General features: G+C 44.3%; 1 long non-coding RNA gene and 1 other non-coding gene across 2 annotated transcripts; both read left to right on the plus strand.

The window, feature by feature from the left end:
* The first annotated feature begins 8,767 nt into the window (after positions 1-8,767).
* On the plus strand, positions 8,768-46,963 carry LOC135318697 (uncharacterized). The gene is made up of 5 exons (XR_010376974.1): positions 8,768-9,185; positions 11,234-11,427; positions 44,354-44,518; positions 45,743-46,020; positions 46,662-46,963. It is a non-coding gene; the product is annotated as an uncharacterized LOC135318697 (long non-coding RNA).
* A 10,484-nt stretch (positions 46,964-57,447) lies between these two features.
* Positions 57,448-57,553, plus strand: LOC116149043 (U6 spliceosomal RNA). The gene has a single exon (XR_004132679.1). It is a non-coding gene; the product is annotated as a U6 spliceosomal RNA (small nuclear RNA).
* Positions 57,554-72,089: the final 14,536 nt, after the last annotated feature.

Below are 72,089 nucleotides of genomic sequence, written 5' to 3' on the forward strand. Positions count from 1 at the left end.
CCATTTGGGGGCAGAAAGGGGTAAAATAATGGAGCAAAATAAATAAGTAAAATATATAGCACGCTAGAGAGTGATACATTCTATGGAGAAAAATAAATCTGAGTAAGAAGAGGTGCTGGGATTTTAAATTGAAGGCCCAGGGAGGGCATCATTGAGAAGGTAACATTTGAGCGAAGATTCCAAAGGGACGAGGGGCTGAGCTCTGTGGCTATGCAGGGAACAGCATTCCAAACAGAGGGAATTGCAGTGCAAAGGCTCTCCTTCAGGAACTGCCTGGCACGTCTGGAGACCAGCAGGGAGGCCAGGGTCGCGGCAGTGGAGGAAGCAAAGGGCAGGTGGTAGGTACCGTTAGTGATGGAAGGCCACCCTGTCCTGTAGGGTCTTTCCAGCCAGAGTAAGGTTGGCTGGTTTGTTTTTAACTATATAAGCTATAAAAAAAAATCCAGGCTGCCTGTCGTGCCATTATGGGGCGGGTCAGGCTCGTTCACGCTGTGTTGGGCATCTCTGCGAACTGACAGACGAAGTGGTGCTGCTTCCTGGAGACGTCTGGTCCTCTGAGGAAGCAGGGCTGACTTGGGCAGTCCACTGCATGGCTGAAATTTCAGGAGTCAAGAGGTGGATGGGTTTTACCCAACTTGGCAACCAGTGTACAAATCCATTTTTTAAAAATAATGCTTTAGAGCCGTGTTTCCCAAACTCGACTGTGCACGTCCTCTACCTTGATGGCGTCACCATACTGATTCTGATCCAGTGCCTCTGAGGGGGTGCCTGTGAGCCCGCATTTCCCCCAGGCTCCCATTTGGGGTCCGGGCGCTGCTCTGTCTGGGGTCCGTGCCTGGAGGAGCACGGCTTTAGGAGCTGGCGGAAGACTTCCTCTGTGTCAACTCGTTTTAATTTGGTTCTTCGTCAGATCCCTGAATTAACTGCTTCCGACATTATCCTCTTCATTTACAAATGAAGAGATCGAAGCTTGGAGTGGGTGAGATGACCTGGCAGAGGTCACCTGGCCAAATGACAGAGCTGGGACTTGAAATTAGTTCCTTGGCTTCTAGGCAACAGCTACCTTGATGGCTTTTAAGCTCTGAAACATAAAAGCAGGCTAATGAATGTTTTTGGCTGGTGCTTGCACGCGCGTGCACACACACACAGCCACATACACACATGCACACACACACACATGCACACACGGCTGGAGGAGGGCGGGGGAGAGAGCGTGATGGAGCCTCACTGAAGCTGCAGCTGCCCAGAGGCCCGCCTTGGCAGCCGTCTCTGGAAATGATCCAGTCATCACGCCATGCCCGGGAAATGTCTTCCCGTGCCTCTCCCCCGCCCAGTGCCAGCCCCACCTCTGGTGGAAACATTCTCCTCGCATGTCCTTTGCACATGAGCTAAACTGCATGTACGTCTGAGGTAATCTGGTCCCACTCTCTTGCCTAAGTCAGAAAGTTACTTACTGTTAAGCTGGAAAACACTGCTCTTCCCGCCCAAGGAGAGCCCTGTTCTCGGAGATGAAGCATGTCCCTTCCTACTGAGCCCCAGCTTTCTGGGACAAGCAGAGCTCTTTGAAGCGTTTCCAACCAAATCCTTGGAGAGGCAAACATATTTTTCAGCTGCAGGATTCCAGGTTAAAGAAGTGTGTCCCCCACTTGTTTACAAAGCAGCAGAGCAGCTGTTCGAAGGCCTCCACCTCCCTGGAGAGACAGGCGTTTGGAAGATGCACTGAGCCCCACCAGACAGTCTGCTCGGGGGTTCCCCTCTCCCCCGTCCTGAGCCCTCACCGCCGTCAGCCTCCAGCAGCCCCAGCAGCTCAGCGCCTGGTTCTCAGATTCCATTTTGTTGTGCTCTTTTCATTAACATTAAAAAAAAAATCACGCTGCCTCTTAAATTGATCTGCAGGTGATGATTAAAGAAAGACTCGTACCCGTGGCCTCTCTTGCTGCCTGTGAGAAACAGGGCTCCGGAGTCACAGGCATGAGTTTCTTGGGTGCTGAGGGGACAAGGGCTCTACCCCGTCCCTCTGTCTGTGTGCCCCAGACTCAGCTCCTGTCCTGTTCTCTGTCAGGTCCTCTGGGACACACCACTGCACGGGGACTGCTGGCTGTCCTAATTCCTAGGACACAAGGAGTTTTTACTTATTGGACGTTTATCGCATCCTGCCTTGGATGGGTATCATAATACAATGTGTCTAATAAGAGTTAGCCCGCATAGTGTAACTCCAGTTCGTCCCACGCTGCGCTGAGCACTTTCTATGGATTGTTCCATTTATCCTCCAAATGAACCTCATGAGGTTGGTATCACCTTCCCCATTTTAAGATGACAAGAAAAGGCGTAGGGAAATTAGGGTTCGAGTTTGCCCAAGGTCATCCAGCCCAGAAGTCAGAGTCCGAACTCGAACCAGGTGTGTTTGGACACTGGTCATCTTTTACATACGTAAAGATAATGCCTCTTCTATTATGTTGTAAACTCTCTCTCATGAATCGCCGGCTTTAATAAACATCCTTGTGTTTCAGCAAAAACAACTTCACCTTAATATGAATACCTAGCAGTACTGCTGTTGCTCGCAGTTGCAGACCTCCAGAGGGTTTGGTAGCTGTAGTGGGTGTGTGGTGCGTGTGTGTGTTTGCTTGTCTTTGGAGGAACCCCCCCCCCGATTTCCATTCTCAGTCCATGTGACTGGGGTGAGTGTGAACTTCTCCTTGCCCCCTTACCCCAAACCTGGCTCTCAGCCCTTGCTTATAAAACCAAGCTTTAGTGGCTCATGATCTGTTCTGACTTAATCCCATCACGTGTGACCACTGTACGCAGCTGAAATAACTTGAGAGGGACAAGCACGTGGAAGTTTTGATTCACTTTAATTTTTTAATTTTCGAGATGTTTATTGAGTCATGGGCCCCATTAAGTGTCATTAACAACAGTGTGATTTACATGTATTATCTTCTGTCCTCACCCCATTCCTTTGAGGTACATATTATATTTGTTGCCATTTGACGGAGGATAATCAGGATCCAAGAGTTAAAATGACATGCCCAAGAGGGGGCTGCAAGGAAATGACAGAGTTGATTTGCATGTGGGGAGTATTTGGCCCCAGAGCCCATTCTAGAAGCCACAATACCTACGGCATTATCACACTTTCAACTCTTTCTAGTCACCGCGATGTTTTGTCCATAGGTGAGATCACAGTAAATACTGGCCAATTACAAGCCTGAGGCTCTATGGCAGAGTGGGGTGGGGGGTGGGAGAGTTGAGCTTTAATTCAAATTAAAACAGAACCGACACAGTCCTGTTGTGAGCTGCTGCTTCTCTGTACCGCCGACATTCAGGTGAACTGGGTTGGAATCACCTGCTCGGCCTCCTGGTTAATACCTCTTCTGACCTCGAGCTTTATTCTCCTCCCTCTGGACAGGTCCTATTTCTGAGCCGACTTGATGCAAAATTTACCCCCTGCAGGTTTCCACAAGGCGTCCAACCTCACGATACCATGTTTTTCTATTACTTTTCCTGAAGGTTTGGAAGTCACATTGCGCAGTTACAATATTTTGCTAGTGTCCCGCTGTCAGCTGGCTCTCAGACTCACTTTCCTCTTCGACTGCTCCTTGGCCCCAGACGCCCAGAATCACACACACACACTTCGCAAATCTTCCAAAAATCCATGCTTGAGCTCCCACCGGGGTAACCTCTGCTTGCAGCCTCCCCACGAAGCTGTGTCCATTCCCTCTCTCTATGTTTCTTTCTTTGGAAAGCTGGTGAATAACATCCTTTATAGTTCTGCACTGACAATTCTATGTACATTTTCATTTGATCCTTACAATTACCCTATGAATTAGAGGTCTTGTCTTCCTTGTATGATGGAAAAACAGAGTCAGAAAAGCTGTGATGTGTCTAAGTCTGGTTGTCACCCGGGGAGCTATGTCTAGACCCTTGGCCTCTACCTGGATTCTGATGCTTTTCCCATTGCATCCTGCCTCCCTAGTCTGATGGAGGCGTGCAGCAGAGAGCAGGAAGGGGTTCTTCCTTAGCCAGGCAGCGCCGTCAGTGTTTCTCGGTGGACTGCTACTGACACTTTGGGGTGGGCAGATTTGCTGCAGGGAACTGTCCTGGGCTGTGCAGGGCCCCGCCTGGGAAAGGGTGGTAGTGTCCTCCAGTCATCGTGATAACAACGAAATGTCCCCGTACACGTTGAAGGATCATCTTTTGGGGAGAAGTGGTCCCTCCACCCTGGAGAAAAGCAGATTATCCCTGCAGATCAATGGAGAGATAAATCCTCTTTTACAGACTAATCAATTAATTATATGCCCAGTATGAATACAGCAGCCCCTACTAATGTTAAAATGAAGTCATGGAACAAAGTGGTCAGAGAAGCTCAGAAGACAGTAGGAAAACAAAACAGCAGGAAAACGTAGGTCCTGTGGAAGGTCCAGACTTCAAGGGCATTGTCAACCCTGGAATTAGGCTGTGGGAGGGATCCAGGACAAGATCAGCAGTGCCTGGAAAACAGCAGGAAGGGAGGAGCCAGCACGTGGTGGTGAAGTCAGTGTGCAAGCGGAAGGGGGTCTGGATCTAGTCTTTGCTGGGTTGCAAGTAACTGTGTAGATCAATCTCAGGCACTAACTAGCCTCCTGGCCTGCAGAGGAAGAGAGCTGGATGGAGGGTGGCTTCGAGTTCTCTTGGCCCTGTGTCCCACACTGGGGACCTCGGGGAGGGCAGAAATGCTGGCCATTTTGTTAACTGAGAGCCCTTAATGCTTTGGTGATTGTGCACAGCTTATCCTGCTAATGATTTCCATGCTTCTTGGCTGCTTCTGCCCGGATCATCCTTATCCCGAAGGAGGAAGGAGAGGCCCAGCCCGTGAGCTGATTCTGCCCAGAAACTGTAACCCTCGAGCCCAGCTCAGGGCTTGCGCTGCCCTGTGCCTCCCTGCTGGCGAGCCACGAGCTCTGGGTGGGGAGACACGCGATCTGAGATGTCAGCAGAGTCAGATGTGCCCAGCGGAGCAGTCTGGCTAACTCACAACAGATTCTCAGCCCTCTTGGCTGTTCTCCAGAAAGCATGTCTGGTAGGATTTCTGCAACAGATCCGATAGTTGCTGACTTGGAGAACTTGTAAGCTGTTTGTGGATTCACGGTGGATGCCCGAATTCCAGACACAAATTCCCATTGACAGTAAGAGACCAGAAATACACAGAAAATGCATTGAAAGCTTATTTGTGAAGCGTGTATGTGTTAGAGAGAGAGAGAGAGGAGAGAGTGCGTGATATGAAAACAATTTGGGTTGGTAGAGGCTGGATATCTCTAAATGGAACATTTTGCATAGATGGCTGTGTTGGGAGGGAGGTTAGGCTGGGGTGATGAGTTCTACTGCCTTTCCTAACACGGAACTTAACTTCCCCTCACAAGACACTCTACCAAAACATAACATGCTCTGCTAAAAGGCCAGTGAGTGGCTTTTGACAACTGAGAGAATCAGGACAGGAGAGCTGATGAAACGTACCAGAACTGAACGTCGGGTAAACTTTTGGGGGAGATTAGATTATTTTCTAACAACTTTCCCTTTCTGAAGCACCGATGACTTCCTGTGTTTTTTAATTTATTCAGTAAGTGTTTCTCAGATCCTGACTCTATTCCGGGTCCCAGGCACACACTACTGGCATGTGTATGACTTCGTGCGTGTGTGTCTGGTACAGACGGCCACACGAGTGTTAAGTTAAAAGAGGCAAATCAGGGGGTTTGAAGCACAATTTGATACTTGGTCTTCTTTTTCTTTTTTCTTTTTTAAAGAGCAGGATCTGAGACCACTTCCTATGTTAGCAGGAGCTGGCACGGTTTCCTTCCCGTGAAAGGGGAGATTTTTCAAAATAGTTGTTACCAATGATTCTTTATTTACCCCTCAGCTGGGGAATCCCCCACCTCACGTAAGAGGAGCGCCAGGGTTTCAGGTGTTTGCGAGGATCGGGGGGACTTCACTTCCTCCAGGTCCAGGGCCGGATTTCAGTCTGGGTGTGGAAGGAACGGTGCGGGGCCCAGGCCTGGACTGAGGAGACTGATCTGTAAGGAAAAAGGAAAAAGACAAGGTGCTCGGGGAGCAGGAGCAATGCAGCGTCTCCTGGGACAACTTCCAAATTGTCTGCATGTTCCCAGGGACACCCAGACCTTCGGATCCCTGATTCCAGGGCATAGACAGTGTGGAGATGGCCCTGGGAGGGCCCACGGTCGGCCTTGGTTTCCATCAGCCGTGGTTGGTGCAGTCATGTCCCCATCACATGGGGCTGTGCACTGCCCTCTGGCTTCTCCGCTTCAACCCCAGAGTTCTCCCACCCTGGCCAGCCTTCCAGGCTTCATCACGCTCCAGCTTTGTGGCTTGGTCCTTCCCCTGGTCCCCTCTGCTTAAGGCTGACCTTACCCCTGAGCGTTAGCCCCATCTTGTCCTGGTTTCTCACCACCTGCCCTGCATCAGTACAGTGTCTAGATCTGTGTTGTCCACTGGTGCTGCCTGGGACCTCAAAGCGTGGCTTCCAGCAAGTGGCCCCTCATTCTGCTGCCTGCTTTCACGTGAACTCTGTCAGTGGTTTGTGCTGCCTCATGCTTGGCCTTGCCTGTGACCTCACACCTGTGGACTCCACACCCACATCTGCCCCACATACCCAGTAGTCTTTGCCTCCCCCCCAGATCCTTCTGATTGGACCTCCCTCTGCTGTAGCAGCCCCCAGTCATTCGCCCTCGGACTAGTGAGAGCTTTTAATTTCCATACACACTTGGCCCAGGGGGTTCTTCTGGGGGCCTGTTACGGGTTGGATTGTGTGTCCCCACAGATTTATATGTTTAAATCCTCATCCCTGGTGCCTTAGAATGTGACAATATTTGGAGATAAGGTCTTTGGAGAGATTAAGTTAGAATGAGGTCACCAGGGTGGGCTTTAATCCAGAAAGACTGGTGTCCTTCACAAAAGAGGAAACTGGAGATAGACTCACATCCAGGGGGAGCACCATGTGCACGTGGAGATGGTCACCTGCAGGCCGAGGAGAGAGGCCAGGAACAGATCCTTCCCTCACTGCCCTCCGCAGGACCACGCCCTGACGCCCCGATTGCGGCCCTCTAGCCTCCAGAACTATGACAATAAGTTCCTGCTGCTAAAGCCCCCAGTTGGCTGTTCTTTGTGATGGCAGCCCCAGCAAGCTAGGAGAGGCCCTTCCGACACAGCTTCTCAGCCCCATTTCTTGGCTCCTCCTGAGCGTTCAAAGGTTCCAAGTCTGCGCGGTGACAGTCATCCTCTTGACTCCCGAGAGCGTGTTGCCATCTGCACAGGAAGTGAACTTCCAAGCATGCAACTTGCTGAAAAGTGTCTGGCCTGAGCCCCGGGGGTCTCTTGGCTTCCTTGAGACTCAGGTTTCTGAAGGGTCTCTCACACGGATGTCTGTCCTCATCTCTGGCTGTGTCTAGCCTGGTCTGGCCTTGGAGTACCCAGCGTTCAGTCAGTGACTTCAGACCATCGTTTCCTCCCGTCCCTGGCTTCCTCCTGAATGGATGGAGTGAAAGCAAGTCGGCCCTCAGATACGCTCCAGGGAGGACAGTGGCCAGTGTCCGACTCGGCTGCTTCATCACAGAGGGTGACAGTGGGGCCGCTCATGCCACCAGGGCCACAAATCAAATGTAGCTGATTCCTTACAGTCAGATACAATATTGTTTCCTCTGCCCTCCCCACAAGCAAGTGGTCAGAGCCATAATTACTCCTGATGGCAGGTGGCAGGTCTACATCACATCTTGACATTAGCTTTTAGCTATTTTTTTTTTTTTTTGTATAGCTGCCAGTGTGCTCCGTCAAATACCTGTCTGTCATCACAATCAGACAGGTCTTAATGTCTCTGCATTACGGAGGAGGACCTCGGCTCCCTTCCAGCCCGTTTATTATGGTCCCAGTGTAGCGTTTTATCACACATTCCTCACACATAGCCTCCTCTCCACCACCACGGAAATCTTCCAAGTTGGCAGCTTTAGTGTCTACTGCCATTAATCTTCACTAGGCTGGGATCATGGGGCAAAGGATGATTTATTGCAATTACCTGTTACAGTGCAGAGCTCAGGTGAGCTGGGCTCACATGCATTTACTGGGCTGCCTTCCATTCTCCCACAGCCAAGGAGTAAAACGCGCCTGCTTTGTTTCCATGTGAATCTTCTTGCACTGAGCTCATCAAGTGTTAGTTAATTAACAGAGAAGTAAGGAGAAAATAGATTTCGATAGGAGTAGGGTTATGTATAGACATGGCTGTTCAAAGCCAGCACTGACACTGACATTTGACAGTCCATTTAATTTCTTTGTTGTTTCTGCATTTGAAGAAACATCCAAAGGAAATTCGAATTTGCACTTACCTGCCGCTTTCTGCACCATCTGTTCCAGGTGATTAAAACCAATCTGCATATAGTGTGTTTCATTTCCAATTTCTCGCTCCCTGGGATGGCAGGGGGCAGTGCATGAAGTGGGGATAATGTGTGCTTGGGCTCCGCCGGTGAGGGAGCAGCAGGGCAGGGGGTGGAATGCAGGGGAGAAGAAAGTTCCGTGAAAAGCTCTTAGCAGCAGAAACAAATGTGTTTCTAAAAGTAGCCCACTGTTTCCCCATTACCAGCTCTGATGACAACTCCTTGTCTGCTCTAAGTGAAGAAGCCCCAATGCTCTCATGTCCCTGGCCTGATGAGAAAGGGACAATTTTCAGGATAGATTAAGAAGCTTTTGTTTTTTCCTATTGTATCTGGAATCTGATTCATTCACAAGTTAGATGTGATCTGTAGGAGTACTATTTGGTGGTCCATATGATGGGCAATAAATCATTTGTTTCCTACTGGAGGGGGATTTGAACTAACTGATCCCCCTGCCTCTCTCCCTCCTCCTGCCCTCCCCTCCCTCTCTCTCTGATGAAGCCAGCTGCCATGTTGTGGGCTGCCCTATGGAGAGACCCACGTGGCAAGGAACTGAGGGTGGCCTCTGGCCGGCAGCCGGGGAAGAGCTGAGGCCCTCGTACCAAACTCTGTGGGAAACTGAATCTTGCCAACCATGTGAACTTGGAGGCAGATCCGTCTCCTCTTGAACCTTGAGATGCCTGTAGCCCAGCTGGCACCTTGATCAAAGCATGTGAAAGGCCCTGAGCTAGAAGATCCAGCAAAGCCTTCCATAGAGTCCCCACTTGGGGAAACCATGAGGTAATGTGTTGCTTTAAGCCATTATACTTGGGGGCATTTTGTTACACAGCCATAGATAACGAATACAACATGGACAACTTAACCACACAGGAATATTTCTCTAATACTCTTCACTATAGAGAGGGATTTAGGAAAAGCTACATTTGCCTTGGAGTCCTGTAGGTAGAATAAAGTGAGACCCATAAAGTAATGATAAAAGTATTTAACAAATCTGATTGGCACCGACACCAGGCAACCAGAAAGCAGCCTTGCCACTGAGCAGTGTGCTGGTGGCATTCCGTGGTGCCAGGGCCATGGTGCCCTCAAGCTGCTGACTTGTTCCAGGTGGTTCCAGGAGAAAGGGATGGGGACTTACAGGTCCTTGTGGGGCTCAGAGAAGGCGTGAATTACCCACTGATTGAGTGTGTCCGTATTTTACCCGTCAGCATGCCTACATTAGTGCCTCCCTCCTGGACACCAGCCCTGGGCTGGTTCAGGGAAGCTCGTTTCAGGGAGTGTCGCCTGAATCAGAAGGCACAGACCCTAGGGTGGAAGCCGGGAGGTGGGCACCCCCTTTGCTCTTCCCTCTGACTTAGCGAGGAGACTCTTCTGGCTCCAGGACTCCAAAAGACCACAGTCAGCTGGCTTTTCCACTTTGCTTCTTGGTAAGCAGTCTGCTGGAAACCCAAGGTTTCAGAGAACATACCCTCCCGCAGCTGGAAGCCCAGGTTTTGCTCCGACATCCTTCCTCCCATTTTTATGCATTAGTGAACGTAATTCCTTAGCGTGCAGGGGCCTGGGCAAGGCAGGCCTTTTAAACATTCAGCTGCATGCTTGAACTGGGGAAATCACAGCTGCTCCTCGCTTTTGATAATGCCAGGGAAACTGGTAAATAAATAAATAACCAGGGCCCAGGGTTCATTTACTAAATACCCCAATATGTGCAAGCAAGCCACGTCAGGCACATCAAAGGAAAATAAAAGCATAATTTAGTAATAACACGGTCTCCTGCAGCCTCCTGCTTAACGCGAGTGTTAAGTTAAAAGAGGCAAATCAGGGGGTTTGGAGCACAATTTGATACTTGGTCTTCTTTTTCTTTTTTCTTTTTTAAAGAGCAGGATCTGAGACCACTTCCTATGTTAGCAGGAGCTGGCACGGTTTCCTTCCCGTGAAAGGGGAGATTTTTCAAAATAGTTGTTACCAATGATTCTTTATTTACCCCTCAGCTGGGGAATCCCCCACCTCACGTAAGAGGAGCGCCAGGGTTTCAGGTGTTTGCGAGGATCGGGGGGACTTCACTTCCTCCAGGTCCAGGGCCGGATTTCAGTCTGGGTGTGGAAGGAACGGTGCGGGGCCCAGGCCTGGACTGAGGAGACTGATCTGTAAGGAAAAAGGAAAAAGACAAGGTGCTCGGGGAGCAGGAGCAATGCAGCGTCTCCTGGGACAACTTCCAAATTGTCTGCATGTTCCCAGGGACACCCAGACCTTCGGATCCCTGATTCTAGGGCATAGACAGTGTGGAGATGGCCCTGGGAGGGCCCACGGTCGGCCTTGGTTTCCATCAGCCGTGGTTGGTGCAGTCATGTCCCCATCACATGGGGCTGTGCACTGCCCTCCGGCTTCTCCGCTTCAACCCCAGAGTTCTCCCACCCTGGCCAGCCTTCCAGGCTTCATCACGCTCCAGCTTTGTGGCTTGGTCCTTCCCCTGGTCCCCTCTGCTTAAGGCTGACCTCACCCCTGAGCGTTGGCCCCATCTTGTCCTGGTTCCTCACGACCTGCCCTGCATCTGGGCACCGAGTCTCTTCACTTCCAGCATCCTGCATGGTTTGGTGTTTAAAACCACTCTTTCTGCAGCTGCTCCAAGCGAAGTGACACTTTCTGTCCATCAAGTCCTACATTCGATGCACCCACCGAATACATGGGCGCTGGAGTCCAGCTGCCTGGGGTCAAAGGCTGACCTCCCTAGGTATTAGCCGGTATGACCTCAGGAAGGTCCCCTGACTTTGCTAAGCTGTGGCTTCCCACGGTTAAAATGGAAATTTCTGCAAACCTCGCCTTTTTTCTTTCAGATGAGAATCAGTAATCCCTAACTCGTAAGGCTGTTGTGACAATGACATAAGACGTGTAAAATGTTACACTTGCTGACTGGCCACACGGGGAGCCCTCGATAACTGACCTGTACACACGTGACTGAATTCTCCTCTACTGTCACTGGTGTTTCTTTGAATATTGGATTATCTTATCCTCTTAACTGCTCTCCTAGGTAAGTACCATTATTATCTCCTTTGCCCAAGAAGTGCCACATAACTTGCCCAAGCTCCTACATCGATCGAGAGAAGTTTGTCTGTTATAGGCCAGAATTCCGGACCAGCTTCCACATTCCCTTAAAATGTTGAAGGATTTACTCTCCTTGTTATTCTTCATTTTGGCCGAGAGCTGATGAAGTGTTCACGCTTCGAATGGTTTTTACCCACACAAAGGGATAAAGTGAGAGAGCTGGGGATTCAGCACAGGTGTCGTTAGGCAGATCATCTGCTGTGGATGGCGACTCTCCCGAATGTCAACAGAGCAAGTTCCTACGTGGAGTGGATGCTGGTAGCAAACTGGAAAGCAAGCCACGCCTTGGGAAGATCAAGCGCTGTGGCTGATGGAAGGGAGCGAGAGCGCGATTAATTCAGCACACGGATAGACAGTAATTTACACTTCGGTTTACTTCGTACCCGTATTGGTTCAGGGGGAAATTTGAGCACTTTAACCAGTTGGAGAAATCATGCCACGAAGACGACCTTTTCAGGGACTGGAAGCCGCACCCTCCCGCGCTCTCCTTCCCATCCGCACGCCAGGCGATGCTGCCCTTTCCCACCTCAGGGAAGCCCCGCTAAGTTTCCTGTCCTCTGCCGGCCTTCTTGGTAACTTGCTTAGAAATGCCAGATGTTTGACCAGATCTCAGCCGCCTTCTGCCTGACACCCTCCCTTTTAGAGCAGGAGGTGAAACCCAGCACAGAACTTGAGTGCTTAGGGCCAGCTGACAATGACTGAGGCGCCAGGCTGGGGTGGGGGAGCCAGTTCTCTGACCTGCCCGGAGACCCCCCTCCTTTCCTCTGCAGCACTTTAACCCTCTCTTCCCCGTTACTTCCAGGGTTGAGAAAACCCCTGCAGCCTGGTGGGATGGGGAAGCTGGAGGGAGGGGTGGTCTGAGGACCCCCTCGTGCCCCTGTGCGACTCTTGGATTATTTATGTGTTGTGGTTAGGCTTGAGGCCACAGGGTGGGCCATCCTCCCCTCTCACCCCCTTTTTCCTCCATAGCCTTTCCGAACAAACGGGTCAACATTCAGAGTTAACAAAAGGCTGCTGCCAGAGCAGAAGTTCCCCGGCAGTGTTGTCATGTGCGGGAAGTGCAAACCAGAAGCATATAGGTATTAGTCTGATTTTGTTTGGTTTGGAGAGAGTTTTAAAAATAATTTGAACTTCATTGCTGATATTTACAAATCAAGACATTTCACATGAAAATCTAGATTTTTGCTTTTGCTTGGAAAATAGGAAATTTTGGTGACAGCAGATCTGCATTTCCATTAGTTGGGGCTGAGTGACCGCCAGCTCTGTAGACAGAGGCTGGACTCCCCAGTTCCGTCCACTCCTGGGCAGGACACTTCGTATTGTCTCTTGGGTCTCAGAATTAGTATATTTGCCACTCATCTTGACACTCATTTCTTGTCTTCCTTACATTCTACTTTTTTTTCTTATTGTATGTTATTTTATATTGTTCCTGTACTTGGCCCATTTACATGACTGCGGATTGTTAATTTCTTTTTTTTTTTTAACTTTTTTTAATTGAAGTCTATTCAGTTTATAATGTGTTAATTTCTGGTGTACAGCATAATGTTTCAGTCATACATACATATATATATTCGTTTTCATATTCTTTTTCATTATAGGTTACTACAAGATATTGAATATAGTTCCTTGTTCTATACAGAAGAAACTTTTTGTACATAGTTGTTAATGTTTGCAACAGATTGTTAATTTCTGATCTCTGCTTTAGATAAATCCCAAATACATATCATTCGGAAGTGCAGAGCTGGCGTAGCCAACCGGGCAGAGGATCAGTTCTAACAGGACGTTACTTACTTAGCCAGTGACTCTAAATGCCATTTGGGTCAAGACCCAGTTCAGCTCTCTCTCCCTGAAGACCTAAAAGTGTTCTTTTAATTTGGGGCTTTACAAGGATGACTGTATATGAGCAGAGAATATGAAACACAGTCCATCGAGCACCTGAGCATTTACCTGTCTGCAACACCTCCTGGTGCTTTGTGCCTGGCGTTGCACTAAGCACATGACATCCATCCTCTCGTTAATTCTTCATACTAGCCCTGTGATGATATTGTGATAACTAATGATATTAATAAAAGGACGCAACATTAGCCGATATTTTATAAATGAGGAAACTGAGGAACGGGTAACGTTAGCGGTTGCCCATGTCGGCAGCTGCCAAGTAGCAGAACCAGGGATTCCAAGCCAGCAGCCGGGCTCAAGAACCCGCTTTTGTACTCACCTCCCTCCCTGCCACCGCCTTCCTGTCTGCCGGGGAGAAGTCAACAGCAGCTCCGAGGCCCTGCAGGCAGTCTCCTCGGGTGTGGAGTTTGTGAAGAGTGAAATGAGTATCAAATGAGTGCCTGTTAGAGGATCCTGAGTTAAAATGAAAAATTACAGCACACAGCCTCCCCGGGCAAATCAGATTACGCACGAGCCCTGCGGACTCTGGGCTGGCTGAGCTTCCAGCTGCTTTCCAAGTACTATGGACAGTCGGACCCTGGGGAAGTCTGAAGGGGTAGGTGCAGGGTACGTGCGGGACTCTGATGCCATATTACCTGGCGCTGTTGGTGTTTTGTGGGGTGACAGGGGGCCCACCTCCGCCGTGAGGAATGCATGTAATCCTGGTGCTGGCAGCCGCCCTGGCACCAAGGATTACAGACCAGTCGTGCGGCAGTGGAGGGCGCGCTGTCCCTCCTTGCACGATGCGCTCTGTGCCTTCGTGCTCCTCATGCTAACAAACATCTTGTTAGACAGAAACTTAACCACCGTCGCCCTGTGTCCCACTGTGAGTGTGGAAAGCCTCAAACTCTGTGTTGCTGGGCCAGGAGCTAGTGTGTTATTGTGATTAAAAAAACCATCTCGGGGCTTGAATGGACCTGCCTTTGAATCTCAGCTTTGTTGTTTAATAGCTGTGCAGTTTGGGGCTTGTTAATTAACCTGAGTGTCAGTTTCACTCTTCATAAAATAAGGACTAATGTAAGTACCTACTCTGTAGTAGTATTTGGATGATAATTGAATAAGATGGCTCAAAAAAAATCGCTCAATATAATGTCTGGGTGTATAGTAAATACTTTATTGATGGTAATTTTATTTTAAATATTAGGAGCAGATGGAAAACATTTGTGGATCTCTTTAACTTAGCCCCATCAGTGGAGCTGTTAAACCACATTTCTTTGATTCCAAGTCACCCTTGATTGTAACATCATCAAATTCATAACTTTGGGGGAGGAGAAGAGACACTAACACACTGAACCACTTGTAAAGCACATCTTGGTGTCAGGTGTGAAGCTATGAAAAAAATTTCTATCTTAGAGTGGGATTTATTAAGTCTGAGATGTACCTGATCAAAAGGAGTTTATTTTTCTTCCAGAGTAATATCTGAAGGACTGCGGCCTTCATCCTCGTCGCTTCTCTCACAAAGTGTTTGACGTGCCCTTGTCTGTTCTGTTTCCCACACTGGTGCTGCAGCAGAAAGAACTCGAGCTCCTCCTGCTTATGGACACTGCCTTTTGATGAGCCTTAGGTTTTCCATCCATAAAATGGGATACCACCCACCCCATAGGCTTGTCGTGAGAATGGACTGAGACAACATAGACAAGTCACCCAGCCTAGTTCCTTACCCAGAAAAGGAGCCCATATATTCTCGTGTGCCCCGTCTCTCTTTGACACGGCCGACTGTGTGCGACATGGACTAGCAGTAAGTGACCTGTGTATGGAGGAGGTGGCATGGGATGACAGGGAACATTTCTGAATTAAAAAAAAAAAAACACCTTAGATCACTGAGAATTCTCGGCCTGTGTATTTAGCCTGCACTCAAACACCAACGTGTTAAGCTGACTGCAAAACCCTTGAATTAATTTTGCTGCCTGCTGGGAGGTAGCCTAGAGAATGTATTTCTATCTGGGATCCACAGAAGAGGGAATCTTCTGAGGAACAGGCGAGCATTTAGAGGCTCTGAGAGACCGAAGTGAGTGTGGGAAGGGGCACTTCTGCTCTTCGCAAAGAGCTGGACTTTTCATTCATTTGTTCAACTGATATTTTTTCTTTTTTCTTTTCTTTTCTTTTTAATTTTTAAAATCTTTTTGAGATCACTATGATTATTTTTTTAATTTTGTTTATTTAAAAATACTTTATTTTAATATTTGAAAATAAGTATTATTTAAAAAATAAAATAATATTAAAAAATTGTTGGGGGAGGTAATTAGGTTTGTTTGTTTGTTTGTTTATTTATTAATGGAGATACTGGGGATTGAACGCAGGACCTTGTGTGTACTAGGCGCACATTCTACCACTGAGCTATACCCTCCTCCCCACCCCCAAATGTTATTTTTAAAGTGCCACCTTTGCACAGGGCACTGTGCTCTGTTGGGGATACATTGATGGATAACAGAGCACGTGGCCCTTGCCCTGTGGAGCTTAGGGCCTTAAGGGGGAGACAGGCAATGAACAGGAAGGCAGATCAACATGGAATTATAAATCGGGCTAGTGCCACGAAGGAAAAGAGCAGAGAATAATAGGAGAACGAGGGGTGATCGGGGAAAGCCTCTTGGTGGGGCTGACAGCTACGCTGGAAAAGATGCAACGCAAGGCACAGAGAAGAGTGTTCCAGGCTGAGGGAACAGCATATGAGGAGCCTCTGAGATGAGAAAGCGCTTGGCGTGCTCTAGACCTGAAGAAAGGCCATTGGGTAGGAACACAGCGACCAAAGGGAACTCTGTTCTCAACGACTGATCTGCTTATTGCTTCAGTAATGTGTTGAGTTGAATTTAAAAGGATAATTATAAACTGAACAAAATACTCGATCTTCCAGGGAGGACCTGCAGGAAGCGGGATGTGAAAGGGGGCCGCGAGGGGGACTGGCCGTCTTTCCCTTCTCACGGCGCAGCTGTCAGTTACCCGGCCTACGAGTGTCACCTGTGCGGGGACTCAGGCACGCTCTGCCCTCCAGGAGCGGGGGTCCAGAGAGTGAAGCAAACACCCCCGGGAGTTCTGCTTCTCCGCCTGGTCCTTACCTCATCCCAGCCGCTTAGCATCATCCAGAAGCAGCGGGTTCAGAGCTCTGTGGAGAATACGTTTTTCTCCCACTAGCAGGGTATCTGAAAATAGTTTCTTTTCCTTTTCCTCCTGGGGCAGTGCATTTCTTAGTGGGTGCTGTTTTCTGAATGTCTGTGTCCTTCCGAATTCATCTGTGAAATCTTAACGCCTCAGGAGTAGGTGTTAGGAGGTGGGGCTTTTGGGAGCTGCTTAGGTCCTGGGCATGGAGCCCTCATGAACGGGATTAGAGCCATTATAAAAGGCCCGGGAGAGTTTGCCCCTTCCACCATGTGAGGACGCCGGGAGGAAGTGCCAGCTCTGAGCCGGGAAGAGAGCCCTCACCACGATGCCGCCGGGTTGGCACGTTGACTTTGGAATTCTCAGCCCCCAGCACTAGGAGAAATACAATTCTGTAGTTTTTAAGCTACTCATTCTGCGTACATCAGCCCAAACAGACTAATACAAAAGTATTGAATGAAAAAGACTTCTATTAAAAAATAAGTTTAGGAAGTCTTGGAGCATGGATGATAAACAATGTTAAAAATTACTTTATTTCAAGACTTCCCAGAGCTTTTCATAATCTTGGATTTCCCCAAATATGGTAATGAGTGTTTATATTTCTGTTGGGGTAAATATCAAGTAAGAGGGAAAGTCTGAGAAAATGATGTTTAATATTTCTTTTGAATAACAAATTGAGAAAAGACCCAATTTATCCTAATATATGCCAGGATCAAGATCAATAGCATTAGAAAACCAGGAATGCAAGCAGATAGATGCAACAATATAAGAAATGCACGGAATGGAATTTAAGCTGGGATATTAAAGACAACAGTATTTGTAGAAGTTCTGAATGAATTCTCTTTAGAAATACACTACATGAGCCCTAATCAGCAAGATACGTCCCAGTGCGTGTGTGGAAGGCAAGGGACCTTGCAACACACTGGAGGCATGGATGCATTTGTGAGAAGGGGTCATCTGGGGGAGAATCTAGAACTAAATGCCCTCCGTGAAAATAGTCTGAACTGGACAGTAAGGGAGATGGAATTATTAAGAGAGAGGGTGGAGCTGAGCCTAGCCATATGGTCAGTGCCACAGCCAGGCAAGCCTGTCAGGGGCAGGCACGCTCAGAATGCAGGCGACAGGGCATTGTCCTGAGAGAACCACACGCACTCCGCCACGAGGAAATGAGGACAGAGGGCTGTGGGCAAGAATCTTGCTCAGTGACTGACACTTGAGCTGATCGGAGCCAACACTGGATGTTGCATCATGTCTACACAGAGTTGATTAGGATGGATGGGAGCCTTCTAATGCCCCAAAAACATTCAATCCAGGGCAAACCCTGCTTATCCAAAGTGCCATGTACAAGATTGGCTTCTGCTTTGCAGTGCATGTGACTAAATTTGCTCAACTGATCAGAGGCACAGGACTAGGCCTACCAAGGAAGTCCTCCTCCCCTAGCCGCCCGGCACCCCAGAGGTCCCCCAACAGCTGCCATTTCGCCATTAAAAATATATGTGGGTTGTATTCAAAATTCAGGCTTTCTGGATTAGATGTAAAACAGTGTTAACTTTAGCTACGTGACTTTGCGTCTACAGACCCGCTGCCTTGGTGCTGTGCATGCATTAGAATTTGCTAACAGTGTTGGTGAAAACATACTGTTGGCCACGCGATTCCCATTGCATCAGCAGGGGTTGAACGTGGGGTGGCTATGAGACATTCGGTCGTTGACTATCCATTCAAGGTTTGCTTTGCCCCCTACTCCCCACCCCCTCACCCATTGTGCTAGACATGCCCTTTCACGACAAGTCACCAGCCCCCAAGCATCTCAAGCCAACCTGATGGACTTAGCCTCGTTGCTGAATTAGCCCCTCTCACTCACACACACTCACACGCAATCACATACATACATTATAGTCTTTTAGTGTTCTGCTGGAAAGATTGCTTGAAATATTTGCACAAAAGAATTATTATCATAGTTATGGTTATATTAGAATATACACAGATGACCTTAATGTCATGTCAAAATGTGTATCCCCAGGAAAACTCTTGTTTCAAGTCCTCATTGCAAAACTGATGTTGTGAAACAAAGTATTTCATGGCACACTAATGGCTTCATTTACTCACAACGTCTTACAAACAGTTGCTAAAATCAAATCATCCTTTCATTAGTGACAGTGGTTTAAAATATCTTACCTAAATGCATTTCATTTATATTAGAATATGTGATGTCTGGTGTAGTCTCCTAGAGTCTTGAATTGTTGTCTTTCAAACAAAGGTAGCAATGACAATTCTTTTTGCAATAAAATCTAGCTCTTCTCCTTGAACTTAGAATTTTGACGTCTGTGGTCTTCAGGGGTGGGGCATGTATTATATTCCAGTTTTCTCCTGTGATGCCTGAGATGTCTTCCCAGAAGGAGATCCAAGGATCTGGTATAAAGCAAAGTACTCCAAGGGCCATGCCAAGGTTAGAAACTCTCTGGTTTTAGTATGTAATTTGGACGATAAATCGTGTGCTGCGGTTTGGATTGGGCTCCAGTGCTGTCTCGAATGGTGAAAACGTCTCTCCTCTGTCTTGCTTGTCTATACATTTTCCTCCTGGCCAAGAAAATTTCCCCCACTTTTTTTTTCTAAAGTCCTTCTGGATCTTTGTTGCTTTGGTTTTAGCAGCCTTTACCAAACTTGCCTAACAACATTAACGCTCCTGTTCACATCTATAGCTGTGTCTGAGTGAAAATATGAAAAGCCTGGCAGCACTAAGCAGGTCCCAGCAAGTGTATCGCTTAATCAGTACGTAGCCACAGGTTAAGAGCCTGGGATTCCCATTTGAGCCTATATGTTTCCCTGACGCTATAAGGAAAAGAAAAACCCACAACTTATTCTGAGACTGGGACCTGATCCACCTGCCACTGAACCCAGTACTTTGCCTGCATTACGTAGGCTGACGGGCTAGACTCCAGTTACGCCGCGGGTAGACTTGTTGAGAAGATGCTCCAGGAGTGTTTAGAAAAGCACATCTCCTTTCTAAGTTAGGAAAGCTGTGCTTCTCTCGTGCTGCAGGTCTAAGGTAGATGTCTAAGACTCTGGGTCCCCAGGGCCTCATGGAGCGTCGTCTTTCTCTGGCTCTTCAATGTGGCTTCATGAAAGTGCCTGTTAGGAACAGTAACAAGGATTAAGGGTGAGGTTTTCCATTTATTTTATTCCCTACCTGAAATCTAGATGTTTATTGCTGTTTTACTTTGAATTACTCAATTCAGCTTGGGTTTATAAAGCACCAGCTGTATGTCCAGTCCCTGGTGAGGGGAGGAGTTTCCAGAGGTGTTCAGAACTTGGTCTCCGTTTGGGAAGTTACAGTCAGGTTAGGAGGCAAGACGCGCTTACATTGAACAACCAAGAGGTCATCCCTGTAACGCGATGCCAGCACATACGATGCAGTGAGCTCTGTCCTCCGCGTGTGAAAGGTGCGACAGGTCCCTTGGGAGCTCGCTGTGAGTACAGGCTGCATTTTAACAGGATCTGCGCCTTGAAGTATAAGGAATCCTCACATGAACAGAGAGCCTCAGGGGACGCAGCTCTGGGTGAGGCCGGTGTGGACTAGAGCTGTGGGGAAAGGCTTTGCAGAGAACTACAGAGGTTCCTGGAAGGGAGTTAGGATTTAGGTAATGTGGACCAGTATTAAATTGGCACCTGCACAGAAGCCACTCCCAGGGTTCTCGTTTAAAATTCAGATTCCTGAAACCCTCTCCCTAGCCTTTCCTGAATGAGAGTCTGTAGGGTGGGCCCCAGGAAAACAGATTTTTAACAAGCTCCATAGGATACTTTCTAAGTTTTTATTTTTATTTTTATTTTTAAAATGAAGTATAATCAGTTACAATTTCTGGTATACAGCAAAATGTCATATAACATGTATATAAAAACACACATACATTCTCTCATATTCTTTTTCATTATATTATGTATTTCATTATAGGTTACTACAAGATATTGAATATAGTTCCCAATGCTATACTGAAGAAATTAATTTTTTAAATCTATTCTATATACAGTAGTTAATATTTGCAAATCTTGAACTCCCAATTTATCCCTTCCCACCCTCTTTCCCCCTGATAACCATAAGATCGTTTACTACATCTGTGAGTCTGTTTCTGTTTTGCAGGCACTGTCTAAGCCAATTTTGAGAAAGGCAGAAACAGGTGGAAGGGGGTGCGTGCAAGGCAGGCCAGCTCGCACGCCGAGGCCACACCGCGCCTGCTGTCTGTGTGGCTTCCTTCCCCACGGCCTTTGCCCGCCCCGCTTCTCACCAGTCTCCCTTCCAGTCTGTCCTCTTACTGCTGCTGGAGGGGACAATATGAAATGAATCGGAGCATGCGTCTTGCCCCCTGCAAAACTCCGCTCTCACCTAAAGCTTGCCTCCTGCTTAGTGCGGCAGGGAAGCCCCACCCGGCCCGCCGCCCCACCTCCCAGCTCTGCCGGGCCGGGCCGGCTGCGCTTCCCCCGCCGCCCGCCCAGAGCACGGGGCCCTTCCTGCCTGAGCCGCTTCCTGGCGCTGCCCTTCTATTCCTCCTCTGTCCGGCAAACTCTCAGCCCTCACCCTGATCACACTTCTGGCAGAAAGAACAATAAACTGTCTTTTTGTGGAGCTGTTTGCTGTCTATATTCTAAAGCTGGCAACTGAATTCAGTGGAAGGAGACAGTCATTCTTTTTTGGGGGGGGGGCAATTTAAGACTTTTGATGATGCAAAGGCCCGGTATATTCTGGAGGGACAGTTGGGGACAGTGAGGAGCTAAGCTGCTTTTTTTATATTAAAGTGTGTGTCTTCTTGAGACAAGAGATTGTTGTCTGTTACCTTTTTTTTTAAAAAAAATCTCTGTGGTTTTATTTTTTTTCCTCCATTTTCAGTTTTATTAGGTAGAATTATTACAGTTTGACTGCACAGACACATTATATTGCATGTAAATACATATATACAGCATACTGCACATTTTTTCATGTTACATTTTTGGTCTGTGCTTTTGCTTGTTTTATCTATACGGCAGGGAAAGCCAACCAAATGGGCATGGGTGAGGCGAAGGGAGAGGGAGAAATAGTCTGACCTCCCTGTAAAACGGTGGTGAGCCAGATGTGGAAACAGAGGCAGGCGGAGATGCCCAGGAGGGGCATGGATGGGGTGTCCTGTGATAATCTGACAGCTGCTTTTCACTTGGTCTTTTTCCAAATTGTTATCCTCAAGTCCTCAGTTAAGTTCGTCTGCTATAATTGACCCCTCTTGGTCTACGTCAGGACCACCTTGGACAAAAAAAGAACCAGCTGTATCTGTATTTTGGAGCTGCATCAATGTGGAAAGAGAGAAAGGATTTGACAGACTTAATGGAGGAAAACTCTGAGCCTTGCTCTGGAGACAGAAAACTCATGGAATAACAGAGCAGGTATATTGTCTAGTCTTCAGGATCATCATTCATTCATTTATTCATTCATTCAGTAGAATTTACTGAGCCCCCACTGTGTGTCTGGAACTGGTCACCTCCTGGCTTCACTTCACCGGCGTCCACGGAGGAAATGCCACAATTCTTCCAGGAGTCGTCAGACTGGGACTTAGGCTCAGCGAACCTTTCACTCCCAAACACATCGCCTCCTTCCTCACGGACTCGGAAACCCTCATCCTCCTGCATCCGGTTTCCATCCCTACCACTCCCCTGCAAACTTCTCCGTCCAAGGTTGCCAGTGACCCTCTCACTTCCAAACCCAACATCCTTTCAAAACCCTCACGCGATTTACTCCTTAAATCTTAATCTCAACATTTCAAACTGTCGGTCAGTAGATCACTCCCTCCTTGACATTTTTCTGCTCTTGTGTTCTTTCTACTTGTTATTTTCCTGTCTCTTTCAGAGTCTCCCTCTGTCCACCTTCTCCTGTTTTTGTGCTTCAAAATGTATCCTTGGTCTTCTGTTTTTCTCTCTCTTTAGCTCTCTGTTAAATACTTTCTCTGAACAAGCTTCTCCCTCCTCTAAAGCTTGGGCTATCATCCATATGCAATTAGTTCTCAAAACTCCAACTTTCCAACTCTTGTTACTAGGTCTTATTTCCAGCTGCAATGGAAATGATTGTAAATACAGAAATAACTGCAACTTAAGGCTGTTGATGGGATAGACTGAGATAGTGCCTGAAGGACGCTTCTCACAGTGACTGGCATATTGTGAGCCCTCCAGATGATGAGCTGGTTTATCCTGCACAAAAGCAAGAGGATGACAATGTTACTGAACAAAAGCTCGTGTGCCCGATGCACTATGAGGACAAAGAAACTGAAATGGCAGAACTTGGGGCAGAGAAAGTTTTATTGCAGGGCTGAGCAAGGAAGACGGGGTGACTCAGGTTGAAGAAAACCCCAAACTCCCCAAAGGGTTTCAGCAAAGCATATTTAAAGGCCAGGTAAGAAAGGGGGGGTCGCAGGGTACGTGATCAGCTCGTGTGCAATTCTCTAACTGGTTGATGTGGAGGTAACAGGGCAGTCAACACTGTCTGCTTCTGGGCACCAGGAGGTCGGAGGCCACGTGCTCTAGTTCCCCCTTTGGTGGTGGTTTTTACGCATCTGAAAAGCTCAGGAAGTATACATGAGGTACTATTATCTGGGTGCTTCAGAGAGGGGCCGTGGCAGAGGGCGTGGGGGAGGGATCTGACGCTGGAAGGCCCCCTAGCGTCCTGCTCTGCATTACAACAAAGTCATCCTTACCCATGGCGGCCACCAAAGAAAGGCACACTGCATGAGGCAGTATGAGGTTGATTAAAACTCCAAGTCAGCTGTGGGCTTCGCAGTACCCTGTCAGGGTCCCCTGAAAGGGTCTTGTTAGTGATATGAAGATCACTTCTCTTTACTGACTGTATCCAGATCTCTGGCTCTGGGCACATGATAAAATGGTGTGTATATATATACACACACACCCATATATATATATATACATATGTATATACACACACACACATACACACACACTATATATATAATATGTATTTGTTATATATATTTATATATATTTGTTATATATTTATATGTATATATTTTTATAAATATATATTATATATATATATAAGTGGTGAGTGTGTATATATATATATATTTTGGCCTCCTGGTGTCGGTGGGGCTCTGTGACCAGCTGTGGCCAGCGAGCTGTGGCAGAGGGGATGTGCATCATTTCTGGGGCAAGCTTTTAGATGCTGACGCAAACCTCTCCAGAGAGTTCTTTTCCTGCTGCCAGAATGTTCCAGATGATGGTTGCTCTATCAGCCAGGTTTCTTGGCTCTCACGGACAAATAACATGCAGGGTCGCTGCCTTTCATTCACGAGGGGAATTGTGACCGATGACCGGACTTGGTAACGTGAGTGCCTCCCCAGGGCTGGGGACGGCGAGTCACAGCCACGCCGCCGGCAGGAGGGAACGTGAAGCTAGTCAGGCTGCTCCGAGCTCAGGAAGCCTCCCTCGTCATCGGTGTGACTGGGCTGGCGGTGGCTTTCAGTTTTTATTCTAGTTAATGATCAGTTATTATTAACTTGGTTTTTTCGGATCAGTTTGGTTGTGGCTTATTTAACTATACGGCATGTAAGATGCGTATTTATTTCAGCAGTATTTTTGACCTCTCTTTTTCTAATAACTCGACTTTAAGGCACAGGGGTGATAAAATTTAATGTAAATATCTGTATATTTTCCTCAAAGAAAATGTATGCACTCTCCCTCAGAAATCTGCTTGCATAGTGACACCTTATTGGTGATATTTTCCTGTTATTTCATGACAATTCTGAAAGACAAGTATTTTATTTTTCAGAGCTGTCTATGGAGGTATGATGAAAATTTTATGTGGAAGATTATATTTTTCTCTATGGGAGAAACAGTGAGCAATTAAATTATGCTATTAGCAAAAAGGTTATTAACTTTTAAATTTTGATCCTCTGAAATTGTGTTTTATTGCCAAGCTCTGGAACTGTGGGAAGGGTTGATGACACGTGTCACAGGATAGGTGGCCTTGAGATGGGGGCTGGAATAAAAACATTTGAAAGTCACTGACAGAGTGTGGCAAAGGGCTCAGTCTTCAGTGTAATCTTATTTAAAACATCTTCAGGTTTTAAGGGTGTGAAAGGGGGTAAAAAGGAGAAGGATTTGATCTATTTTATGTGGCCCCAGAGAAAGGTTACAAACTTCAGCGACACCTGCAGCCAACAGGCAGGTGATGCACACGATTGCATCGTGTTCTGGGGATTGGACTGAGGGTAAGACCCACTTAAAAGCATTTAAAACCAAACAAAAAAATGAACCAAAACACAGCAAAACAGGCCTGCAGGTGAATTCAGTTCATGGACACACAGTTATCACTCTGTTCCAGAAGGCAGACCGAGGTCGGTAAAGAGAGAGAGCGTGGTAGAAATGTTGGCTCCGGTTCAACATTAGACTCAGTTTCTAGTAGTAACTGCATGCAGCTGAAAAGGGGACGTGTATCATCTTACGGGAAAGAGCTACCGACATCTACTCCTCCTTAAGCCTGTCTCTAGAAGTGACATATTTTTCCTTGAAAGGATAAATTTTGATATATTAATTTCACTTTTTTGTCTTAATTTCTGTTATCAGAGGGGAGGGTACAGCTCAGTGATAGAGTGCACGCCTAGGATGCACAAGGTCCGGGGTTCAATTCCCTGAACCTCCATTAAAAATAAATGCATAAATAAATCTAATTGTCCCCCACTGCCAAAAAAAAAGAAAAGAATTTCTGTTGCCCCCGGTGCTTCTCCCGTACAGCATGTGGTGCTCCTGGTGAGGCAGGACATACCTTGGTATATGTATTTGGAATTTTGGGAAAATAATTGCTTGATTGTTTTGTTTCCTTTTTTTTTGGATTTCTGATTTCTCTTGGATTATTAGTAGCAATCCTGCAATTCCATCAGCAAGTTATCCCCGAAATGCATCTGGGATAGGAGACTCGAGTTTATAGATTAGCTATAAATTATCTATAGATTATCTTTATTTACTATAAACATCCCAGCATTATAGTCTGAAGATTATTTTTCTTGGAGGGAAAAACTTAGCAAAGTTGATGATGAATAATTTCTGCCTTTTCTTTGTCATCCTGTCAGCATAGTATCACTCACTCCACGCAATGGGTCAGTCCATTCCTTTATGTTTTTCGCTCCCATAAAAGTTTAGCAACATATTTGTTGTCTATGGCATCTTCCCCAAGCCTCATTTGGTTCTGGACTTAGCCAAGCGAACCCTGGAATGATTAATTCCAGTTTGTGCTGCCTCTTCATAATTTGATGGCTCACACATTTTGATCAAGATCTTGTAGAATCCAACTTTGTCAGAGAAATCCCTTTGTGGCCCCACCTACTTCTCTGATTGCCTTGCCTCTCTTGTTTCACTCTTTGATGGTATTAAACTTGACTATCAGTCATGTGTTTGATTATAGCTTCCCATCTGAAGAGTCAAAGTCCGTGGTAATGTATCCATCATTCACCCTTCCCAAACATTTTGAAATCTGCTCACCTAAAATCAGGGATACATTTATGATCATGCATTTAGTTCTTTTTATTATAATTCAAACTTACTCTCAACACAGCCACTTTCTTTCAGTGTTAGCACTTCCATACTACCAACGCGTTCTCAAGAATGAGGTCCAAGCTCAGGGAGGCAGTGTAGTATGGTGGGAGTGGCGAGGTTCTGCCTCTCATGAGCTGTGTGACCTTGGGCGAGTTGGTTAAACTTTCTAAGCCTCAGTGCTGTTTCTGATCTGTAAAATGCAGACAGTGTCTACCTTATGGGGTTATTGTGGCAATTAGATGAGAAATGGTTCTAGCAGAGTGCCCGCTATGATACAGAAGTTCTGTAAAATGCAGTCAGTATCTTCTTTTAAGATGTAAAACTTTCATAGAGTGAACTAAGAAGCTATCAGATGCTTCACTTTTAGCAGAAGGAGGAGGAACTTCTACTACCTGACGATGAAGAGAATGATGACTTGGGTACCATTTATTACCTGGGTACCATGTACTATACGCCACTATTTACCTCTGCCAGCAGCCCTAAACAGCAAGTCCTGTCCTCATTCCCATTTTACAGTGGAGGAAACAAACATCTAAAGAGGTTAAGCAATTTGCTTAAAGGGGCAGAGTCCGGATCCAAACCAACATGCACCTGATTTTGAAATCTGTGCTCTTTGATGTTTGATGACCGCTGCTGATAAATAGTCTAGGCCAGGTTGGCCACGGCTCTCGGCAAGCCTGTCCACGCGATGCCTCTGGAAGGTCTGCATTACATCCACAGTGACACTGCTTCCCTGCCTCTCTCTGTTAGCCTGACCGACTTTTCTCCACGATGTCCTCACCCTCTGCTCTTTGCACATGCACACGACTGGGTGCCTCTGAATTCTCAGTGTGTGGCATCTCCCTAAAATTTCGTAGTTTCTCAGATGGTTACCACTCTGCTGTGTTGAACTGTCCTTTCCTACTTGGTACTTACCTCAGTGACACAGTGACATCTTGGGCCAGTTCCACAAGTTTCTAGTCCCCTCCAGTGATGAACACGGCTTCAGTTTAGTGATCAAGTTGCAGTCATACTGATTTCTAATCTTCAGTCTTTGATTTGATTCAAAGCTCTCTTTTTTCAGCTTGAATCTAAGAGCAGAGTCGGGGTTGCTTTCTCTTTTGTTCTCCTCTTCCTCTTTCTGCACGGATGCCTCCGGGGTTGGGATAGGAAGGAAGAAGAGGAGAGACGCCTGTCATTCTGTCCATCTTTGGGGTTCCTCTTTCCTATCTGTGGGGCATCAGCACAGCGAAGTGCATAGTAATAAGTTGCGATGGTTAATTGCATGTGTCGACGTGGCTAGACTGTGGTTAGCAGTTGTTTGATCAAATGCTGGTCTAGGTGTTGCTGTAAAGGTGTTTTGAAGATGTAACTAACATTTAGCATCAGTTGGCTTTAAGTAGAGCAGATTTCCTTCCACAATGCAGGTGGGTCTCATCCAGTCAGTTGAAGGCCTTAAGAAAAAAGGTTGAGGTGGGAGAGGGAGGGTGTAGCTCAAGTAGTAGAGCACATGGTTAGCGTGCATTGAGGTCCTGGGTTTAATCCCCAGTACATCCTCCAAGCATAAATAAACGAATAAACCTAATTACCTCCCCCTACCAAAAAAACTCAAAACAAAACAAAAATTAAAAGAGAAAGAAGCTTTTTTTTTTTTTTTTTTTGAGGCTTCCCAAAGAAGAAATTCTGCCTTCAGCCTGCCTAGTAGGAATTCTGCCTGAGTTTCTAGCCTCAGGACTGCAACATGAACTCTTACCTGAATCACCAGCCTGGTGGCTTGCCCTGCAGATTTGAACGTGCCAGCCCCGACAATATGATGAACCACTTCCTTACGCTCTCTCTCTGTCTTCATCTATGTTCTGTCCTTGGAGAAAGCGGTCCTATTGGTTCTATTTTTCTGCAGGATCCTGACGAATAGAGTAATGATCCCTCAGAGGGGCCACATAAAATGGGAAGTTTTTAGTATCAGCAGAGGTTCAAGGAGCTTCACTGGGACGTTGCAAGAAAATATTAGAACTTCTATCTGTAGGTGTTGTTTTTAATCCAAAGAAATAAAAATGTTTTCTTCATGAATGTTTAACGTGCATATTGAAAACAGGACCTTCCTTGGATCCTCATATCAGATGGTCATATTTTATATACAAATTCTGAAGGTTCATGGGGCAAAGGGGACATTCCACAAAGCAGAGAACTCACCAGTGGTGCCTTCCCACACTCATTGGCTTTCAGTGTATTCATGCACTTGGCGATTACCTAAAAATACATTTCTGTTTAAATGTGTCTGCGGAAGATATTATCTGATTTTAGCTAAACCAACTCTGATACAATGGACGATAGTACACATAAAGATACGTAACGAGCGTTCCATTTTGAAGAACCAGACAAAATTTGTAAATTGTACTCTTTAGAAATGGAAGTGTATTAACACAGTATGCCGAAGTAATGTACTATATTATGCTTTAAAAAATACAGATATTAACTGTTGAGTGTATGGATAACACATTTTGAGGAGAAATCGTCCATTTTAAAGCAGTGGTGCACAAAAAGGCAGATACTGTGCCATTTTAATTGCTCATGGTGCAAATAAAATACGCCATTCCTTTCAAAACATTTTTTATTGCTTGTTTATGAATTTCACAAAGCTGGTATTTTTCACATGCTTCCTCACCACACGTCCGTGGACTGATGAGGGCGTAAGGTGAGGATGCCGTGGTCAGCTCAGCTCAGCGTGGGGAGAAACCAGAAGCCACGCAGGCAAATCGGAACTTCTCAGCTAAGCCTAATGCACTGCATGAGCCTGCAAAGTCTGGGCCCCCTGAAAGCAGCCCTCTGAGGCGAAGATCAAGCCTCCTCCCCTTTGTGCTCTCCGTGTGCCTGCCCTCTCCCCTGCCCAGACGCCTCTCTCTGCCGCGCGTGCCTCCACGGACCGCTGGAGTACTGAACCACCAGCAAAGGACAATGAGTTAAGTCAGTCTGAGTCGAGGGCTTTTGGCCTCATGAGGGTTATCTCGTCTGAGCTCATCTTACTCATTTGCTTGGTCACAATTCTGCAAATGTCATACAGCAGCAGAGAGAGTGTAGTATCCTGTGTGGCCTGTGTATGGCCTGAAGGCACTGACTGGGCGGATCTAGTTCTTTAAAAAAAAAAAAAAAAAAAAAGAAAGGAAGGAAGGAAAAAGAAACCACCCCAAATCACACAGTACCATGAGGCAGAATATCTGATGACGAAGTCTAAAACTGCCTTGTGTATGTAATTTTGGAAAAGAAAAAAAAAAAAAATTACAAGCCAGCGGCAAGGAAGTGCTTAGTGCGAGATTTCAGCTTTCAACCTTGCAGCTATCACATTTCAATCTGAGCAGTGGGAAGATTCTGCTGATCCTAAACTAACGGATGTCAAGAAGGAACTGGCTTTCTTTCGTTTAGCAGGTGGTTATTGTTTTAAAAACGAAGAGCCTCCAACCTGGCTGGAGTCCAAGGCACGTCACATAATCCTGATCTAGAGATACGCAGTGCGAATCCCCAGCCCCCAAATATTTGATTAGAGCGTATGTAAATCGTCCTGTGTTCCTGGCATGGGCTGAATCAGGAATGACAACGTGGATTGTGACGTTCTTATGCAATCAAAGGTTATTATTACTATTCTTTTTCCCCAAAGGAAGTAAAACCTGTTTGGTCGGGAGGCCTGATGCCTCTTGGTGTGGCAGATACTTTCTGCCGATTCTCAATGAGGAAATAAACAACGGACGTAACAGTTCATGGCATTCTCTAAATATAACTTGGATTTCTTGAAAAGTTAATAGCCTAGCTAACACTGACATATGTAGTCACTCAGATGACTACAGGCGATTTTCTTTATTGACCCCTTTTTCTGAGGGCTATAGTAACTGACCCCGAGCCCAGATCAGAAAATTAAATTCCAGAGCCTCCAATGTGTATCAAAATCATTTAGAAATGGTGTAGTAGCCAAAATATGAAAGAGATTTTCTTGTTGTGTAATTAGTTGACGAGGAATTGCAGCATCTTATCTCCTGTGTGTATAGAGCAACATCAGGAGAAGCAAAAATCGCTATAATCTTAAATGCTTAAATTGGAGAGTTTGCAGAAAACAGCTCAGTGCTCTCACTAATGTCCCTGGTTTGATCCTATGGATCTGGTTACATAGAGTGTGGGCCCTAACCCCAATCCAAATATAGTTAAATAATTCTAGGCAATGCTTTTATCATAGTGATAAAAAGACACAAGACTGAATTCACCAAGAAAATGACGGTGCTGTGATTTAACACAATAAAAAAGTGGAATGATATATATTTAATATAAAGTGCCATCTTCAAGAATTACTGTTTGTCTAGAGAGCAAATCCTGGAGGTGTGGGCATTTCATGTATATTTCATGCATGATTTGAGAAAACAACCAAAAACAGGTTTGCATACCAGAGTCGCCAGGTTCTTTTTTTTTTTTTTAATGCGGGGGAAATCTTTTTGGATTAGTTCCAGAAGGAGTTAAATTATTGAATTAAACGTATTTCTTACTCATAAGACTAAAGAGAGGGAAGACATGGAAACGGAGTGCAGATAGAACCAGTCTTGCCTGGAGGTAGAAGTGCCTCTGCACAGACAATAGAAAACTAATGAGGTAAGAAGTCTGGCATGATTGTGATCTGATTTCCGCAGATTAAACTAATGTCAATGAGGAAAAGAGGAGAGTGAATGAGCCTAAATGGCTTTGAGACACCTGCAAATAATTGTATTTCCAGCGATGGATTGTTGGCGCATTGTCTTACACCGCGTTTTACAGCAGAAGGAATGGAGTGGGAACTTGGGTGATGGCATTCTCTCCTCCCCACCCCCCCACCTCAAACACGCACCCTCCATAAGCCCCCACAGGAGCAGTGTCCCAGGAAGGGGCTGCCCACGGAGCCCTCCTCCTGTTTTATAAATTATGTAATTCAATGGATAAGAAAATAAAATCACTGAAGCTGGAAGCTGCACACCAATCTTTAGAAAAACAAGATTCCTAGTATTAATATCTTACAGTGCATCTGTGCAGCATAGGAGTCGCAATTCTTGGCAGACTTCTAGAGGCGATTTTTGATTCATTCCTTTTAGTCTCTCTTCTTTGGGCCCTTGATCAGATATTTCTGGGTACATATTTCACTCAGAATTCAATTCAGGTGAGTTCCTTTTGTAACCAACTGAAATTTTTGACTCATAGCCCCGTATCTGGGGAAATATTCCCATCCCTATGGGCAACACTTATAAAACAAAGTTATAAACAGTTCTCTAAGGGCTTGGTGAGGATGGAGGGGACGTAAAATCGATATAACTATGCTTAAGACTTGAAATCTTTTACTCCCATCTGAGAATCAATAAAAATGAAATGGTGATCACTGTAAGGTAATGACATTATTTGGACACTGGTAATTAATCACTGATGTGGTAGATATATAGTGAAAACTTTATTTCAAAGTTTAACCATATTCAACAAAGTGTCTAATACTTCATCTGATCAGAAACCAGTTTGACTTGCCATGAAAATATAATTTGATTTTAAAGGAAGAATCATAATCCAAGCAGGGTAACAAACTCATGTTGACTTTTCCATGTTTCTTTTATTTTTTTTAATGTCAGATTTATCTGAGCTGTAATTTGCATATACTGACATCCCCCCTTTTGAGTAATCACTGCCACACCAAAATACACACAATTTTCTTACCCTCAAAAATTTCTTCCTGTCCCTTTGCAGTCAGTCTCCTCCCTTTGACCCCCCAGCTCCTGGCAACTGCTGATCTTTTTTCTGTCCTATAGTTACATAGTTTTCCCTTTTCTAGAATATCATGTGAGTGGAATCATACAGTATACAGCTTTTTGAGTCTAGCTTCTTTCATTTAGTGTAAATGTATTTGAGATTCACTTATGTTGTTGTGTGTATTAGTAGTTCATTTCTTTTTGTTGCTGAATGCTATTCCATGTGGGTGCACTTTTAAAATAGGATTACATCCGGTGGTTAACCCTTCCTCTTGGTTTATAATGGAGTCAATGGCAGAGAGAGACTTATCTGGTGGCAGTGGGACCCTCTTTGCAAAATCACCAATGAAAATCCCCTGGACAGTTTCAACCCTTTCATGGCCTAGAAGAACCCAAACTGAAGTAGCATGATGGTTCTGTATACAGACTGTGCTCTTGTACCATCTGGGGATGATTTTGAAGACAGAAGAGTGACCGGAACTGAAAGGAACTAAAATCCCAGTGGTACCAGGGATTGATTTTTTTTTTTAAATAAATCACTGCAAATAAACAACTCAACGTTTATGATTTTCTGAACAAAAGAAAAATAAAGAATCATCTATAGAAATCAATTAGAGAAAATCTTAAAAGATGATGACACAGTTCATTGACTAATTTAAGATATTACTTTTCAAAATAACAGTGCATGTATTTGTCTGGTACTTTCCAATATTTAGAGCACTTACCACACGAGCTACCTCATTTAATTCTCACAGCAACCCCAGGCAGCCAGCAGGGCAGATGTCGGTACTCGTAATTTACAGATGAAGAAACCGAGCGTCCGAGGACACGGTGGCTTGCTCAAGGTCAAACGGTAAGTGACCGTCAGCACTGGCTCAAAAGCCTGAAACTCCCGACTTCCAACCTAGCGGAAACTGACAGGACCGATTCTGAACAATGAATTTAAGCAGAAGCAAACATTGTCAGAGTTTAGTGTTTAAGGTTGTAGTAGCTAAACTCGCAGGAAAATTCAGCCACGAGTCCCTTGTTAATTCATAAAAGATTGAAATTAAAAAATACAATCTTACCATGTTATTAGGTTAAGCGCTTTCTAAAACAAACAAGCAAACAACGATGTATTGTAAATTAGACCATTTTGGAATTTGTGCAGTTTAAATGGTTGAGTTGTTTTATGTTAGGGAAGTGACTGCACAATATTCATTAGCTAATTTTCTTGATGTTTTGGTTTTTTTTTTTTAAACACATTGGGCCAAATTACACTTTCAGAAATGCCCGCAGAATTTTAATTAAAGTATCAGATCTGATTTCAGTTCTTTATAGAGTGGCTTCCTTTTGATTCAGGGAGGTGTTGAGTATTGTAATACCCCATTTTATAAGGGATGAAAGTCAGTCTTTGGAGGCTGAGTTACACACCTATGGTGAGACAATGAATTGTAGAATTGTTCATCATTGGTGTGCATTTTATGAAAGTGAAGTTTTTGCCCTAATAATTTGGCCCAAAATGTTAAAAGCAAAGACATCCACATTTGTCACACTGAGTGGCTTAATTATCTTATCTTCCCCATTTCCCAACCGCAAACCCCTTACTTGTTCTGTTTTTATTTTGTGGAAATGTCAGAATCATGGAGAGGACAAAGATCTGAGTATATTAAATGGACATGTTAAAATATCCACTAAAAATACAGTAATAAAAACAAAACTTTACTGTTCATGTCTATATGGTAGCACTTTCCACCAAAGCTTTGGCATAAATTGTCACCATCCTCCTGGGAGGTAAGTGGTAATATCTATAAGCCAATGAGTTTATTTAAATTTAGTTTTTCATATGCACGTGATTTTTACTCAAAGGAGCTTGAAGATGAAAGAAACACAGCATAAAGAACAGCCTACCCTGTGTCGTTTTGATGTCTGAGGGTTTCAAGATCTGAATATACATGTATAGCATCTCAGTAGCGGCAGACTGGGGTTAGAAACTCCCCGGGGAACGGAGTCACCTTTAGCATCTTAGAGCTATTATCACGTGTCTTGTGGCTCTCCGGTTAAAATATATACATATTAGCAGAGGCTAGGGAGCGCGGGATGCTTAACACAAACAGCTGTTAATTATAAACCTGCCGTCATTTGTATTTTACTAAAAACGTTGGGGCGGCTCTCCAAGAATTTTTAGGAAGACATTAAACCTCTTTCATCTCTGCATCTGATTTCTACATTTGCTATCTTCTTTCCCCTAAAGAATATCTATGCTCCCTTCCGAGCCCCATCAAGGCTCATAAAACCAATAAAATATCTTTTTGGAGGAAGCCAAAATGTATTTGAAGGAATTAGGGTTGATCTGGGAGATGCAACGCTGGTGTTATAGCAAATTAGTTCTGTTAAATATGAGTAGGACAAGTGCTCTGTATATTGTTCCGTAATAAAAATCTTACGGTCATGGGTAGGCATGGATACAAGCGTGGTGCACGCCCAGAGGAAGCGGCGTGCAGGTATCAAGAGGGGTTTAATCACGGTCATGCTGCAAGAAAATGAAAGACTGGCCGAGGACAATAGATTTTTTTTCTGTAGCAGCTACAGACACCAGTACAGACTAAGATATATTTCTCATATTCAAGCCTGTCTTTTGTTTACACAACAAAGTTATTATGGTAATTACATGGTAATGTGCTGCCCCCGAGGACTTTCTGCGTTGATAGCACCTACTTGAGGATGCAGATTTGGAGCCAATATGTGATTATTACTATTTCAAAATGATATGATCAGAATGACAGTCTTGCCTTCTAGGGGCGTCCTCACTAGGCTCTCTGCTGCTGAGTGTGGGGTGTAACAGCGAACAGGAGGAAATGTCCAGGAGAGTTTGGGGAATTTTGCTTCATGTTGTTTTAAAAGAGTGTGGGGCTGGACAACATTTGGGATTAAAGAGACAAGTGTAGGACTCTGTGTGTGTGTGTATGTGTGTGTTTGCACGCCCGGAGACCGGGAGATCTCCCACTCATGTGTGTGCAGCCTCACTAGGGGGAGCTCTTGGTTGGCTGTTCGGAGCCTTGACCATTGTCTGTAGGAGACAATTTTTCTTTGTTTGAAAATTTACAAATCATCAGTGAAAATGCCACAGATATGGCAGAAGCTTTGGGGCTAAGTCACTGGCTCCCAGTTCTGCCTTCAGGTGGGGATGGTGGGGGTGATGTGTTTGCCCTCCTCTGCCCAGCAATTATTTTTCTGTGTCCCCATCATTTAACAGATTTCAGAACTCCTGCCAATATTTCTTCTCACCCAGAAATAGAGCTTCCCTGCAGCCTCTTCCTTTCTAAAGGCTCTCCACTGAAGCTTGGTGGTAACAATGAAAAAGTATACATTTACAAAAGCCTTTTCTTTTCAATCTGTACTCAGATCAATTAATTAAATGATGATAAAAACAGGATTGCCATGAATGACGTCGTAATGCTGGTTTAAACATTGGGAACTTTGTTATTACAAATGCACCTGATTAAGAGAGCCATTGGGGGAAAATGATCAGCTGAAGAGACAGAAAAAATTATTTGAAAATCTTTGTAATGTGATCACTTTGGGAAGGAAAAGAGAATATGCCAGTGCTAAGGTAATGGTGACACTGGCTGAGACAATTTGGGGACAATTTTATTGTTCTTATTCTCCAAATATTCTCTTCCGACCCCTCACCATGTTTGTTTGTTTGTTTGTTTGTTTTTTTTGTCTTTTTAGATTGGAGGAAAAAAATAAAGCAAAGTGCTTCTTTCCCTACCATGTTCCTTTCCTTTTTTCTCCACTCTAATGACATTTGGCAGGCTCGGCTGTGTAATGCTTGACTGGTTTTATTGTTGTCTGTTCCCAGTGGGGAATAGTTGACACTGCTCTCTGTTTCCAATTGATATCCATTTTCAACAATATTGCTTTCTATTAGATTCCTGCACAGTTTGTGCCAAGCAAACTGAATATTTACTGGGCTGACCGCAAAGCCTTCAAATCAACAAACACCAGAATAAGCTAAATATGCATTTTTAAGATCAAATGTTTTCAAATGCGCCTTTCAAAATTATTATTTTTAAATGCCCTGTGAACCGCAGATTAAAGGATATTATATTGCCACTTCTGTCAGCCCGTTTTTATTTATATATTTTCACACATTAAATAATGGGATTAAGCATTGAAAGAATAGTTGTATACGCTACCTAGACAAGGTTAAAAGCAATTCAATTTTTCCATATTTAGCAATTCTTCCTTTTAAGCGAGAAAGCGTGTTTGCTCACTGCTTTTTAATGTAGGCATAATTAATAGTACCACAGTGAGCAGGGCAACTGAGTCTGACAGACCAGAACACAGAACCATTTCAAGTCTTCCCCGGTGGCTGGGGGCTCCGTGTTAGAACTATGGGGTGGAAGATTGAACTTAACCATGAAGAAAGCCAAATAGCCAATGAAATACATAAATTTTTCCAACATCTTTCTTTAATTTGCTAAGCAAAATTTTTAGCATCTTATTTGTACACCCTACCTACATCAAAGAGTATCTGGCATATAGGAAAGAGAGATGTTTGGGTTTTGGAGATAATCAAAAAAAAAAAGGATTAAAAAACAAACAAACAAATGTTTAGGATCAACACCTCAGAACTATTGCAACACAGTCAAACCTATTTAGTTACTTTGTAAAAGGCTGTATTTTTTTTTTTTTTTTTGGCATTAAAGTTGAAACAAACACAGTAGCTAGAATGTGTTTGCATGAAATTTACTGGTTAGGTTGATGCAACTGCTGGTTAATTCAGGCAAAGAAGCCTGCACAGTGAGGTGGAGTTGACTTTTATATTAAGCGTGGTCTTAAAAAAACGATACAGCCAAAATACACATTTTTAAAGATATCTAGACCACCAAACTCCCACGTTACGGAAGATAAAGCCATTTTACAAGACTCTCACAAGTCACAGGAAAGGGATTATGAGCCAGATTTTCCATTTAAAAACGTTTTCTCGCTCTCCCGTGTCTTCCTTCCGTAAATATCTACCGACTGTCGGCATCAGCTGCCTCATTCCCTTCCGGGCAGAGCCTCTTTCCTTGTTGCCATTTCCTGTGGCCAAACTACCTGCCAGCTCCTCGGGGCCGAGCACTTTCCACGCATATCATTTACCCCTCACGGCAACCCCATGCCCGGAATCCTTTATTTCGTAGTAACCTCTCAAACTATGTGTGTATTGCAGTTGAAACACACCAAAGCCTTTAATGACCATCTGCCATGGGAAGCGTCTTGGAAACTGTGGTCAAGCAGAGATTGTGCAGGCACACTGTGGCCGGGCTCTGATGTGCTGGGTGGTTCTGGGAAAATCCCTTACTCAGCTTCATTCTTCGCCATCTGTGTCTCGGTTTTTCTACATGTAAACCAGGCATCGTTAAAACTGCCCACTGGGCCTTTCACAGGCATGTTGGGAGGCTTAGCGGGCGGGCTGCAAACCTTCCTCAGCTCTTGAAAAGAGGTGCTCCAAGCTGTTCAAGGCAGGCACCTTTCAGGCAAGGCATTGGCTGCATTTACATTGAAACTTCTACTTTTTGAAATTAACTATGGCATTCTTTGGCTAGAACACAGAGCACAATTAGTCAGCACGGTCTCAATCAAAAATACAATTTTCACGGATTCCAGGAAATGCCTAGAGGCTCCTGGCCTGTGTGGAAGTGGCCTAACAGGCGGATGTGATGCTGGGTGCTCTGGATGGTGTTTAACAACCTCGGGGGCCGATCCAATGCCGTCACTCACCAGCTGTGTCTGCCTTGGCAGGAGGCTCTCCCTCCTTGCAAAAATAATGCACTTTCTGACTTCTTCACAGGGTTATAGGCAGAATAAAAGTAGGGAGCGTCTGCCAGTATTTAGGATGATACAAAGCATTATTTGTGGGAAATATGCGTTCTTGGTGATTTTTGAAAATGGGATGAGATAGTCCCAAACCTTCCCCTTTTGATGAACTGCAGTTGCGTGAAAACTTTGCAATACTGATTATTTAAAGAGTGAAAAATGCCATTCTCCCCACTATTCCTTATTCAGCCTTTCTGTCATTAAACTTTGATCGTCCTTCTGGTTGAGTATAGAGGCGGCTACCAGACAGCATTTCCTCTCAGAGCTTTGTTCCTGAAAAGTGCCCTCGGATGGAAGATACATTTCACTCTTGTGGAAAATGTGCATGACTTTTGATCCCAGAGTGTCTTCCATCATGACCCCTGTCCAAGAATCTGCAGATATAATACACAGAGTGCTGGCTGCACAAATGATTTTCTTAGTGTCCCTGGCACCATCTTAAATTCTGCACACCTGTGACAGTATTTTCCGATGGTTATCAGAATTCAATTATGCTTCCCTTGATTCTTTCCCTTTCCAAGTGGGAATGAGTGTTTATCAAAGCAGGGAGCGTACTGATGACAAGAGAGAAGATCAGTTTCATTGAGATCCCCTGCTTTGGCAATTGTTTCCCTTAAATTGGATTGGTAAGGTGAAACTTCCGTTTTCTCTCCATGAGTTGCCAGCCACCCTTGGGAAGTAGACTTGAAGCAGACTTGAGAAGGTTGATGGCACAAGGTGTTGGGATCATCCTGGTGGTGGACACTGTAGGTTCATGGGTGTAAGTTAACTGTGCAGACAGAAGAAAGGTATTAGACAAAGAAACAGAGTGGAAGAAATCACAGTGTGTCCCCCCTAATTCCACTTAGGTCAGATCAGTTTAAAATGAACTCCTCTTTCCTGGAAGGGGGGAAAAGACAAAAAAGTTTTTAAAAAAAAAATTTTTTTAAAGGCAAAGAGGCAATTGCATGCCGTTTCTCTCCCCCTCCTCCTCATATACCATAAGTCTCTATTAGTCCAGTGTAGTTATTAATCCAAGGCATTGGACTTACTTCCGTGTCATGCCTCAGTGGGATATAGAATCCTCACGTGTCCCTTGCACGTATTCAGAACCGGAAATGAACCGCGGCTGGGGGATGCTGTCATGTATTGAGAGCTCTGTAGCCCAGAGAGGAGGGAACATGGGGGTGGAAGCAGCAAGAGATGAGGTGATAGGCGTGCAGATGGCATTCTGGAGGCATGGGCGAGCGGTACTGTGGTTGTGGCAAAGGTTAGCGGGAAGTCAGATTGAGGAAGTTGACACAGGAGGAGGAAGGAGGCTGAAAGCTGGCCGGAACTAGTCACTCACTTGGTTGTCATGCTAACTGACTTAGGGAGTAAACTTAACTGTCAGGAGCTGGGGTCTCCATCTCCAAAAGGAGAATTTTTAAAAAAGGAGGTGATCTTCAAGGAAGTGGGGAGTAACAGGTGGAATTGTATGTGTAAAACATTTTGTCCAGATCTTCAAATAACGTGCAAACATAAAGACCTCTTGGGACTAAATGTGAAGCTGGCACAACCACAGTAATAGGAAAGGCAGCCTGGAAAGGTCTTCCTGGGTGTGCAGTCAGGAAACCCTCCCCTGTCCCCACGTCAGTGTATCTGGGCCGCCCGGCCTACCCCAGCATCTCCTTGGCACAGCTAATCCTGAACTGAGCCTCCATTTAGTAAGGAGAGAGGGACTCTGAGCACTAACTCATGCAAAAAACTGCTTGGGGCAGAGCTTTCAAGATCCAACTTCAGAACTTTAGCCTCAGGAAGTGATCCAGCAGGACTCCCCCCACCCCCGCCCCCTCTGCTGTGGATGAAGTGACTTGAGGAGGAAGAGGCAGACTTTAAAATGTCTTCACAAGGAAGAAAATACTATCAGCCCAGAGACAGACTGTAAAGGCATTGTTCAGTGTCTGGTTGGCCAGATTTCATAAAACGAAGAAAATCAAACCGGAGGCCTGTTTGTGGAGTCGAGGCGTGATGGTATTTTTAGTTTTCTTGACTAAATAAATCCATCAATTGACAAAGAGGAGAGTGTAGTGGATTAGACAGAGAAGGTGTGATTGAAGACTTGAAGGCAGGGTCAGCTCCAGATACATTGATCACAGTCTCATTAGGCCTGGAACAGAAACAAAAATGAATTTGCAATGGGGGGAGGGGGAGGGGCCAACAGAAGGGAGACCAGAGGGAAATATCAGTCCATTTTCCAACAGTGTGATTCATAACACACAGATGAACTCAGACACTGAGATACAATTCATCGGTTACATTCCTGACAGATACTGAGCCAGGGTAAAATGTTTCTATCACCTTATCTCTCTCTCTCCCTGTCTTTCTTGATAAAGTGCCCTGAAATAATTTTTACAGTATAGTAAAGGCATTCTGCTCCTGATTAAGTATTTTTTTCACTTTGTTGTTGCTATTTTTTTTAATTTACATTCTTTTAAATTGAAGTATAGTCAGTTTACAATGTTGTGTCAATTTCTGGTGTACAGCGTAATGTTTCAGTCATATGTGCATGGTAAGTATTTTTAATGTTGTAAGATGGCAAAATATACTCCAAGTGAAGTCAAATAAAGTTAAGGGTGCTGGGAGACACAGACAAAAAAGAACATGAGGCCTTTATTACTATTGGCAAATCAATATTCCTCTGATTTTGATAGTTAAAAACATACATTGGCCACAAAAGAAATGTATAAAAGAGCTGATTGATTATTTCATTAAATTGAAAGTGAAGCTGATCATAAAATTTAATATTAGGAGAAAGTGGAATAGCTGGTGAAAAATTAAAGCAACTGTTATTAAAAATGTAAATTTAGTCTTCAAGACCCTCCATCAGCTGCCTCATTGTCGTTCCCTTGTCAAACTTCATCCTGTGTTATTTTTCATTTGGAAAACATAGTTATATTCTTCAAACTCATCTTCCTTTTCCTGCCCACTGCATCCTTTTTTTTTGGCTCACACTGTGTCCTTTGCCTGCCTTCTCTCTGACTTTTGTTCTGTTGCCACTACATCCTTCACGAGCTGGTGGAAGCTTCCTTAGGTCTCCTTGAGTCATCCATCCTGGGGTTCGGGGAACCCGATCATGAACACTTCTCTTCCCTTGCTGTGTTCTGAACCAGTTAAGAGATGTACAGAAATAGGACAGACGAAGCCTAAAATATGATCTTTGTTCCAATGAGGCTAGAGAACGTGACAAGTGGTTCTCATAATCTGGGATCTAGAGGACACACCCACCCCACTGCAGGCAGAGCCAGCCCACCGCAGAGATCTGCCCCATCAAACTTAGCGCAAGCTTACAGTGCGCTCTCGGCCGGCGGGCTCACTCCCAAGAGCGGGAGGAAGGGGAGGGACAGGGCTGTACGGAGATACTTCCTTATCCCAAGTTCATCATGGCAAGTGTGACCAGGTGGGGAGAGAGGCTGGGAGGGTTTCACTGGAGGAGCTTCCCCTACATGGAAAGAAGCATCGAGAGTGGGGAAAAGTGTTATTCCCCAGGAGCAACCCTATTTAGAAAAATTTCTTCATGGGCTTGTTCTGTCTGTGATGTCATTTTTTTTTTATCTTTTGATTCTCCTGGGGCTCAGTCAGGGGGGCAGAGCCATTATAAGTATTAGGAGATGAGGAATCGATTACAGACGTCAGGCATTCCAGTCGGGGGAGCCACTGAGGTCTCTAAGGGAGAGGTGGACGGGGAGAGACTCACTAACCGCTCACCCTGCAGCACTGGGGTGGGCGGAGTCTGGGAAGGAAAGCGGAGGAGCCGACCACGTCCAGTGCCAAAGCGAGGATGTGAAGGGACAGAACACGGAGACCTTCTGGGAAGCTGTTACCTCTGAGCAGCTACTGCGGTTCCGTGGCCAAGCCTCTGGTGGTGGACCTGGGGCTGCTGTGGCCAGCCGGGCCACCGGTCAGGGAGAACGTGACCTGAGGCAGAGGAGAGTGGGACCAAGCAGGGACACCCCAGCACCTCTGATCAGTCTGTCACCTCCTCCACCTGTGAACAGCCTTGTTACTGCTTCTCTCTCAGCTCCTCCTCTGGCCAGTTCTAGCCTGGAATCATCGCGAGGGGAGAGAATTCCAGGAAAAGCAGTTCTCCGCTTAAAGAAGTTGGTGATGGAGCAATCCAGCACAGTCAACACCTTGACCACGTGACCCACATGCTCCTCTTTTTAACCACGTTTAACTTCTGAGTAAAGACAAGAGAGAAATCTTGTTTTGGCTTAACCCATAAAAAATGCTGTAACCCATGTCCTTGAAAAGCATTTATGGTCCTTTATGTCAATGTACTCATCTTCGGGGGACGTTCATAGCTCTTTCCTCGGAATCATATTCCCCCTTTGAGAGCCTGTAACTTACATATTGATATGTAATGTTAATCATCACGAATACATCTCATGTTAGATAGTATGGGAATCAAAGAAAAAGAATGAAAAAATATAGATAGTCATATCAAAGTAAGAAAGGAATACTACTCTTCTTTTCCGCTGGTCACAGGACACAGCTGGTGTTTGTAACTTCCTTCTTCCGGTAACCATGTCATATTCCCTTTGCCCCAAGAAAGTACCTGAACTCACCATGGTTTTTGCCTGGTGATGGAAGGGGACCTAAACCTTCACTCCTGAAGCATTGGTGCTATTAGCAGGCCCTTCTATCCTGAGTTATTGTAGGACTCTGTTTACTTTTATCATAGAGCATGGCACATTGTGTAGTAGAGTGATACAATGTGAAAAATACTTGATCTTTGTCCCCAGTTCCTGGCACAGATCTCCTAAAACCCTTGAGATTTCGTGAGTGATAACGGTGATTGGAGCATCTTTTGCTCTGAAGAGGGGAACTCTTGGCGAGAAGAAGCTTCGGCGTGGGGGTTGGTGACCAGAGGAGCCATGTGATTGGAAGGTTGGAATGTTCGGTCCCACCCCCAGCCTCTGGGGAAAGGAGAGGGTCCAGAGACTGAGTTAATCACCAATGGCCAACAATTTAATCAATCATGTCCATGTAATGAAACCTCCATTAAAAAACCCCTGAACAGTGGGGTTTGGAGAGATTCTGAGTTGGCAAACACATATGTGTGTTGGGAGTGTGGCGCACCTGAACCCTGAATTGTGGGGATGGGAAGCAAAAATTTCACTAGTTGATGGTTAGAGGTACTCTGAAAGGAATCACTTCTGTTTTCGTCCCTTGATTCTCAAGCTCCTGAATCCTATGTCTGGGAGAACAGTACAATTTCATAGTCATTAATGTGGAACATTTGCTGCATCCTGGACAGTATCCCACCATGCCTGCAGAGGACTGGCACTCAGCTGGCACTGAGCCTTCAAAGGCCCTTCTGCTATTCTATCAAGCCACTTGCTCCAGAGAGATGAGGCTATGGTCAGTCCAGGGAATTCCATGAGCATAAGCCCATGGCCCAATTTTTGCTGAAAAATGAGTTTTGCTGAAAAATAAGTTACCTGATGAAGAACAACACTACGATGGTGAATAAGGCAGTCTGTAAGACCGTGGATGGGGTTTTGGTATAAGTAATGTGGGAAGGAATGGCAAATCCACATCCAGAGTAAGTTCTGCCTTTCACGGAAGACCACATGGAAGGGGTCCAATGCAATCCACCTGCCATTAGATGGCTGGCGGCTCCCCCAGGAGATGGCGCTGTATCAGGGGCTCGGTGTTCATCTCTGCTGCTGACAGGCTGTGTATTCGGCCCAATGAGCATGCTATTGGGCCCAGCACAAATTGTTGACCCACCGAACTATGAGAAATAAATGTTTTAAGCTGCTAATTTTTGAGGCGGTTTGTTGTGCAGCAAAAGCTAACTTAAATAGAAATTGGTACCAAGAAGTGGAGTGCTGCCATCACCAAAACCTAAAACACATGGGGATGGTTTGAGATCAAAACAATTGGCAAAACCTATTGCACGTGGTTATTCAGAAGTTAGAAACTACACTAATAAAGTTATGGTTCCAGTTAAGGAAATTTTCAGGCAGAATATTGGTAAGATATAAAAAGAAACAAATGAACTAAAGAAAGAATTATTTGGTTGGCAAGAGGAAAGTAGAGGAAACAGAGAGCACCCAGGACTTTCTAGACTAGAAAATAAAATTGGTTTTCATTCCCAGACTCCAGTTTACAAAATATCATTGCAAAATCTAATCAAAGAAATGGCTCTAGGACCCTTATGAGGACTTCAGAATGATGTATGATGGTTCCTACATGATTCTCTCAACTGGACAAGATAATTTCTAAAGATCTCAAGGTCATTAACCCATAGCATCCTGAACTGCTTCCCAAAGAAAAAAGGAGACAGCATTAAAAAAAATCATGTGTTTATCCTTTGTCCAATTAAGTGACTGTAATGTGATACATAAGAAATTCATAAAGTTTTAAAGGGAGTTGTATAAGCTTATAAAAGGGACTGATACAGTGCAAAGTGAAAAGATGACTTTGGGACCTCAGATTTCTTAGAGCTGGAAGCAGAATGAGTGAAGCTATTTATCTAGTCATATTACAATATATCTTATGGTGATACAACTAGATTTTTGAATTGCTGTGGACCAATGACTCCTGTGTGTTTCCCATTTTTCCTTTTTTTTTTTTTTGAATGAAAATTTTTATTATAATTCTCTTTTTTGCCATCTCACCATTGCATGTTGGGTGTACGTGGGGAGGGAGCAAATAAACTTGTCTGTTTAGTCTACAGATTTCTGGATTAAGAAGAGCCACATGCAAGAAAGCTGTACCCGAGGGATGTCATCCAGTGCTGGACCAGATGCAGCTCCTGGGATAACTGGGCTCTGGGTCCAATGTTCGGCTGTCTTGGAAGAAGGTGAATTCATTTGACATGTGGGAGGAATACACGTAAGTATAGCCAGTGGGTGACTGTGGTAGACTAAACATGGTTACAGATTCCTTACAGCTTGTCCCATAAAGGGATGCATTTGGTTTCTCTAGCCTTTGAATTGTGGCTGTCTGGCTCATGACTTGATTTGATCAACAAAACATGGCAGTGGGATGACGTCCAAGCTGTGAATCTAAGCCTCAAACACCTTGCAGCCTCCGCACGTGGTCTCTTGGAACTTGTCCACTCTGTGAACAAGCCCACCCTCTTTTTCCTGTAGAGAGAAAGGTCCAGTTGGCCCAGACTTGCCAGCTGTCCCAGCTGAGGCCCTGGCTATAGGAGTGAGCTTGTCCAGACACTGTGCAGAGCAGTGATAGGCTGTCTCAACCCCATGCACCAATCTACAGAACCTCGAGCAAATAAATGATTATTTTAAGCCAGGGAGTTTTGGAGTGGTTTGTTACCTAGCAAAATCCAGTTGGAACACACCTCCATTTGCAGCTTCATGTATGTCTTTTGTCTTTCTATTGCGATGGTAAAAACCTCCAAGGCAGTGACTGTGTTTTGTGATTTTTGTGACTTCTAGAACACCAAGAAGCACAGGGCTGGGTACAGACTGAGGCTGTATGAATGATTTTTATGTGCCTGAAGCTCTTATTCCTTTGGCTGGAGATAACTGAGCTTGAAAGTGAAATATCAGAAGAAAAAGTTAAGGCTAAATTAGGCACATCAGATGGTCTACTGCTCCCCTCGCCCCGATTTCCCCAACAAGGGAAAGAGGTTTGGTCTGTAACTGCCACTCTTCCAGATCAGAGGGAACCAGATTTTCCAACAATTTTACTATTAGACTGTCAGTGGGCAGTAAAGAAGGAGCTATTATGTAAAGAAGTAACCATTTTAAAAATAAATAAATAGATAAAGAAAGGTTTTGGGAAGCTGGGAGCATTGGCCCCAGCTCTGAGCCCTTCAGCCAGCACGCACATCCATCACTGGGCTTAATGACCAAGGCAGGTGAGTCGAAGGCAGGCCACCGAGGGTTCGAGCCATTGCCTGCAAGCACCTTGCTCCCGCTCTGATCTGAGCCTGCCCTGCGGCTATTTCCTCCCGGAGCCTGGTCCTCTTTGCAACCTGCTCTTCCCTTTGAAATTGGCATTGGCATTAACTTTTCCCGGCTTGGACCCTTACAGCTTGTCTAGGTGTGGGCTGAGATTCACGCTAGGTCTTTGCACTCGGTGTTGCTTCAGGTGGATGATACCCTGACCTGACTTCATCTCCTCGTGGACTGATGCACTGCTCTGGATGTCCTTCTGTGAAGACGGATGGACTGCCGCCAGTCTTCAAAGACAAAGTGTTGGGTAGCGGTAATGATGTGAAGTGGAAATGAGCTAGAACGGGGAGCGAGGAGGAAGGCCTTGCGCACACTGCGGACTCTGACAGGGCAATGCCTCACCTACTGAGGACTCTCCTCATGGGAAAATTCCAGAAGCTAGAAGAGCATGTCACCAGAAAAGAGCTCTTTCTTGTAAGTACACTTTCAAACTCTCCTGCCCAAGGGCTGTTCCAGCTCTGAGCGAAGGGATGGCCCCTGCAGGTCTGTCTTGTTTATTCTGTGAGGAGACCCTCAAGAGACACTGCAGAAATAAGAGAGGTGGGTAGGGACCTCCAGGGAATGACTTTACATCCATTGCTGTATTTCCACTCTGTTGGGTCTTGTAGAGAGTTGGGTAGGGTCAAGGCTAGCTAACCAGGCAAAGGGAAAAAAGTAAAATATTCTGCTTACATTTACAAACTAGGGATGTAGTCATTCCCTCCTGAAATTATTAAGAAACATACTGAGCATCTTTTCTCTTGCTGGAGTTTAGAGCGATGGCTTCCAGGTGGTACACACCTTAGAGCAGCTGGTGTCTGCAGAGCTGTCTCAAGGCACCTGTCCGCTCAGAGCCCCCAACAGGCAGCTCTGACACATTCTGCTTTGGATGCAGGTGACGTGTAACAGGACCCCATCAAAGGATCGCGCTGGCCTGGGGAATCCAGCACAAGGCTTAGATACAAGTTCACGTCCTCCTCATTTTTTCAAGCCTAATAACTTTAAAGACCATGCTATGCCTTTTCACTTTGTAATCAAACCAGAATGTGACTTGTTCCCTCTGTCCTTATCTGCAGAGTCTCTAAAGTGAATCTCTAAAGTGATCGTTACTAAAAACGTCGGTGGGCACAGTCGGCAAGTGACGGTACTGCCTTTCTGTGTGGGAGGCCTCACTGATACCTCAACATTCACCCGAAGCGTGAAGGGTGTGCATCCCTCGGTCCCCAGGCCTCCCCTTCTGTGTCTGCTTGATTGCCGCAGGTGTGCAAGAGCCTGTTCTGTGGGAAGCCGTGTGTCTCTGCACAGGAGCTTGGGCTTGGAGGTGCATTTATCAAATGCATGCCGGCTCCTGCAAAACTCCCTGAGAACATTGTAAAACACCTGCATACGAACGGTTTTTATCGTTGGAATTATTTTACTGCACAATCAAAACCCTACAGTTGTATCGTAGAAGCAGGCTACATGACTCCAAGTGCAGACATTGGCTGTGAACTTCACTGCTGACACTTTATTTCTTGTAATTAAACTTTTACTTTTATTTCACCTATTTTATCCCATAAACAGGGAAAGAAAATAAAACATATGGAGGGAACCGTGGGATGTTGTGGTTTGCTCCATGTTTTCGGTAATTTTAGCTGTTCCCAGTGAACCTCAAGGCCTGAAACTTGCACTTGAGGTGTATTAAAAATAAAGGCATTAGTTAAGGAATAGTGAAGAGCTGGCTCCACATTTAAGTTGGAATCTTCTCCATGGCCTTGTCTTACAGAAAGTAACACCGTGATTGTCTGTATTTTCTTTCTTTTCGAAACCACTTCTGCTCCAAAGACCATGAACCAGAACTGAAGAAACAACTCTTTCCTGCTGGCGTGAGATAATTCAGCCTCCAGGATGTCTTAATCCTGGGCCTCCCTTAATTGCCTCCTAACTGTGCTGAACTGTGGCTGGTAGGAGTTGCAATGCGGATCGCAGTTTACAAGGCGCTGCAATCATTTCTCGTACTCAGAGTAGTCCTGAGCTATACTTGAGAGAGATTTAAAAGAAAAAAAAAAAGTTTTACCCTCCTGGATGTCTTGACACCTCAAGTGAGACTTTCTTACTATCTCAAAATGAATGGTTGTCTTTTAACAACTTAGTCAGAGACAGAAAGGAAAAAAAGCATTAGGGCTGCTGATACCTCATTAATTTTGTTTTAGTAAAGTCACGTCACATGGTCTGTCCTGTCCAGGGGAGCTGGGGAACTCCTAACACCTTTAGATTTCCAAGAGGGGTGGTAATTATTTTGAAACCCTGATCTGTGAGTGAAACCAAAGTACAGCAAAGATCTCCTTTTTTTCCCCTTGTGATTGTCTACAGGATGTATTTATTAAGTAAGAAGGAGTTCATATTTAGACAGCAGGGAAAAATAAATTGAAAAAAGTTATTTCTTTTATGGCTGCTTATGGATGTTTAGCATTTATTTCTACCTATTCTGCCTAATTTCTTCCTTTTCGTCTTGGGACCCCAACCTAGAAAGCCAAGATAGATACACAATGTACGGGGGGAGAGGCACTCCGTTAACTCTTGGGGGAGATAAGACATGGCAGGGTCCTCAAGAACTCATAGTGCAAAAGGGAGATAGAAACATGAGTGATAATATGATGCTGCTTAGGAAGACATATGTGAAGAGTGCATGGAGGAGGGACACCTGTCACAGGCTGAGGGAGGGAAGGGTGGATTTCTGGAGACGCCACTGAGTCAGTGCTTTAAGAATGATTCAGAATCAGTCAGGAAAAGAATGTGAAGAGGGGGTTTTAGGCATATGGGATTGATAAGAAACGCAGCAGGTGTGAAACATGTAGTGAGAGCAGGAATCACAGAAGTTCTGTTTAGTAAGAATGCAGACAGGAAGGGGTGGGAGGTTATCAGGTCAAGAGGCAGGTAAGGGCCAGTTAGGAGGGTCCCCTACGTGCCATGCCTGTGAGCTTGGACTTCCTCAAGGAGAAGCTGGGGAAGCCTCTAAGCAGGGAATGGACCTGGTGAGATGTGTGCTTTATAGATGCCGTCCAGGCAGCTGGGTGCAGAGCGAACTCAAACACAGGAAAACGAAGGCTGCAGGTCAGAGAGGAGGCTGGTGCGATCATCCAGGACAAAGCCCCGAACTTGGGTGGTGAGAGCAAAATAGCGAGGGGTTAGGGTTAAGAAATAGGTTAAATCAGCAGGCCTTAGGCTAAGTGCATAGAAGGCGACCTGGAGGCCCATTCAGTCTGCACAGTTGCCACAGAAGGGACTCTGGCTTAGAAGAGACTGGATCCCGCCTGACCTGAAGCTCCTCCAACACGCCAGGGTGATTGTAAACCTGTAACACCGTGGCGAGGCTGCTGGGTCTGGCATCAACAAATCAGGGGTTATGGGTGGACATTCAGCTCTAAAATCAACTCTAAGCCTGGTCTTTCTCATTCTCAGGAATCTTGGAACACTTTGTGGGATAACTATTGTGGAGAACTGAAGACAAATGGCGGTGGGAAGATTGAGGCCAGTTTTTAGCTACGAAGCCTAGGATTTTCATTTCTAAGTGTTTCCTGATTGAAAGTCATGTGTTTTGTGGTGGGAATGCCCTCTGGTTCCCAGAACGATTCCTCAAAGCTTTTAGGACAAAGCCGGAGTCCTGGGCTTGGCACTCAAGCTCCTTCGATGGTCTGCCTAGTTTTCTGCACTCTTGTTCCCCACCATCCCGCGCATGCATCCTTTCTTCACATCTTGCCATAAATAATTCATGGACCTTTGCAGGTGGTGATCCTACTTCTGAAATTTTCTCCCAGAGTTTTTCATCTGAATACCTTTCACTCACCTTCAAAAAGCGTCTGAATCTTTAGAAAACTTTCCCAAGCCCCCAGCCCGATTCAATTCGGTTTCCATGCTGAGCCTGTCCACACCCTGTTCTTGTACTTGTCACACTTCTGTGTTTCTCTCCAGCTGTTCTGTCAGTCCTATTAGGCTTTCAAAGGAGAAAAACTGCATTTGTGTGTACATTTTTGTATATTTATTTCCAGTGATTAGCACAGTGCTTAGCAAATAGTTTTGAATACGTATAGGTAGACATGTATTTGTCCTAGATCAGGCTCAGATGACCAGGGATTTATAAGTCACAATAACAACTTAAAACACCCAATAATAAAACCCCCTAGACAAAATTAGCTATGTGCCGAAGTACTCTGAAAACAGTAAGACACTGATGAAAGAAATTCAAAATGATGAAAATGGAAAGAGACTGTGCTCATGGGTTGGAAGAATTAATATTGTTAAAATGCCCATACCACCCAAAGCAATCTATAGATTCAACATAATCCCTCTTGAAATACCAATGGCATTTTCCACAGAACTGGAAAAAATAAGCCAAAAATTCTTACAGAACCACAAAAGATCCTGAATATCCAAGGCAACCTTAAGACAGAAAAACAAAGCTGGGGTATCATGCTCTCTGATTCCAAACTACACTACAAAACTGTAGTAATTAAAACTGTATGGTACTGGCACAAAAACAAACACATAGATCAATGGAACAGAACAGAGAACTTAGATAAATCCACACTTACATGGGCACTTAATTTATGATAAATAAGCCAAGAATATACAATGGGGAAAAGACAATCTGTTCAATAAATCACGTTGGGAAAACTACATGCAAAAGAATCACACTGGACTACTGTCTTACATCACATACAAAACTAAGCTCAAAGTGAATTAAAGACTTAAATGTAAGATCTGAATCCACAAAACTCCTAAAACACGGCTAGTATGCTGTTTGACATTGGTCTTAGCAAAATCTTTTTGGATATGTATCCTCAGGCAAGGGAAACAAAAGCAAAAATAAACAAATGGAACTACATCAAACTAAAAAGCTTTTGCATAGTGAAGGAAACTATCAACAGAAGGAAAAATGCAACTTACTGAATGTAAGGAGATATTTGCAAATGATAATATCCGATAAGGGGTTAATATCCAAAAAATATAAAAAACTCTCACAATTCAATATCAAAAAACAAATAAAACCTGATTAGAAAACTGACAGAGGAACTGTATAGACATTTTTCCTAGGAATACATACAGATGGCTGATGGACATGAAAACATGTTCAACATCAGCGATCATCAGGGAAATGCAAATCAAAGCCAGAATGAGATACCACCTCACAACTGTCAGAATGGCTATTACCAAAAAGACAACAAATAACAAGTGTTGTTGAGGATGTGGGAAAAAAGGAACTCTTGTGCTCTGTTGGTGAGAACGTAAGTTGGTGCATCCACTGTGAAAGACAGAATGAAGGTTCCTCAAAAAAATTAAAAATTGAACTACTATACAACCCAGCAATTCCACTTCTGGGTATTTATCTGAAGAAAACAAAAACACTAATTCAAAAAGATATATGCACCCCTATGTTCATTGCAGCATTATTTACAATAGTCAAGATATGGAAGCATCCTGAGCATCCATCAATAGATGAATGGGTAAAGAAGATGTGGGGTATATATATACATACATATACATATACACAGAGAGAGAGAGCGAGAGAGAGAGGGAGAGAGAGAGAGGAATATTACTCAGTCATAAAAAAGAATGAAATCTTGCCACTTGCAACACCATGGGTGGACATAGAGGGTATTACTCTAAGTAAAATAAATCAGAGAAAGACAAATACCATATGATTTCACTCATGAGTGAAATCTAAAAAAGCAAAACAAATGAACAAATGAAACCAAACAAAAGCAGGCTCATAAATACATAGAACAAACTGATGGTAGCCAGAGGGGACAGGGTGGGGGAAATGAGTGAAACAGGTCAAGTGAATTAAGAGGTACAAACGTCCAGCTGTAAAATATATGGGGATGTAATGTACAGCATAGGGAAAATAGTCAGTTATATTGCAATACCTTTGTATGGTGACAGCTACTAGACTTATAATGTTGATCAATTTGTAGTGTATAGAAGTGTCAAATCACTATGTTGTACACATGAAAATAATGTAATATTGTATGTCAACCATACTTCAATAAAAATAAATTAAAAATGATGTGCTAATGCTTTTGAAAGTGAAAAACTGATTTACCACAGTATATTATTTTTGCCATAAATGCCATGTTTATCCATTTATTCATTTAGCTAATACTTACTTGTCAAAACTGTGAACAAAGTACAAACAGAACAAGCAGGGCATATTTTAGGAGACTTACCTGAGTGGTGTCCAGATCTTTGGAAGACTAGAAGTTCAGCTATAACACTGAGTGTTTTACTGACCCCTGTATACTGCAGAGAAGCTAAGTGTGGATGGGATGGTCCCGAAATCACTTGTCCTGCTGGAAGGAGATCTGAGCTCTAACAAGCGGATGGACCTTGAGTAAAACCCCTCCCTCAGCTCTAATGGCTCATTTGTAAAGCCCAGGCAGTGGTACACACCTCCTGGGTCGCGGTGCAGTTCAGTGAGACAACGGGAGCCAGTGTGGATGTGGGCGGACGGGGCGCCGGGGTGACCTTTATGAGTGTGCGACCTGTGCAGGCTCACGAGGTCTTAGCCTTCGTTCAGCATCCTGCTGTCGCCATCTTGGAATCCTTTATAATCATTGAGCAAGGGACCTTGCAGTTTCATTTTGCTCTGGGCCCCTTAAATTATGTAGCCAGCTCTGCCTGGCATATAATAGGCACTAATAGTGCTCCCCAAAGAGCCCTAAATTCTCAACCTGAGATTAGGAGGGAAGCAGAGGGGCCACCTCTAATGAGTGCGGGGCTTCGGTGATGTCTTCATTTCGCTCTTCCCCTGAAGGAGAGCTGTTGCTCCTTCTTCCATTCCCACACTGCCTCCTGCAGAGTGTATAGATTTTCAATCCTGCCATCCACTTTCTCTCATTTATTTAAAAATTCCATACTGAGATCATTCTTTCATCTTGACTACTGTTTTTATCCCCCACCTGCCCCCTCTCCCTACCAAGATAAACACATTGGCTACCAGCTGTTCATAAAATAAAAAGCACAAATTCTTTTTTGATTCCATCAAAGTTCAAGTTGCAGGGTTTTTTTTTGTGTGTGTGTGTGGTGTTTAAACACTTTCAAAAATGTAAATTTAAAAAAAAAAGAAAACTAAGTCACTGAGATAGTTTGATTTTGGCACTTGCCCTGTAACTTTAGGCTTTTAATATCTCTGTTGGTCATAAACTGACCCTGAGTTTTTGCCCTGATGAAAATTATTTGTGCCAGAAATCTACACGGGGTTGAAACATTCTGCCACAATAATCCCTATGGATTAGAGCATACTGAAGTCCAATTATGGGAAGCAGAATGCTTCTTTTAAACCACTGAGCCAACAAATGAGGTCATTGGATGCTGAGAGACTATGAACAGCCACGAAGGGGCTAGTTCACAAGAGATGCTAAGCTGGTTTGGGCTGACCTATCCCTTAGTTGGTGGTGGGAATGTTGGCATTTATTTTTCATCAGTCGCCCTTTGCTTTTTTATTAATCCTTCCAAGTTACTAGCTACAAGATAAAAACCAACTAAAAGATGGTTGAATCTCTACACGGGGAAAACCAAGTCAACATCTGTACAGACTCTGTTTCCTTTAAAATTTTCTGCCTAAATGATTCCAAAAATGTCAATGTATTAAGCATTCTAAATAGAGAAGATTTCAGGTGTCGTTTCTAAGTGACAATTCAGAAATATTTACTTCACATCCCCCCTACCCCAAATGCTTTGAGATGGAAAATTGAATGAAAAGAAAAATGGGCAAACAAAACAAATTGGAATCATGCCTAGCTTGTTTACTTTAGGAAATCTCTTAACACACATTTTAATCAATTGAAAAGAGATGGTTCATCAGATCATAGAATTTTAGAGCTGAAAGGAGCCTCAGAGCCTTATCTCGTCCGACTCTCTCATTTTATGGATGAGGAAACTGGGACCCAGGGCGGGGAAGATGCCTTCCTAGCAGTGCACGGCTAATTAGCAGCCGGGCAGAGAATCCAAGTCTCCAAATGCCCCGCCTGGTGTCTTCCACAGTCTGGACATCTGCCTCATTTTCACACCAATTGAAAGTCTTTGTATTTCTAAATGTAAAAGACCTGTAAAAGTAACTCAGTGAGCATAGGAAGAATATCTTTTTAAATCAGATGAGCATTTTCAAGTCCAGCTTCTGAATACTGACCGGCATTGGATATAAAGCTATTCTGCACAAGATGGACAATACATAACTTGCAGATTGAGAGAACTGCTCAGAAGTTAATTTATTTAAAAACCTTAAACATACACATCTAACATCACATAAGGAAAAAATACTTCGGTCTAATATTAAAAAAAATAAAATCCTAAAGGCAATTTCAGGTGTCCTCTCCCAAAATAAAATAAATGGTGGGACATTCACAGACTTTCCCCGGGGGTGCTTATCAAACAGGGAGGACAATCTACTTTATTGTTCAAACTGGATCATTTTTGAGGGTGAAAGCATTCATTATGAGTATTTTTTTGCTGAGGCAACAAGTGTAAACTGGCACTTTCAGGGCAACTCGGACACACGGGTCACTTTACATACAACATGATAGAAAGCTGACACTAACCGAGCATTTACTGCGGGCTAGGCGAGGCCTCCGGGACTTCCATACGGCAACTGGTCGAGCCGGTCAAGTCTGCAATGTTTTATTGTAAGAGGCGCAAATATTATATTAAGAGGCAGAGGTGTGGGATCTCATAGTTTTCATTTTTTACAATGAAAGGTCCAGAAATCTTTTCTGTTTCTCTAGGTAGAAAGCAATAAAAGTTTTCAAGGTGTTTCTTTCCTAACTTCCAATCTCCCCTCCACCCGCAATTTCTTCCACAAAGTCCTTCTTTCTAAGACGTCTATGAGTAAGTAGCAAAATTCAAATAGGAATGTTTTGGTACTGAATATTTCTCTGAAAACAGCTTCCTGGAGAGGAAGGTTTCTTTGTCCTGACAAGAGAGGTTGCTGCTGAATTTGCTTTTTCTCACTTTTAGTTGGTTTTATAATGGGGTTGTTGAAAGCAATGAACAGTTTAGAAAAATACCCTTGGTGCTGTGGAACAGGAAGCGTTTCCAAAGCTTGTTCAAAATCTGATTGCATTAGCAATTTCTCCAATCTATTGTATTAGCTTTGTAATTTGCTTCTGTGACCCACAGAATCTATTGACTCAGACAGTGACTTTTTTTTTTTTTTTAAAGGAAGAGAGAAAGACCTATCTCTCTTTGGAAAATACAATCTTGGAAGAACTTAGGAAAAAACAGATTTCTAGACTGGCCCGAAGGTAAGATCCAAATCTGTGCAATTTGCTTGTCATTGTCTACATGTAGGCAGTCAGCACATCTGCCTTGATAGCTCTTTTGGATATTAGACAGTCCTTTAAAAGTAATAGGTACAGGCTGTAATCCTAGGAGATTTTTCTTTCTAAAGGGAAGGAGAAACCCTGACATTTGAAGACAGCTAATGTGCTTACTGAACCTAGGACATGTGTCTAGACCTTAATACCTAATGAGGCGGCCTCACGGGGAACTGGCAAAATTGTGATTTACAGAGTTCTGTCTGGTGCCAAGGGCTGTATGCTTGGCACTTAGCCAACCACTCTGCCAGGCAGTCTTTGAAGATTCTCTTGATTTATCTCAATAGGGAAAGGGTTTCCTCCATGGAAAGCGAACCACCCAGTTATCAGAACCAGGATGTTTGTATGCTGTTATGGGCTGAACTGTGCTCCCCTCAGAAGGATATGCTGACATCCTGAACCCCTATACCTCAGACCTTTTTTGGACAAGTTCAACTGATGTAATTAGTGAGGGTCCTAATCTAATGTAACTTATTCAAAGGAGGAATTTGGACACAGAGGGAGGGAAGACCATGGGAAGAGACACAGGAGGAAGATGGTCATTTCCAAGTCAGAGCTACAAACCGTCTGCCAGGAGGGAGGCCTGGAACAGACCCTTCCCTCCCTCCTTCGGAGAGAGCACGGCCTTGCCAACATCTTGATTTCAGATTTCTGGGCTTCAGAACTCTGAGGTAATACATTGCTGGTGTTCCGAGCCACCCAGTTGCTGGCACTTTGTTACAGCAGCTCTCACAAGCTGATACACATGTTCTCCCATATCTCAGCAGCTGAGGACTTGCTTCTGGTGACCAGTTGTATCTTCTACTCTCTTCTCTGCCTGTGGCTGGGGGAAGGCGCCCATAGAGACCAGGTCCAGGCGGGAAGTGCCCAAGTTAGAGCATCAGGCAGCTGAAACCTCTCCAGGCCTCAGAACTGAGGTAGATCCCCAGCTGCCCCACCGTGGACAGTGGAGGGTGTCAGGGGAGGTGGCCCGTATGGTGGCTGCGATCTTACACCCCTCCAACACAGACAACAGTGGTTCTGAGCAGACTCCTTTTTCACCCTCTCTTACCCAGAGTGGTTTCCAATATGAACTCTAGTGGTGTTAATTGATGGGAGAATGATCTGTCACAGCTATTGAATAATGCACACATTGATGATTGCTTAATAACTTAAAAGCCCTTACGATGGGGTGAGGAGAGGGAAGCAAGCATGCTCCACCTCCTGCTGAGGGGGAAACAAAAACCTTCATTCAAGTCATTTACAGGAGGGACCCTAGAAGGGCCAGGTGAGCCCTGATCAGCAGCTTCTGCAGGGAAGTCACCTGCTTTTATTAAACTCACCCCACTATGCCTCTAAGTGCCACCAGAAACATAAGTCTCATATTAGCTAGAAATAATAAAATGCTCAATAAACCCCCAATTATGAAGGCCCGGCCAGGAAACTCTCAAACGCTCCTGCGTACAGCACACCTGGTGGGTATTTTTACAGTAAAGTATAAAATCTGCCCTTTCGAAAATGGCACAGAATTGGTGGCACCGCACATTGATGCCCTTTAAGTGGTAAGCTAGAGTTTGCAGAGTTTATAAACTCCTCATAAGCCTTTGCTAGAACGTAAAAGTTTAGAATAACAAGCGGGGCTTGATGAGCTGTCGAGACGGAAGCAAACAGCCTTCGTTTCCCGTCCGAAGAAGAGGACACTCAGTGTGGTGGTGGAGTTGCTTTGCCCCAGGGGCAAAAAGCTGGTAGAGAGGACTTATGTCACATGAATTCCATCTTCTCTTTGATTTCTGCTATAGAATCAAGGGCAAAATTCTAAAGAAGAAAACTCATGTCTAAGAAGTGTTAGCAGAACCCACGCTGGGCTGGCACGTCATCACACCCAGGTGGCCGTGCAGGTCTTTGCATTTCCCCTGGAGACGTGTGATTTTTTTGTGGGCTTTTTTGATTCTGGGATCTTCCACACTCACGCCAGCCCACCTCAAATTTCGTTCTCCATCCTCTTCTCTTGGCCCACCTCCAATTCCTCCATGAAGTTTTCGGTCATGACCAGGGGCCCTCCCCTGCAGCACGCTGGGTAGCCATTACTCCCCAGATTCCTCTCTTTTTCGTCTCTGGAGTCCTGCTGGTCTCTCTCCAACGGCAAGTTTCCTGGAACCCTCTGTCGCAGGTTGGGTCCTGGGGAAACAAACTGTGAGATGGAGCCTGGGCGGTGCTCAGGGGGCCATCCCCGTGCGGGAGTAGAGGAAGCAGGAGGGGCAGACGGAGAAGTTGACCGTGACGCAGTCACCACAGAGCCCTCAGCTGACCCCTGTGGTACCCTTCTGAGTTGTCCCAAATGGAGGCGAGGGGGCTGGGTCTCTGTGAACCCAAACAGCGCCAGAAGCTGGCTGCCCTGGGGAGGGGCATGGTCTCGGGCAAGGCAACAGAAAGGGAGCAAATAGATACAACCCTACATCTTAGAATTTCAGGCGCAAGAAGAGTGACTGAGAAGGAACCACTGTCCACATAGTGACTTAAAGCGCGTCTCACTGTGCTCGCTTCAGCAGCACGTACACTAAAATTGGAGTGAGACAGAGACGATTAGCGTGGCCCCCACACAAGGTGACACTCAAATTTGTGAAGCGTTCCGTATTTTTTTAATCAATGATGCCTATGTAATGAAGCCTCGATAAAAATCCAAACAGACAGGATTCGTAGAGCTTCCAGGTTGGGGAACACCCACTGATGCTGGGAGATTGGGCGCTCAGAAGGGGCTGGGAGCCTTGGGGTCGCTTTCCATATACCTTGTCCTGTGCATATCTGCCAAGTAGCTGTTCCCCAAAATATATCTTTTTATAATAAACCAGTAATCTAATAAGTAAAAAATTTTTTAAGTAAAAAAATTGAATCATACAATTAAAAAAAATTAAAAAATAAAGAGTATCTTATTGTGTCCTTTTACCAGCGTGTTTCACATCTAAAACCTGGTTTGGTCCAAATATATACATATATAACTTGTAAATTTATAGTAATATATATATATATATATATACACACACACACACACATATATATATAGTAAAATTATAGTAAAAAGATCTCCAAATACAAATATATATATATATATATATATATATATATATATATATATATATATAAAATAATTCGTAAAATTACAGTAAAAAGAATCTTATCCAACTGGCTCTATCCTAGCTTAAAAGGTGCCACGTGAGCTTTCGAGAAGAAATTAGGATGAGCTGCTTGGCTGAGGCCTTTTTTTATACTAGAATGGTGGAATTAAAATCTCCTTCTTTGAAATAAAGAAAGAATAGATTTTCATCTGTCTGAGGTAATTTAATATAACCTACCTGGAGGCAGAGGAGAATGCAGCAAATGATTCTTCTAGTCATCTCTAGCTCTATAATTATATTTTCAGAGGGAGAGAAAAAAGATTCCTGCTGCTCTGCACATTATTATACATTTTGAAGAGGCTTCAGAGTTTAATATTTGTCATTCAGCCACTTTCCTAATTTTATGTCTAATTAGGCAAGAAATTGAAGTTTCAGAAACAGTCTTGATTTGCAAAATTCCCATATGTATTTCAATTCACAAATTTAAAAAAAAATACATTCCTTCTAGGTATGCAGTGCTTTGCTAGGAGACCAGGGACAGAGGCTGGAAGAGGAGGACAGAGGCCAGTCTCGGGGTTCAGAGTCCTATGAGGAGGGAGACACATTCACAGCCACCTGGGATGAGCTGTTAAGCTGGGGGAATTGTCATCTTTTAATGGAAACATCAAGGTGAGATCGCTGAATTGTGTTGGATGCGGGAGGAGCGCTGGGGAAAGCTTTACAAAGAGGCGAGATTGGAACTGGGTCAAGGGTGAACAGAACCTCACTCAGGGCCCATGAAGGAAGGAAGGAAGGAAGAAGGGAAGAAGGAGGGAGTGAAATAGGGAAGAACAAATCTGACCCCATATTAGATCTGTTCCTTTGTCTCTAATGCTGTGTTCTGTTCCTGGGCTGAGTCATGCTGGTTCTGCACTTTTTGTAAAAGAATATTGCCAGCCTATAGCCTGAAATATACAGGAGAGCCCATTCTCAAGGCTCTGAGCTTTAAGGGTATAACAGTTTCCCACTCATATAAAGATAAAAAATTGTAGAATAGAAAATAACACTTGTCTTGTTGGAGGTTTGCTGGGACACTGTGACCTGACCTACATGGATACTTGCAAGAACAAAGGATTCCGACACCAAGAAGTTTGCAGCAGCCAGTCATACTTCCTCCCCTTTTTTGTACAAAAGGAGCCTGAATTTTCTGACTTGGTGAAGGTGGTTCTCCAGGACATCATTTCTGAATAAAGTCATTATTCTTTGTCCCAGCACCTCATCTCCTGACTGACCAGCCTGTGTACCCATTGATGAGCAGAGCGAGTTTGGACTCGGTAACAGGAGGAAAGGAGGAAGGAAGAAAGGAAGGAAAGAAAGCAAGGAGAGAGGGAGGGAGGGAGGAAAAGTTCTTAGAGACACCACTTCAGTGAAATCCTCCCCTGGCCCGTTGTGATTAACCTTCATCCATCGAGTCTACTCTGAGGGATCTGAGATTGAAGACAGTCCCGTCATGCTCCCCTCTTGCACTTCTGATTAAGAGGCAGCCCACAGCTTTGCACTCCCAATCTACCCAAGTGTTTGTGTGTGAGGGCTGTACTGCAGATCACAAGCTCATCGCCCCCAGTCAGAATGCTACTTCCCAGGGACCCCAGCACTACAGTCAAGTCCTATGGAGAATGCCCCGCTTCTTCCAACACTGCCTTGCCTCCTTAAGCTCTAAAAACAATAGCAAAGTGTCTCTCAAGACTGCTATTCCCATAGAGATAAATCTCTCCTCTCACCTTTCTTATTTTTCAGGATTTTGTTAAAAAATATCTTACTGTAAATAACTACTAGTATTTATTTTTCTCTTTTACATGGGCACTATAAGGCCGCAAAGGATGAATGCTTTGTGGGGTTTGTTGCAAACAGCCACATGACCACAACCCCATGCTCAAGGTCAGCACAAGTCTCCATATGAAGGAAGTGAACTTGAACTTCAATACACTTCACTCTCTCTTGATTTCCTGGCCACACTTACATTCTTTCAGTGCTCAGATCACCTCTCTTGCCTTCAACTATTTGTCAGCTAATCCCTCTAAACTGTGAATTCTCTACCTGAAGATGTTGCCTACGCCACAGAGACAGTTCTAACGGTGGACTTACAGGCACTGTAACTGGCATACATAGAAATTGCAGCGGCCACACATCACAGAGGGCCAAGAGCTGCTGGGACTACACTCAGAGGACCCTCAGCCAAAATGTCCCAAATGCGATAGCAGTGGCCTTTTCCAAACTCACAGATCCTTACAGAGAATGTCTGGACTTCCTAACTTGTAGATACTGATGGATGGTGGCTTTTTTGACCCTGTGAGTTAACCCTGTTCCCCACCTTTCTTGGATCTCCAGATACACGGGAACCTAAGACACTGCTCCTTATTCACAGACTGAAGAGTTTCACTGGCTGTGAATTTCCTCACCCTTCTGCTTGTCCATGTCAGAGCATCAGTCTCTGTGACACTGAGCTCTTTTCCTGCTCTTCTGCATCCTCACACCTAAAACGAGCCCACTTCCCTGTGTGCTGGATCCCACCTTGCTCCCCTCAGAACCTTGTTCCATCAAGTGATCTCTCTCTTCTGTGTTTATATCTTCAAAGAATCCCTCTTTTGCTTGTGTGGGTCCTTCCCATCACCCAGTGTATGAATCTTTTCCATCTGAACTCCTGTTTTTGCCTTTCTCTTTAATTCACTGCAAATTAGCATTCTTCCTCTCCATCCTCACAGAGCTCTTCTTTCTAGCATCACCAGTGGTCCTCTAATGGTCCACTTCCACGGACACCTCTCAGTCACCTTAATTTGGTTTCTTTGGTTTCCTTGCAGTATTTACCTCAGCCAATCTTTCTATCTTTAATTTTTTTCATTTGGTTTCTTCATTGAGCTCCTCGGTTTTCTTTCCAGATGCCTCTTCTTCCATAACATCCTTAAATGTTGGCATTTATTTAAATTTTGATATCATGAATCTCTCATCAGCCTTTTCTCTTGAGTCCTTTCTGGGCTGTCTCATTTACTTCCATAGCTTAAAATCCACCTGTTGCCTCTAAGCCCATATCTCCCACTCAGGCATCTCTCCTATGTCCCACACATAAATGTTCAGGTGCCAAATGGGCATCTACACCAGGTCAATCCAGAATCCTCATACTTGTTACATCCCAAAGTGTATCTCCCCCTCTTCAACTTCTTTGTTATCTCTCTGGTATTCCTTAAGAGGTGCCAGATACCACTCTGCACCCATGGTCCTTCTGGATTTATTCCTTTCTTCACCCCACACAGCTAATTGAATCACAAATCTCATCAATTGTACCCACCCAGGACCTCTCTTGTCCAATGCCCTCTTCCACTTTCCACTGCCACTGCCTCCATTTAGGCATCCATCACTTCTTATATGGACTATTTTTGTTGCTTCTTTTTTCTAATCTTACCCCTCACCATCCATCCGCCATAAGCACCATCCCACCATCCACCCACCACTAATCTGATAATACCAATGCTCAGTCAGAATTCTCCAAGGTCCCTCATTGTTTAGGACAAAGAAAACTATAGCCCATGGGCCAAATCTGGCCCATTATCTGTTTTTGTATGGACAAAACTCATGTACAAACTCAACTCTTTGATATGTGAAAGTCACCATAAACAATGAAAAAAAAATGAGTATTTGTGAAAGACAGTATAGGGTTTACAAAACTTAAAATATTTTCCATCTGATCCTTTACAGAAAAAAATTTGCTGGCCTCTGGCTTAGAGGATTAATCCAACCTTCTTAGCATGGCACAAAAAGCCCTCCAACATATGTTCTCTGTCTGCTGGTCCAGACTCATGTTCTTTAACTCTTTCTTTAATAGAAAGCAATATTAGAATTGTGTGTGTGTGTGTGTGTGTGTGTGTGTGTGTAAGGCTGCGTAACACTGTGGTTAAAAGTGGAATGCATAGCCAGGATATCTGGGTTGAATCCTGACACGACCACTCATTAGCTACGTGACCTTTGACGATTTACGTAACCTCCTTATAATTTAGTGTCCCCATGTATAAAATAGAAGGTCTGAATCCAACCTTTTCCTAATTGAGAGGGGCTATGGAAACACATTGCCTTACAGTCTCATTTTATTTGTCTATAACATAGAGGTGAGAAAATTGCCTTTTGGATGAAAGTTCCTGGTGGTAGATGTAACAAAATGTATTTTTGAGAGTGACGGTCAACGTATCGGAATATTCTCACTTGAACAAATCAGTTCTCTGAACTGATTTCTCTGACATTTGGTAGGAACAAGAATTCACGTGTCAATGGGAATAGCAAAGAAATGGGAAAAGGAAAATAGAGGTATTTGCAAGGAATTTTTACATTTTTGAAAAAGAGAAAGGATCCCTCTTCAGAAAGCAATTCTCCCGCACTGTACGTTAGAGCTGCATGAACTGAGAAGAGCCGTGTACGTGTGAGGCGGGATGTGTAGCGTTCAGCGCTCACCCTCATTGGACTCTCTGCCTCTGACCTCTGGAAGAACGACGTTTTCTTGCCCTCTTTCAGGCCGGTGAGTCATGTGACCAGTCCGGCCAGTCAGCCGTGCCGTTCGTTGCTTCCTGGTTGAAGCACTGAATTAGTGGCTTGAGCCTCACCCTTTCCTCCCCTGCTGGATAGAAGGAGGGCAAAATCCCAGGTGGTATTTTGACAAGATGATGGCACCTCTCAGGGGAGTTACTGAGTCACTATATGGGAGCAAGTTTGTCCAGAGTGTTGCCTGGACCCACGATGGATCTGGTGGCTGTGAGAAATGAACTTTTGTTGGATTCAATCGCAGAGATTTGGTAGTTGTTTTTGCACCTAACCTGGCCTATCCTGGATTATTCTTTTATGAGAATAATGCCATCCCCTCCCCTCTCAGCCCTGGGAGGAGCCAGGCTATTGTTCTGTGCTGATGAGGAAGGGCTGGATGTTTTCCCTTTTTTAATTAGCAGTTTTTGTTATTGTACTTGGGAGGCAAAGCTCCAGCAGCAAAGGCCACGGCTTTCGTGATAAATGCCTCCTCAAACATTCCCAACCTGAAAATAAAATAACATAAAACCTCGCAAATGAATGTGGTCACGAGCTGCAAATGTCAATTCTGCCATTGTATGGATTTAAAATCAAATGTAAACAATGTTTGAGGAAACATTGACCTGAATCGAGTCTTTTTTCTTTTCTTTTCTTTTTTTTTTTTTTTTTTACCCTGGTAATTAGTTCTGCAGTACAGACTGGCTGAAAGCTGGGGCAGGGCTTCTCCCCCCAGGAAGCTGAGAACATTCTCCCTGCAGCCGACCATGAGACAAGGCCCCTGGGAACTGTCTGCTGGGGCTGCCACTTCGCCAGCTCCTGGTAAAGGGCACGTTTCTTGGCAAATGTTCCCTTACCTCGACTCTTGGGGAGTGGGTATAAATTCTTTCTTCTGTGTGGGCAGTAAGAGGGGTGGAGAGGCTGGAGGCGGAAAACAGAGGCTAGACTTCCAGAAGTCAGATGACAGGCAGGCTTAAATGACATTGGAACCAACAGAACTTAAAAGCTATTTTAGTAAAAAATAATGTTAGTACCTTTTTTTTTTTCATATTCTGGGGCATAATACTGACAACTGAAGTCAAATTATCTGAGGGTTCCTTATTTTTATTTTTTATTCGGCAACTTCTTCAGTAATCAGAACTTTTGGTAATGCGTTTTTCTGACTCATTAAACAATGGGTATAGATGGATGTTATTAAAAATTTGGGACTGATTGGCCAGTTTAAATTTCCCACGGAGAGCACCCACACTTTAGGCCCCAGGAACAGGTATCAAATTGTGTGTAAACAGCACGAACCAGTTGATAATGAAAAACAGCGTTTACTCGGAACTCGCTACAGTTGCTGACCTGTCCTTGTGGCCAGCCATGCCATTTCAAAGGTCACTTGAGAGCCTTTGGTTAGGGAGCTATTCTCAGACCATCCAGATTATCGACTATGTTTCTAACTCACAGAACCAAGAGACAATAAGACTCTACCTAATGAGGTGGAAAAAATCATTTAAAAATCAGATAAATATCAAAGACTTCAGTATTAACAATTTATTATTATAGTGTTCACTACCCTTAGGCGGGCTGAATAGAAATGTTCTCTAAAGTGCTAAGTAGAGAGAATTTAATGATTTCAGTTTAATTCCCTGTTGCACAGAAGTCCATTCTGGAAGGAAAAAAATAAAAACCATCAACGTACATTATATAAAAGGTCTGAGTTTCAAAAGCTACTCTCATCTTTTGCTGGAAAAACAAAGTGTCTGAAAATGCACCCTGAGTCTGGCGAAACTTCATCATTCTTGAACCAGTCTGCCTTTATCAATAGCAAGCTCCTCTGTTATGACAGTAAATTAAAATATCATTCTTTGCCTTAACAAGAACAATGAATAAGAAGAATAAGAAATTTAAATGACTGTCAAACCAATTCCTTTGGCTTGCTCTTTTTCAGATCTTCTTTCTTGTCTGAGGCCTTAAATCTGATATCCTTCAAACAGGCAGAACAGAGAAGAAAATGGCTCTTACCTGCCTGCCCCCTTTTCCTCTCTTCTGATCCTTCTGGTCTTTGCTCATCATTTTTTTCAGGTCATTACATCCCTTCTGGATTAATTTCGTTAATATCCCATTGGCTGGGCTGCCAAAACTCATTTCTTCATTACTGTTTTTGCTTAAGGGGGGCAGTTGCTGAATTCTCCGCCACATTCCCTTTGATCTGCCTTGGATTTTATTTTTTTATAACATCTATTTCTTTTTTTTTTTTCCTTCTTTGTTTATCCCAGTGGCAGAAAAAGAGGATTAATTATTTCTACAAAGCTAGCACTTCTCTTTGTGTCAAAGTGCTAGGAAATCGAATACGTTTATCTCAAGAAAGAGCACGTTCCTCCATCGGTTGCAGTTGGGGGATCTAAAGTTGGACATTGGATTCACTGAGGGCAGTGCCTCTGTTTGCAGATTCTCTTGGCAGAGCCTGTCTGATACAGACAAGTGTCTGCAGGCCTAAATTCAACTCCTAAATAAACCTCCTTTTCTCTAACCCGGCATGCCTCCAAACTCATCCCAGAATAATCTTTCCAAAGCACAAAAAGGATCTATTACTTCTTAGCCCCGGACATTTTGTGGAGTCGCCACTGCATTCAGGAGAAGCCCAAGCCCTTTCGAATAGCGTACAGAGCACTTGGGTTTTTCCCTCCTTACTTAATCCCTTCCCGGCCCCTCCCCGTCAAGTACCCTACGTTCTGGTCACAGTGAAATCCGTGGGCTCCAAGGCTGGGGACATCCTCGTTTATCTCTGGGCTCTTGACCATCAGTTCTCTCTCTGGGGAATGCCCTTCTCTCCTTTGTCTACTTGCTAAAGTCCACACGTTTCTTAAGACTCAGTCCAAATCAGAACCTTTCCCCATCTGCCCAAGACCTACAGCGTTCCTCTCCCCAGAGTCCTCTCTGCTCAGCTCAAGGGTGCTTATCACATTCAGTGTCGGCATCTACTTGCCTGGATCATTCACTAGTGTTTAAGCTGCTTTAGGACAAGCTCTGTTTTATTTATCTTTGGGATCTTCAAGCCCTATAAAGCGCCAGGAAAATCATGACAGTTAGAAAATATTGTGTGCTCAGATAAATGAACGAATGAAGGGGTGGTAAAGTAACCCAGTATTTCTCGTTAGTTGCATGGTGTCAGTTATGAATTGCTCTTGTCCTGCTTCTCTTTGTGATAGGCACCAAGACTATTCCCGAACGCAGGCACCTAATAGTAGTTACTGCTATTATTCTAATTAATTAAGATTCATGCTTTGAATAATATGAATTGACTGTGTACATGGTCTGAATTTATCAGAAAATCATGGCTTCCCTTTTATAATTTTATAGAACTTCTCATCTTTTTCCTTGATAAGCAACACTTCTGTTGGTTCTCTCTAGAGTAAGTAGAATTTGGACCTTGAAGTGAACAAGATACGGACCCTTTTCACTTTCAGAGTGTTCTTTTCCCTTCTGGGTCCTAAAGAAAAATTTCATTAATCTGAATTTAACAGGGTAGCACTGGATTAAAAATTGGGGTCGTACCATATGTGCACACTTGTTTTCCTATCTTCTTCTTTATTTCATTTTCTTGTTTTATTGTGAGCATTGTACCATGTTACTAAATATTTGAGGGAAATACAATTAGCAGTTGTGTAATACATCACTTTTTGGTTGTTCTCTGCCTTTATTTTTTTATTCCTACAGTCATCATCACTTACTGAAGTATTGTTTCATTAAGCTTTTACGTGTGTGTGTGTATACTTTTGTTTATACATTGATATATGATATAAAATGTATTTTTATAATGGATTAGAGTCAAAAAAGTTTGAAAGCCACTGAAAACTACTTATAAGGTAGTTTTGAGACTACCTATTGCCTTTTGACCTTGTAAGGAGGGCAATTTGAAAGTTTCTCCAAGTCTAAGGTATGTGAGGTGAGGTTAGGACAGTCCCACTATAGAATAATTAAATATATGATAGATAAACATATCAAAGTTGATTTCCTCATGTGACTTCTGGGAACTATGCTTATTATTTTTAAGCTCACTGTCCCTGCCTGTATTAGGCCCCTGATGTGTTCTACCTGAGTCCCTGTCCCTCTGCCACCCATCACAGTAGACTGGGGGCCCCTCAAACGAGGAGCCCAAGGCAGTGGAGTCAGTCACGGTCAAGTGTTGTGTCTGCCTTTGCCCAGCTAGCCTGGCCCCTCTGCTGTCATCCCCACTGTGTTCTACATGTTGTCACACCTGTGGCATGTCTCAGAATGACTGGCATCAATCAGGATGGTGGTACCCACTTTAAAAAATCCCATCCAATATTCTTGCCCAGCAGAACAATTACTGATTCAGAAGACAGATGTCTTCAGAACTTTTGAATTTTATATTCTTACGTTTACACCTGGCACATTTCACAGACAGATGGCCTGGGAATTACTCTCGCCTAGGTTTTCCACAGAACCTCTCTGTGAATCACCATTTCTTATTGATTGATTGATTGATTGATTGAAGTGCAGTCAGTTTACAATGTGTCAATTTCTGGTGTACAGCATAATGTTTCAGTCATACATATACACACATATATATTTGTTTTCATATTCTTTCTCATTATGGGTCACTACAAGATACTGAATATAGTTCCCTGTGCTGTACAGAAGAAACCTGTTTATCTATTTTATATGTAATAGCTAGTACCAGCAAATCTTGAGCTCCCAATTTGTCCCTTCCCACTCCCCCCCCCCCCCCGGTAACCATAAGTTCTTTTTCTATGTCTGTGGGTCTGTCTCTGTTTTGTAAATAAATTCATTTGTCACCATTCTAATCTTAGCAATTTACAGTAATGAGCCCTGAGCTGACACCCAGGGTGGGTGAGACAGAAGCAATGTTCAATCCACAGCGAGTGGCAAAAAGTCCTTGAGGGATACATTCTCCGCATTCTGAAAGCATCTTAATGATCCTAAGTGCTTTGGATGTTTAGAGGAAGTTCAAAGGCACTGAATCAATTGTACATCATTTAAAAAATACAATACATAAAACTTGGGAGCTGAAGGCATGGTATTTTTTTTTTCCTGCAAAGACTGAGGAGGTGGCTGGATAGAAGTGTGTTGAAGTCATGCTTTCGTTTCCTGGAAGCACAGGGGCAACGTGTGTTTCCTTATGTGCTGATGGTTGGCTGCCATAGGCACGAGGGTTAAGAGTAAGTGCATCTGGGCATGCTTAGGAATCAGAGAAAATCCCAATCTATTATTTTTCCAAATGTCTTGCATTCAGCAAAACTCCAAACGTCTTTAGCTGAACACTACTTCATGTTTTGTTTTAAAATTGATTCATAGACAGGAGGGTATGAAATCAACATGATTCCAAAACCATTTACACTTTTACAATAAAGGTAGTTGGATAACCTTGGAACTGTGTCTTTTTTCAAAAAAAAAAAATCTTCTTTTGTGATAATGAGAATAAAAATTTATAATCATTAGAACATATGCATTATTATCACGTAGGCAGAAACACTTGGTTCAGGTCAATTTCTTAAGATAAGAATACGAGCCAATAATTTGATGAATTGCTTTTTCCTTTCTCTTAGTGTGGCTTCATTACCGAATGGAGTAGAGAGGATTCTAGTGCCGGGAAACTCCAGCCGGCTAGTTTTTCCATCCACAGCTGTTTTTCTCCGGTACCCATGGAAGTCACCTGAGCATCTGCAAAATGGAGGGGACATGGCCACTGGCTTCAGACAGCGCTGGTTTTGAATCCTGGCCTTACTGCTGATTGGTTGAATGGCCCCGGGGCAAACCACTTCCCCTCCTTAAGGTCTACTTTCCCCACTTGTGGAAAGAGCACCGTACTGTTCCTGGCTGCGTCCTTGTCAGAATTAAATGTTTAGTACATGCGAAATGCCTAATCCAGGGCCTGCGAGGAGCAGAGACTCAGTGGATAGCAGTGATGGGCTGAGAGATGCAGCCAGATCCTTCTCCTCAGTCGAGGGTGCAGAGATCAAGGCAGAAGGTGCCCTCCTCACCTGGGGTGCTGCTGTCTGTTCTCTGACTTGCCACCACTGCCCTGTTTGCTGGTCCTGCAGTGTTGTCACCATGCTCTTTAGATGTCAGACATGACTAAAGCCTGTTCAGAGTCAACAGTGACCCCTCGATGACCACACAACAGCGCTGCCCTCTCTGAAGCTCCTGATCAGAATCTCCCACCTGCCGTCTTTGCCTGGCTGTGCCTTTTGCACGGCCACCAGCCTGGCCTTGCCGGTGACAGTCTTTCCCTCCCTGTGCAGAGGGCGGAGCCAGTCCCCAGAGAGGGAAGGCAATCCTCAGTATAAAATACATCCCCCTCTCTTTTTATACTGGGTCAGCGACCGAAGTGTTATAAGAATAATGAAGGTGTGGAGGCCAGAATTTCAACTAGGTCTGTGTAGCAGACAGACTGGAGACTGGATGTAGAAGACTCTCTGGCCCACCAGGGGATCAGCCTTTGATCACCAATCTGGCTTTCCTTCCCTTGTCAAGAGACCAGCCCTAAGGGAGAGGCCATTCCTGTGACATGAGACGATGTGGTACGGTACGCTCTGTCAAGCCTCCTCATCCACAGGTTCCATATATGTGACCATGCCTACTTGCTAAAATTTACTTGTGATTTCATATCAATATCCCTTATCCTTTCATGGGCATTCACAGTTGTATACAGAGGGAAAACAGTTTGAGTCCCCCCTCAAGGATAAGTTTCCAGCTGAGGTCCAACAAGGCGTCACCCCTTGGTTCTGGTTCTCGTCTCGCTCTCATACAGAAGGGATCAGGGGATGGAGATGCGAGGGGGCCGGTGCAGGGCAGCACCAGCGGCTCTGGCTCTGGGGCCACTGGGCCAGTTAGCGGAGCGACTGTGGGCAAGCCGCCCAGCACGTCAGAGCCTCACTTTCTCTTTTGAAAAATAAAGAAGTTAGAATCTACCAATTTGAGTTTTTTTTTTTTAGGATTTAAGATTACGATCTATATTTATTCACAGACCAATACATTTCTTGGGAGCTATGGTTCTGTATTCGCTAACTCACTTATTCAGTGTATCTAGAGACTTAATGGAACATAACCGCCATGAATAATGAGACTCAACTGTTATATGTATAGTGTGTGTGTGTGTGTGTGTGTGTGTGTGTGTATCTCAGTGGAAGAGCTGACAAGCAGTAACAACCAGCCCTTGGCTTCAGTTCCATTTCCATCAGTAGGCTCCCCTGATGTGGGAACTGAGACAAGCTATTGACCTCTGTGCCTCATTGCTCCCTAGGAGCTAAGGTTAGGGCCAAGGTGTCTGCCCTCCTGGTAACAAGAGATTGTTGCGGGAATAAAATGCATGTAACAGACGAGAACGTCCTTAGTGACCGTGCAGCATTCTAACAATAGAAGGCGGTATTCTTACCCGGCTCCTCAGGCCACAGAAGCAACCAGAGGCTGGGTGCTTACTCTAGGGGCACTCTCGTCTACGGGGGACTGTTCTCACCTAGTGTTCTCTCGTTCATTGACTAATTCAGTCTCCTTACGAACTTGTATTGAACACTGAGTTGTGCCCAGGCCTATCTAAGGTGTTCAGGATACAAGTGAATGAGCAAATCCATCTCTCAAGATGCTCACTGAGGAAGGAGACAGACATGCCTATGGATTCTAGGCTGTGGCACCTCATGCTTCCATTCTTCCCCCAGACCCAATTCTTCGTATGGCCCTGGGTCTTCCCCTGACTGTGGGACTCTCCCATATTCATGCCAGCTGTGTATTTATATGTCCACTTGTGTGTGTGCATGTGTGAAAGGGTGTGAGTGGGCCCAGGGGTATAAATGGGCACGCACAATACTCTGGTCCTTTCATCAAGTGCAATCTGACATCTATCAAAATTCCTCTTTCACTACTATGCATTCCCTGGGAGTCTCATGGAATGTGTGGTCCCTTCTCTGGAATCTTTGTCACATTCCTTCACACTACAGCTGCCCACATGCGGAAGTTCACACGTGTCCTCACGATGATTCCTGAGCGTTCGGTGCATCAGCTGAACAAACTCATGCACTTCAGATGTGCTCTGTGCGAGGCATGTTGGGTTATTTTTGTATCCAAAGCCCAGAGGATTGAACCTACTGACATGATTCCCTTTTCTGGGAACATGGGATAATATGATATCATTATTTACCTAGCAACTTCAGCTCTCTGATCTTATGTGAAAGCAATTCTCAGACAACATTTGTGTATATGAGTCAAAAGTTGTTTTAAAGTTTTATAATATTGCAACTGCCCATTCACATTGTCTTGATGATGTCTGTAAAATAGAAAAATTACAGACTTCCTTGGAAATGGCTTTGACACAAGATTTGAGTAGACATAGTAGCTGTCTTAAGAGAGCTGCAAGGAAACAGTAATCATATGAGCCAAACCCTTTCCTCCTACAGAGAGGGTCTGGAGCGATGAAATGGCTCTCCTAATTTTTGGACAGTTTGTATGAAAATATAATGTGGTCAATTAGTATAAACTATACTTCACATCTCTTCCCTCATCTTTCTTCTCTTTGGTTTCTCCCTCATTGACTCACCTTGACACTCATTCGTTTACTCTCTCATGCACTCATTTATTACTGAGAATGGATTAGAAGCCTACAGTGTTCAAGGCACTGTCAGAATGAGAGCTGCTTCCCTGGAACATGTCCATTTGGGGTTAATGAGGTGGGTATCCTGACATGGAGCATTTTCTGGGTGGTTTTCAGTATTACACGACCACGAAATTCTAGCAGACTCATTCACTTTTATTTAAAGATTCCAAATATTTCCCTCCCAGTCTGTAAAAGGTAAAAGTTCTTAGCCAAAGTGAGGTTGAGGTTTATGCTCTAATATTTGCTCAGTTTAAGATGTCCTTCTTGGCTTCTGGCAGGAGAGTGGGAAAGTTAAGGGCGTGGGATCTTAGGTCAGACTGCCTGGACCCAAACTCTGCAGGGCCACTTTCTATCTGTACAATTTTAGGTAAGTTACTTAACTCTTTTACATTTTGATTTTACTGTCTATAAAACGAGAAAGATGATATCTACCTAACAGGGCTCTTCTGGGTATTAAATACAAGGTCCCATAAAGCACACAGTACAGCACTGAAACCATGTTAACCGTATTAAATTCTTAATAGACGTCAGTTACTGCTGCTGTCATATAATGGAACCAGTTTCTTTGATTCTTGGATTGATTTGCTAGCACATTTATATTTCCACTAATAGGGCACATGGTGTTTGTTTGCATAATCCAGGGCCCATGAGCTAATTATTCCTAAAGCTGAAAATGCCAGGATGGGGCTATGAAATCAATCAGCCCCACTTCCCACCAGCGAGGGCCGGGAGGGCTAACTCTTGTGGCTGTAGCTCTAGGAACACATGACTAAATGACAGAATCTGTGGCAGTGAGATGCAAACATGAGAACTAAATCTGGTGGAAATTTCACTCATATTCTTATACTAACGAATATGTTGATGGTTTTTGCAAACTTAGCTTTGATCAGAATCATTTGGGAG

This window comes from Camelus dromedarius, chromosome 20 (assembly GCF_036321535.1).
Source record: "Camelus dromedarius isolate mCamDro1 chromosome 20, mCamDro1.pat, whole genome shotgun sequence".
Classification (NCBI taxonomy): domain Eukaryota; kingdom Metazoa; phylum Chordata; class Mammalia; order Artiodactyla; family Camelidae; genus Camelus; species Camelus dromedarius.